The sequence below is a fragment of the Bos javanicus genome, chromosome 4, assembly GCF_032452875.1.
Source record: "Bos javanicus breed banteng chromosome 4, ARS-OSU_banteng_1.0, whole genome shotgun sequence".
Taxonomy (NCBI): domain Eukaryota; kingdom Metazoa; phylum Chordata; class Mammalia; order Artiodactyla; family Bovidae; genus Bos; species Bos javanicus.
Window position 1 is genome coordinate 64,748,846 of NC_083871.1, and position 72,089 is coordinate 64,820,934.

At 42.9% G+C, this 72,089-nt stretch overlaps 1 pseudogene; it reads left to right on the plus strand.

The window, feature by feature from the left end:
• The first annotated feature begins 1,005 nt into the window (after window positions 1-1,005).
• On the plus strand, window positions 1,006-59,516 carry LOC133246890 (sodium/potassium-transporting ATPase subunit beta-3-like; annotated as a pseudogene).
• Window positions 59,517-72,089: the final 12,573 nt, after the last annotated feature.

Below are 72,089 nucleotides of genomic sequence, written 5' to 3' on the forward strand. Positions count from 1 at the left end.
TGCCATGATTTGAGTTTTTTAAAAAGTAATTAATTTATTTTAATTAGTTTTTCTTTAATGTTGATTTTTAAGCTGCCTTTTTCATTCTCATCTTTCACCCTCATCAAGAGGCTCTTTAGTTGAAACTTAATCCCAGGTTGCTCTTCCTGCTTCTGGATCCAAGTTAGGTGTCACCACCTTTCCACTGCAGTCAGAAAAGGGAGGGGGCCAGCAGGGCAGGCCCATTAATAGGGTCCCTGATTGCTCTGGGTTCCCTTCATGGAAACCCTGCGGATTGGCTGGTGACTGCCTCCCGGCTTTCCTGAGGAGAACCAGCAGAGTTGCTTCCCCTTACACCATGGCTTCCCTCTCTGGCCTCAGTCCCCCTCCAGGATGAGGGCATGGGGAGGAGGAATGCTGGGAAGGGGATTGCCACGCCTTCCTCAGGGACAGCCAGGAGCCAAGCCTGGCTTTGCAGGAAAGCACAGCCTGGAAGAGTAGTGGTGTTAGCCCTAAGAAGAGAAGAGAAGAAAACAAATGTAGGCTCCTCCTCTGCCTTGGCTAAACCTTTCATCCTCCCCAGGGACAGTGGCAGCCCAGAAGTGTCGACAGGAGCGGGAAGAAGGTGCCAGTCCTTTGGCCCCAGGTGACCAAAGTACAGAAAGTAGAGGAAGAAAGTCTGCCTCCTTTAATGCCACTCTCCTTCCTCCCCTCCAATCCCCAGTAAAGTCTCGGGGCAACCTCTGCACACGGACCCCTCCAAGTGTCGTCATCCACCCTGGATCATCAGACAGGCGCAGACACCGCCTGGGTCCTCCTCAGTCCACCTGGGGTGGGTACGCAGCCCTCCCTGCTGCCTCCTCCTTCTCTCCCGCGCTGAGGAGGGACTGCCACCCGCGGAGTCAGAGGCGGAGCAGAGGCTGGAGGTGCCCCGGCGCGAGAAGAGAGTAAACCTTTGGTAGGCAAGGGGTGTGGGTCCCACCGGGAGTCTTGGCCGCTCATCTGGGCCCAGCCCGGCCCCCTGAGATGGGTTCCGTCTCCTCAGCGCTGGCGCGGTCCCGGTCCCGCAACGCTGTGATGCAGTTGGGCTCGTCGCCGCCACCCCAGCCCGAGGCGCCTCCGGCTGACCCCGCTGCTCGCGAAGACCGTTTCGCGCTGCACAAGACCGGGAGGCTTGGACCCGGGCGTGGAGAGGCGGCCACCCGGCCGGCAGCCTGGGAGGCTCAGCGGGTAGCGCCAAGCCCGGAGGGGCGCGCGAAGTTGGCGAGTCCGGAGCTGTCCCCGGTGCTGAACAGTGACGAGAGTATGCCTCCGTCTCAGCTGTCTCGAAGCCCCAGCGCTGCGGGTAAGTTTCTTTCTTTCTGTAAGGATCGCGGGGAGCCGCTCCGTGGAGACCTAAAGGGGCCCTTTTTAACTTCAAAGGGAGAAGAGAAAACTCTGTCTCTCAACAGGATTTCGGCTTTTTTGTTCTCTTGCTCATAACTTGCCCAGAATCTCTTGCCCATAAAAATTGCCCATTAACTTTCACAAGTTAAGACTCATTTCTGACTCATTTCAATAAGGATTTATTTCAGAAGGATCATCTTTCACAGGCGTTTAAACAGTAGCTGGCAAGGCAGTTAACCCGCTAAGGGTCCCTTTCCCCGTCTTTGCACTGGCGTCCGCACCGCGGGGAGACATCGTCCTTGTTGTTTTGGAAAGGAGGTGTACCTTTCTCCCAGGGGAACGGGGAGAAGGACAGGAGATTCCTGCTTGTCCAGGACTTATCCATGTGTGAAAAAGGAAACCTGTGTCTGCTGAAGGGACGTGGGGTGTGTGGTTGGAGGAGGACATTTTAAGGGTAAAGAGAGAGGTGAAGAGAGCACATGAGATTTGGAGTTGGTGGTGGGTCTGAATCTCCATCACCTGCTTTCATTGTGATCGTGGGCAGGATACTCTCCTTGTGCCTCAGTTTTATTATCTGTGACATAGAGATGATACCAAGACATTTCTCACTAGATGGCTAGAAAACCTAACCAGACACAGTGTATGTAGAAGTACTGAGTGCTATACCTGAACAAGATCTCTAAAACTTTTCAGCTGAAACTGAAGGGAGTTGTAAAACTTTTCAGTTTTGGGTTTAAGATATTCAAAGGTCCATTTCATAGGGTAGGTCCTGTTTTTGTGTAAGTGGGAGGAAAAGTCCTTAGTTGGTACATGTAATAAAAAAAAAAATCACACTAGAAAGGTTACTAAATACATTAGCTGGTCTTTTGGTCTCATACATAAATCCTCACTTTCATCCCAAGCAAGGTTGTGATGCTCATTGCTATTGTCCATTGAGTTTTCAAGAAGGACTCATTAGATTTAGTGGGCAATATTAGTTCCTCTAAAGAGAAAAAGTGGAGCAAGGAATTGACTCACACTTTGACTCATGAGAGGCCAGGATATATGTATCCTTGTTCCCTTGAGAATTTTCTTGAGTTTATGGCTTTTATTTGTTATTATTTCACTCAAACAGCTTTTTAAAACAAAAATTAAAAGAATACACATGCACATTGCCCTTGCATGGATTTATCATTATAAAATATGTTAGTTTTTCCATTTATAGGATATTTTTGTGGTGTTAGTGGAAAGAGAACCAGATTTGGAGTCAGGGTACCTAGGTCTTGCTCAGCTTTGCCTCCTAGGGCTGCTGCTGCTGCTGCTGCTAACTTGCTTCAGGCATGTCTGACTCTGTGTGACCCCACAGATGGCAGTCCACCAGGTTCTCCTGTCCCTGGGATTCTCCAGGCAAGAACACTGGAGTGGGTTGCCATTTCCTTCTCCAATGCATGAAAGTGAAAAGTGAAAAGGAAGTTGCTCAGTCATGTCCGACTCTTCGTGACCCCATGGACTGCAGCCTACCAGGCTCCTCCATCCATGGGATTCTCCAGGCAAGAGTACTGGAGTGGGGTGCCATCGCCTTCTCCGCCTCCTAGGGCAGGAGACCTCTATTTTCTAAACCTGTGCTATCTGCTCTTTTAAAATGAGTACAAATAGAGTTGTAGTGCCATCTCCTATGCCATGAAGCTCAAAGGAAACTATGGAGATAAAATCAACTTGTAAACTGTAAGTACTATACAAATGTAACATATTATTCAAGCATCTGGAGGCTTAATATTTTCTAATGTGTAGGATACAAAATTTTTTTATATGATCTTATAGTCTATCACAGTTACATTGGATGAAACATGAATTGTTTCTGAAATGATTCAATGTTAGATTATATATGTGTGTGATATCAGTTAAATTACAACTATATATGCCTATGGAAGAATATTCACATATTTTTCATCATACCTCTGGTGATATGAACAGTAGATTTGTATATTGCATAATTCCTGAAAGCTAATTTCTAGGAATTTTCATTGAATTAATTTCTGTTCTAGATTTGATGAATACATCCTGGGAATACTATTAGCTTTAACTTTTTGATTGAATGAGTTTCTTTTTTTCCATTCCTTCCTTTCATAAAGAAAATGAGATTCTTTTTTTCCATTCCTTTCTTTCATAAAGAAAATTTCAAATTAAAGATGACATTCTGAGTGTTATATCACCTAAGGATACTTACACAAAGTTATTCAATTTCTATCCTTTGCTCTTAAAAAAAAGAACTTGAATCTTTGAAGTGTGGTGAGTTTAGATAGTTGAAATTGCAGATAAGGCTCAGTTTTATCATCTTTAAAAATGAGATGAGTTGCGTTTACCTGTGAGTCTGGGTAGCCCTTGCTTGGAATAGATTGGATTTCTCCAGGTATTGGGTAGAACAGCACAGAACTTGTGAATCTGGGAGAAAAGTAGCTGTGCTGCAAACTAAAACCTTTCCTTTATAAGCCAAACTGAATATATACTTGTGTACTATGTACCAGATGTTATTTTACGAGATGGTGGGATGGGTCATTTAGTTATCATTTTACAGATGAAAATATCAAGGCACAGAGAGGTCAAGTCACACAGCTAAAAAATGACAGCCAGAATTTAAACCTAAATAGTTGAATTCTGGGATTCTTATCTGTTTCTCTATACTACTTGTCTTAAGTGGGTTTATTTCCCATTTTCCAGTCCTTCAGTTTACTAGTATTTAGTAATACTCTTTGAAAGCTTTGTATTCTCTGAGCTATACTCAGGGAAACCAAGGAAGGTACATTGGTTCTGGGAGGGAGATATCAGATTAAGGAAGAAACAGTCACCTTGGATATTACTGTGGTGATACTTAAAGCCAAAAATTTTAAGGGGAAAGTTAGACTTGGGAGAGTCAGGCCAGTAAGGCCAGATGTTTCCCCTTATCTACATTAAAAGCTCTGAGGTCCTGAGATTTGTCTCACTGAGGATGGTGTTAGTTTCCTAACTCTTGTCTTATGATACTGTTGTGAAGATATGGTATCAAAACCTGAGGCGGGATCTGGCTTATATTAAGCATGGTGTTTGTAGGCTTGTTTGTTAGAACTTTGTGACCCCACTCACTGGTAGAAAGTAAGGATGAGGTTGATTCACTTTTAATAAAAGGTTATCTCAGTTCAGTTCAGTTCAGTTGCTCAGTCGTGTCCAGCTCTTTGCGACCCCATGAATCACAGCATGCCAGGCCTCCCTGTCCATCACCAACTCCCAGAGTTTACCCAAACTCATGTCCATCAAGTCAGAGAGGCCATCCAACCATCTCATCCTCTGTCGTCTCCTTCTCCTCCTGCCCCCAATCTCTCCCAGCGTCAGAGTCTTTTCCAATGAGTCAACTCTTCACATGAGGTGGCCAAAGTATCGGAGTTTCAGCTTCAGCATCAGTTCTTCCAACGAACACCTAGGACTGATCTCCTTTAGGATGGACTGGTTGGATCTCCTTGCAGTCCAAGGGACTCTCAAGAGTCTTCTCCAACACCACAGTTCAAAAGCATCAATTCTTCAGCGCTCATCTTTCTTCACAGTCCAACATTCACATCCATACATGACCACAGGAAAAACCATAGCCTTGACTAGATGGACCTTTGTTGGCAAAGTAATGTCTCTGCTTTTGAATATGCTATCTAGGTTGGTCATAACTTTCCTTTCAAGGAGTAAGCACTTTTAATTTCATGGCTGCAGTCACCATCTGCAGTGATTTTGGAGCCCCAAAAATAAAGTCTGACACTGTTTCCCCATCTATTTCCCATGAAGTGATGGGACCAGATGCCATGATCTTCGTTTTCTGAATGTTGAGCTTTAAGCCAACTTTTTCACTCTCCTCTTTCACTTTGATCAAGAGGCTTTTTAGTTCCTCCTCACTTTCTGCCATAAGGGTGGTGTCATCTGCATATCTGAGGTTACTGATATTTCTCCCAGCAATCTTGATTCCAGCTTGTGCTTCTTCCAGCCCAGCGTTTCTCATGATGTACTCTGCATAGGAGTTAAATAGCAGGGTGACAATATTTGGAACCAGTCTTTTGTTCCATATCCAGTTCTAACTGTTGCTTCCTGACCTTCTCAGAATAAACCAATAACCAGATAAACAAGAAAAACCTTCCACAACTACCTGTCTATTGTGTAATCATCAGAAATAGGTTGTCTGAGGCTCCTAGCTTTTGTCAGAAATTTCTTTGGATGGAGAGAGACTTTGACATTATTGATTAGGGTAATTTTTGGTTAATAATTTGTGTATTAAAATTGTTGGGGCTTTTTCAATTTTCAGTTGTTATCTCCTCTCCCCTTTTTTTGTACTGCTGTTTTAACATTTGGAAAAGATGTATCCTGCAAGAACTGGTTTCAGACTGCAACCAGTATTTGTCAGATGATGGTCTTGAAACACTGTCTTGCTGAATTTGTTTGGTTGTTTGTTTTTGGCTATGCCTGGTGACTTGTGGGATCTTAGTTGGAGAAGGAAATGGCAATCCATTCCAGTATTCTTACCTAGAGAATCCTGTGGACAGATGAGCCTGGTGGGCTGCTGTCCATAGGACTGCACAGGCTTGGACACGACTGAAGTGACTTAGCATGTGTGCATGCATTGGAGAAGGAAATGGCAACCCGCTCCAGTATTCTTATCTAGAGAATCCTGTGGACAGAGGAGCCTCGTGGGCTGCTGTCCATAGGGTCACACAGGCTTGGAGATGACTGAAGTGACTTAGCATGCATGCATGCGTTGGAGAAGGAAATGGCAACCCACTCCAGTGTTCTTGCCTGGAGAATCCCAGGGACAGAGGAGCCTGGTGGGCTACCGTCTATGGGGTTGCACAGAGTCAGACATGACTGAAGCGACTTAGCAGCAGCAGCAGCAATTCCTGACCAGGGACCAAACCCTGGCCCTGAAAGTGAAAGCACTGACTCCTAACACTGGACTGTCAGGGAATTCCCTGTCTTGGTGAACTTTATTGCCTGCTACTTGGTTTCCATCTATGTCTTCTGTGACTCCTGATAAGGTTACTGCCTTTGGGAGGAAAAGATTTCTTCTACCCACTTAGATTTATAGTCAGGAGCCTGCAAATTAACTGACAGTAGCTTAAGAGGAGAAAAGACAAGGTTTATTTATATTCACCCGAGGGAGTACTTAATAATGAGTAACTTGCGGAATAGCTAGAAGTAAAGATTTATATACCAACTTGACAAAAAGAGAGGCTGTTTAGGGCTTCAGTGGGAAAGAAAATGTGAAAGGTTTTATTGAACTTTTCCATGCTAAGGGACAGCTGAAACTGTGGACTTCCTAGTGCTAAGGCTCAGTCTTTCCTCAATTTTGAAACTCCCTTGGGGGAAGGGGGTTGTCAATGGCAGCTGTATTTTCTGGACACTCTGCTTAAGTTTTGAAAGTGTTTCTTGCTGTTGCTGTTGATCAGATGTTTTCAGTTTAAAGTAAATATCATACCACTGTGGTGGGCTAATAATCCCTTTACCACTGTTTGCCTCTAACTCTGTCCTCTCATATGTTAGAGGCCCTAGACTGCCACTTCTGGGGTTAAGGACAAAGATCCCACACATACGTCATCCCTGGTGTTATACTGTCTGTAACTTACTCAAATTGCTCAATCTAGACAGTAGTTTGTGTGTGTGTGTGTGTATTTTTAGTCTGCTTTCTGAGTGGCTAGTTAACACCCTATTGAGAAAGTTTATTCCTCTGTTCTTTTTTTCCCCCATAGTTTTAATTTATTTATTTATATATTTTTTGCTGCTCTGGGTCTTCATTGCTATGTGTGGACTTTCCCTAGTTGCATTGAGCAGGGGTACTCTCTGGTTTGGGTGCTTGGGCTTCTTATTGCAATGGCTTCTCTTGAGGGGAGGATGGGCTCTAGGTGTGCAGACTTCAGTATCTGTGGCTCGAGAGCTCTACATCCAGGCACAGTAGTTGTGACACACAGGCCCAGTTGCCCTGCAGTACGTGGAAGCTTCCCAACCAGGAATCAAACTCTTGTCCCTTGCATTGGCAAGTGGATTTTTAACCACTAGACCACCAAGGAAGTCCTGTATTCCTACATTTTTCACCTGTCCCGTTCTTCCAACTGCTCCAATTATGTCATGTCTAATTATATTAAAGGCTTTTAAAATCAGCATGAAAGTAATTGGGAGTAATTTTTCATTGCTTGCAATGAGTAATATTCAAGATATGCCAAGGAACTTCTGCCCTTGTATGAACAAGGAGTAAGAATCTGGTGAATCCAGTCTTCTATACCTGCCTGAGGGACATGTCGTTTCCCTGAGAACCAGACCCTGCCCCACTCTGGGGGAAAGGCTGCTGAAGGGATTTTCATTCACTCTGTGACCTTGGCGATGACTAGTCTGTAAGCCAGCCAGTAAGAGTTTCTGCTTTTTCCACTCTGTCACTTTTTCCATAGCCATACTAATTCTGGGCTCCCCGGGGAGGAGGAATCCTCTCCAGCCTCCAGCCTTTCACTTAATATGTCCTGAGATCTGGGCTCTACTGGGTCAGGAAGCAGGGAGAGGATGAGAGTGTCAGATAATTAGGGGCCGCTGATCACTGCCTGCACCCCACATTGCTTTTCTAGCTGTCTCAAAATGAAATGACCCCCGGTACAAGGTGAGTCCTCTTTTTCCCCTTTGAGAAGTTTCCTCAAAAAAAAAATTTTTTTAATGGCTTACTTGAATATACAAACTTTGAAAGGACTAGAAAAAATATTTTAATATTTATTTTGTTACTTTGTTACACCTATCTCAAAATCTCAAGTTACACCTATCTCAAAATCTCAATTCTATTAGTTTAGAATATAATTTTTCCCACTCTTACATTTCATAAAACACTTTTCTTTTGGATCTGATTTATTCAATAACTTAACAAATACCTGCATGTTCATTATGTGCCCAAACACATTTATTTACTCTTCTTACAAGCTTTTTTTTATCACTAGTATTATTGTCTTCACTAAAGGCACTTTGGGGTCATCTGACGGTTTTCCAGAGCACAGCATCTTCACCTGTTTGTGCGACATACTGAACATACTACGCTGTTCGTATGACAGCGCTTTTGGAATCTGTGAGTAATGCTGTCACGGGAACTTTTATAAGGTGCAGACTGATGGAGGTTTAGCTTTAAGCCATTCAGATTCACCTCTCCTCCTTTCATGAAATCTGACTTGTAACCTTTATAAAGGAGAGACTTGGGAGCTCAAGTGTCAGTGAGTCCATCTTTCCTGAGGGTTAACTTGGTGTGTACACACACACACACACAGTCCTTGCTGGTCATTTGGGCATACATGGCATTAATGAATCTCTATAGCTAGGAGGGATCAAGGAAAATATATGGTAGTAGATACCTACTTCTTTTAGTATTTTAGTATGAGTGGAAAATGGCTTTATTATTTTTATAAACATAATACAAGCTTGTTGAAAAAATGTCAGTGTAGAACAGTGCAAAGAATAAAGCATTAACAAACAGCCCAAGATAACCACCTTAACATTTTGTTGACTATCCTTCCCCAAGTATCTCTTTAGGTGCACACACACACACACACACACGTATTTTATATAAAAGATATCATTTTATACTTGCTATTTTATGATATAATGCTTTCTACTCAGTAATATTTTATGAGCATTTTAAATATCAGTATAGTTATACATCATTGTTTTTAATGGATGCTCTTCTGTGTATAGTATAGTTTATCTCTCACTCTCAAATCAATGGATTGTGGAGTTGTTTCCAATTTTATTTATTATCAACAATTCTGTGATAAACATCTCTGGATTCTGAGTCACAGTTTTAAAGATAAAGGCCTTCTTCTCTAATCTTATCCAAGTCTATCAAGGAATTTTCCCATTTTTTCCTAGTAGTTTTATTTTTTAAAATTAATTTTGCTATTTTGGTAAAATATGCATAACATAAAATTCACCATTTTAAGAATTTTTAAGGTAGTTTAGTCAGTGGCATTATCTTCATGTTGTTGTTTTGCCATTATCACTATCCATCCACAGGACTTTTTTCATTTTGTCAAACTAAAGCTCTGTTCCCACTGAGAAACATTTAATATCTCACCATTACCACCCCAGTCATCCCCTGGCAACCATTATTTTACTTTCTACATTCAGATTCATCTCTCTTTCCTTTTTTGTGAAGGCTGAGGTTTAATCTGCTGGAAAGGAGAGGCTTGAGAATTTGCTTTATAAAGTGACTACTTTAGGTACCGTATATAAGTAGAATCACATGGTATTGGTCCTTTTGTGACTGGCTTAGTTCTCTTTGTATAGTATTTTTAAGGTTCATCCATATCATAATAGTGTCAGAATTTTTTCTTCTAGTATTTTGAAAAATTAAAAACTTAAAACAGAGCAAAATTGAAAGAATTTTATAGCAACACTCCTATACCCACCACCTAGATACTACCATTTACATTTACTGTACCTGCTTTATCATGTATCTATTTATCTATCCCTCTATTCATCCCTTCATTTATCTTATTTTTGCATTTAAAATTATTTTGCAGATATAAGTACACTCTTTCTTAAGTAAATCCACATGCATACCACAAACTAGAGTTTGATATTTGTTGACCCTTTTTTGTTTTGATGTAAAATCTATATATGACAAAGTATGAAAATATTAAGGATGTAACCTAAACCTCTAGCAAGGTAGAAAACAATAGCATCATCCCAGAAAGTCCCCTCATGCCCCTTCACAATCTCCACCCTGTTCCCACCCACAGATTCACCCTTCTGACTCACTGTTCTGATTTTTCACCATTCTGCATTCATTTTTATGTCTTCTAGAATGTTCTATAAGTGGAATACCATACAGCACAAATTATTTTCTGTAAACCTTATATCATTCCACATGTTTTTGAGATTCATCTCTGTTGGTTGTATCAAAAATTCATTTCTTTTTAAAAATTTAATTTAAGTTAATTAACTGTTTTTTTTTGTTTTTTTTTTTTACTGCACTGGGTCTTTGGTGCTGCTCATGGGCTTTCTCTAGTTGTGGTGAGCCAGGGCTGCTCTTCGCTGTGGTGCACAGGTTCCTCACTGTGGTGGCTCCTCTTGTTGCGGAGCAGTAGCTCTAGAGTGCAGGTTCAGCAATTGTGGTGCACGGGCTTAGTTGCTCCATGATCTGAGAGATCTTCCCAGACCAGGGATTGAACCTGTGTCCCCTGCATTGGCAGGTGGATTCTTAACCACTGGATCACCAGGGAAGTCCCAACAATTCACTTCTTTAGCTGAGTAATATTCCGTTGTATGACTATACTACAGTTATGATTTTGTGGTTTTATTTTGTTCCCATTTAATTACATTTGAAGTTTATTCTGGTGTACCATGTCAGGTAAAGATTTACCCTAATATTTTTCCAGGTGGCTCTCTGTTTATCTCAACAGTATTTATTAAAATGTCTATCATAATTCCATTGATTCGAGATGCTAACTTTATTATACAGTGACTTCCTATATACATTTGAATCTTTCTGGATTGTCTATTCCATTTCATTATCTATGTATCAGTCAAGTTCCTGGAAGGAAATAGAATTCCACTCTGATGGTTCAAATGAAGGGAGTTTCATGGAAGTTTGGTCAAGGCTCAAGGAACCTGCTAGGGATGAGAAAGCACCCAGACTAGCGATGGTGGAAAACCATTGTGCTCCTATGCCTGAGGGAGAAAGGAGAGCAGAGAATCCTACCAGATTTCTGTGTAGGAGGCATCAGAGCCACTGCCTGAAAAGCAGTGAGGGATCTGGAGGGAACCATCTGACCTTCTCCTCTCACCCTCTGATCTCCAGCCAGGGCCTCCGCTTGGCTGAACCCACAGGAAGCTAGAGGGCAAACATCAATGGATACATGGAGAAAACAGCAGCGGGGCAGAGAAGGTGGGAGATGAAGTGTGGGTAATGGCCATTGGAGGAAAAGCAGCATAGTCCACCTGCTGTTCTGTGCCAGAACCACAGTGTTCTAATTATTGCGGCTTTGGGAAGATCCCTTGGAGAAGGGAAGAGCTACCTACTCCAGTATGCTGGCCTGGAGAATTCAATGGACTGTATGGTCCATGGGGTCACAAAGAGTCAGACACGACTGAGTGCCTTTCGCTTTAGTAATAGTAGGGCCTGCTCATTGCTTTCCTTCCTCAGAGATTTTCTGGCTGTTTTATTTTCCATATGAATATTAGAATCAATTTGCCTAGTTAAGAATGAATTAGAGATAAAACTCAATTTGTTGATATTTTTGTTTGGATTAAGAGATTTATCTGTTAACCTAGGAGGAAACTAACATCTCAATGTTGCTGAATTGTCCTTTTTATGAACATGTCTTTACATTTATTCAAGGAATGAGCAAGACTTTTCTCTTTAAATCAACAGATATGAATAATCAATAAATTTCCTAATATTGAACAATTTCTGCCCTTCATAGAATCAACTTTACTTGGAAATAACATATTGTTATTTTAATGTGCTACTGTGTTCTGTTGGTTAATATTGTATTTAGGATTTTTGCATTGGTATTCTTAAGTGACATTTGTCTTTAGTTTTTAATATATGTGAAATATTTATTAGATTTTGATATCAGTGTAATACTTTTTATAAAAATAACTTAGGTTTCTCTTTCTTTCTAAACTCTGCATGTGTGGTAGATCACTTCAGTGGTGTCTGACTCTTGGCAGCTCTGAGCTACAGCTCACCAGGCTCCTCTGTCCATGGAATTCTCCAAACAAGAATACTGGAATGGGTTGCCATAGCCTCTTCCAGGGGAATCTTCTCAACTCAGGGACTGAACCCGCATTTCCTATGTCTCCTGCATTGACAGGCAGGTTCTTTACCACTAGGGCCATCTGGAAAGCTCCCCACACCCCCACCCCCGAGACGAGTTCAAGTAACACTGAAATTACCTGCTGTTTGGAAGTTTGTATAGTTCCGCTGGACACTATGGACCTGGTGCTTTTTTGAGGGGCAGTTTTTTCGATAACTTCTTTTCTTTCTCTCCAGCAACTGGACCAGTTAGATTTTTGGTTTCTTCTGTGACATCTTCAGGCAAATCATATTTTCCTACAAATTTCTATTCCATTCAGATTTTCAAGATGTATTTATTTAGGGCTGAGTAGTCTTTTATGCCTCTTTGAATTTTATTTATAAGAAGGGTGGGCTCAGAACTCTCTACCAATTAATGCACTGGGCACAATCTTTGTAGTCACTCCCAAGTTTCCAGTTTCTAGATTCTGTGAAGTTGTCCGTTTCTTTCCTCTGTATGTTTTTGCTTGCGCATCACCACCCCACAGCCTCATGGGGTAGCCTTCTGATTCTATCATTCCCCAAAGTACCATCCACCCAGGATTGTGGGTGTAACTGTTTATAGAAGTCTTAGGGACAGAGGAGATGGCTAACATTGAGCTCAGCACAGCAAACTGCTTAATACCATACATTAAACTCTTCTTTGCACCATCTCTTGACATACCTCTTTTGCTTTGCTGTTTTCTCTTTCCTACCTAATATCTATCATCTTCCTATTCCTCAGAATTCATCTCACCTATTATGGAGAGTTTTCTAGTTCTCTTAGTCTCATTTCTTCTTGTGTTGATATGCTGGAGCTTATTTTTCACAAGTAAATATAATAAAACCTAGCAATAATAGTGCCCTGGGATGATGAAATTCAGATATAACACACACACACACACAAAAAGATATAACACAATGGACAATTTTCCTTCGCCTCTGCCCTGCTGGATTTTAAATTCCCGTCACTTGTAGGGATGAGAGAGTATGGTGAAGTATGGAAGTGACTCCTCTCTGATCACGTGGAACTTCCTCAGTTTAATGTAAAGTGCTCCTGACTCCCTGTCTGAGCCAAGAAATGTCTTCTGTCTTAGGACACTGTCTGTCTTCTAGGGGGAAGCAGGCACCAGCCTGCCTTACCAGGCTGGTCAGGCACAGAGCTTCAGCCCTGTGCGATCCTGGCTTTTCCCTTCTTGTCCCCACCTGTGCAGGGTTTTAACTGGAGCTGTGTTTCCCTGCCTCCCCATCTTAGCCAGGAAAACTGTGCAGCTTCAAGGAGCATCCCCACAGTCCCACACGCATGGGCATTATACAGTAACTGGAAACCCTTCTGAAAAATACTGCTTTTCATTAACCTTGCAATAATGCACCTTAAGCATTTCATGTAATTGGATTCTCTGGATTCCCTTTTTTTTTGCATATGGAGGGGTTTTATTATAAACATCAATATGTTTTGCTGAACAGGAGGAAATCTGCAGCCAGCTTAGAATAGCAGTGTTTTCTTCATCATATTTCTGAACCTCCACCAAAAATAGAGGTCCTCAGTGGCATCTGGGAGAATTTTATGTTCCTTTCCTTGCTGTTCTTTCTACAGGTTGTACCTGAGTGTAGAATACTTGAAGATTTTATTTATTTTCTCCTCCCAACCTAGGAGCTCCTAGGAAAGACTTCCTTTTCTTCTCTTTGGTTTTTAAATCTCAGTTCCTGACCCTGGGTCTGGTTCATGGTTAGAGCTCAGGAAGTGTGGAGGAAAAGTCCATAGGTGAGACCAGGGACTAAATCTCAGGGTGTTGCTGTGATAGCAGCCTGATGGTGCAGACGAAAGACAGTGGGTGATGATTTCACTTCCAGTTGCTTTTTGGCCTCTGTGGCATAAGACACGCAGCTTCTCTGGAAATCTCTTTCTTTTCTGTAAAATGAAGATAATCATACCTGTAACATCTAGCTTATAGGATTGTTGAGTTTACCAAAGAATATAAGGGGGGTGAAAGGCACTTTAAAAAGTATTCTGCATTCCATAAGCATGATGACTCATTGATCTAATGCATGGGGAATGGGTGTGCATCTCATGGGTACACAGCTATACCAATATGCTTCTGAGTTCCATCCCTTCTTTATAATGAAATAGGTATCCTGAAAACCTCTTCTTATAAATTCCTAGAGTAATTAATAAACACATCTTTTTAAATGCAGAGCTGAGAGTTTGCAGGAAATTCAGGGAACTTCTTGGAGGCCAAAGAAGTGAGATGGGGCTGCAGATCTCAGTAACCAGGGTTTAACCTCTCTGGGGGACAGGAGATAGGGGCTCAGACCTGAGTTAACTAGACGACTGGAACTGAAACACTTACATAAAGTTAAGGCCCTTGTGGGAATGTGCTAAAAGACCAACAATAAGAAAAAAATAATGGTATGCTATTTATTTAATTTTAGGTGTGAGTGGAGAAAAGGAAAAGCCCCCTTTTAGCCTTTATCTCTGCAGGTTTGCTGTTACTTGTGTTTGAGTTCTTGATTCACATTCCCTGGATGCTCTGGGGTATTGTAAAATATACCCAATATATATAACATACAAATATATATATTTGTATAATATACAATAACTTACAAAATAAAGTAGATTTGGGTGGGTAGTTCCTGGGTTCTATGCAAAGAAAATCTGATACATGCCAGAGAGATGTATCCTCAACCCAAGTCCCACAGGGCTCCCAGAGTCTTGCTGAAATAAATACTCCATCAAAAAATTGTAAGCACAAACTTAGAAAGAAGCCACCTTCAGCAGAGGTGAATTTTATTTTTTCTTTTAAATTATTATATATTTATTTATGGCTGCACTGGGTCTTCGGAGAAGGCAATGGCAACCCACTCCAGTACTCTTGCCTGGAAAATCCCTTAGCAGGAGCAGCAGCAGCACTGGGTCTTAATAGCTGCAGATGGGCTTTCTCCAGTTAGGGCAGGTGCAGTGCACAGGCTTCTTATTGTGGTGGCTTCTCTTATTGTGGTGCACGGTTTTAGTTGCTCCCTGGCAGGTGGGATCTTCCCAGATCAGGGATTGGACCTGTGTCCTGTGTATTGGCAGGTGGATTCTTAACCATTGGACCAGCAGGGAAGTACCAGCTGAAGTATTTTAAATGAGAGAAGCAAGATGCTTACATAGCATGATCTCATTTTTAAGAGAACAAACCCTTTCATCTCTCATAGACACATACTCATATATACCCCTCTCTGTAAAGTTTGCATATGATTGCTGCTGCTGCTAAGTCGCTTCATTCGTGTCCGACTCTGTGCGATCCCATAGACGGCAGCCACCAGGCTCCCCCGTCCCTGGGATTCTCCAGGCAAGAATACTGGAGTGGGGTGCCATATATAGTACAAGTTGTGCATCAGTTGTTAACACAGGTGATATGGAGGGAGCCTGTATCAGTAAGAGGGGCAAAGGGACAAGCAGAAATGAAGAAGTTTATACCATTCTGGCTCCTTCCTTCTGCCCAATCCCTCTATATCACCCTGTGCAGAGTTTACATTGGAAGCGGGTGTCTCCCTGCTTCTCTGTTTCAGTCAAGTAAAACCAAACAGCTCCAGGAAGCACCTCTACCCCCTTGTAATTGGAGTGTGTGTGCTCAGTTGTGTCCAGCTCTTCGTGACTTCATGGACTATAGCCCACCAGGCTCCTCTGTCCATGGCATTCTTCAGGCAAGAATACTGGAGTGGGCTGCCATTTCCTCTTGCAGGGATCCTCCTGACCCAGGGATTGAACCCATGTCTCCTGTGTCTCCTGTATTGGCAGGCGGATTCTTTACCACTGAGCCACCTGGGAAGCCCTGTATATGGAGCACATCGGCACAAAGAATATGTGGAGTCATCAATGCCAGTGGACAAGTAAATAACAACTACTGAAAATTTAAACTCTAGTTAGATGCTGTAATGAGCAGCCTCCATTTATTCATGCTATGTGGCAGGCACTTTCCAAATGCTTTACCTGTATAACAATTCTATGAGGTATGGACCACCACTGTGATTCCCATCTTATCCACGAGAAAAGGGAAGCATAGAGAAGCAAGAGAACTTGTTAAAGGTCTCAGGTCCATTTTCCTAGCTGGAGGAGACAGGATCCAGACCCAGCCATTCACTCTCCAGCCCAGCTGCTTAGTCACTGGGCTAATACAAATGTGTGTATATGGAAGATTTGATGGACTAGCGACAATTTTTGTGTTGGGGGTGGTAGTATGAGTAAGGTTTGGATTATTACTGTAATTTCATTTTTCCTTAAACTTGTTACCCTTAAAATTAAAAAAAAAAGGAAAAAAGGGCATTTGTCCTTTTGTAGCCCTATCCCTCACCCCCAGTACCTAACACTGTGACTAGTACTAAATAAGAATGTTATTGCATGGATTGATGAATCTGTCAGCATAAAATGTGATTTAGAGGGCTCTCTGTCAAAGTGTAGGGGTATAAAAAGTGTTTATTGAATGGAATCAGACTGAATCATGGAGGGCTTTCACGCTGATTGCAAATTGAATCAACGGCCAACTGAGAGAGGCAAACTGAGCCAATATTTCTGCATATTTAGAGAGGACAAGAGTGTAATTGTTGAAACCTTTATGTTTCCATGCCTCTGCTGCTGCTGCTAAGTCACTTCAGTCATGTCTGACTCTGTGCGACCCCAAAGATGGCAGCCCACCAGGCTCCTCTGTCCCTGGGATTCTCCAGGCAAGAATACTGGAGTGGGTTGCCATTTCCTTCTCCAATGCATAAAAGTGAAAAGTGGAAGTAAAGTCACTCAGTAATGTCTGACTTTTCACCACCCCGTGGACTGTAGCCCACCAGGTTCCTCTGTCCATGGGATTTTCCAGGTAAGAGTACTGGAGTGGGTTGCCATTTCCTTCTCCATTCCATGCCTCAAGTCACCTTTAATGATTAGTTATGAGTGATTTTAGGACTAGTTTACATTTGTAATATGGCTTCTTCTTTTGGAGGGTCAATACACCTCTGGAAACCAATATTGATTAATTCAAAAGAGGGAAAGTGGTGAGGCAAGAGATTTAAGTGCCATAGTTTAGAACTCAGAAAAGAGCAAAGGAACATCAGAAATTTTGGGAAATGAAAGTGTATAGTGGAGAGAGGTGAGACTAAATGATTTTGCAAAATCCAGCTGTTCAGAAAACATGGGATCCAGGTGTTTCCCCACGTCTTGGAGTTTAAAAGATGTCAGTTTAGTAATTTTGTTGCCTTATTTAAAGCATTCATGCTCAGTGAACTCTTTCCATGGTAAACTGAAAGGCTTTCAGAAGTTTGTGTGGTGACCGTGGAGTCAGAATAGAAGTAACTGATGATCTTAAAGCCAGGCGTCATGAAGCTGGGAAGGTCCTGGGTTTCTACCTCCTATTCAGGTGGGTCTGCCAGCCACAGGGATAGGGCAGGGCAGGGCACATGCCCACACATTCTTGCCCTTACTGGGGCTCACTGCAACTCCCTCTCTAGCACCTTCTTTTGTCAGACAAGGCCTGACGTGATTAACTTTCTTTATACTCTTATCCTGATGACTCACCTTGGCACCTGGAGAGTTCAGCAATAACTGCTAACATTTTTTAACCCAAGTGCCATGTTCACACTGTATAAATCCTGATTCTCTCCATTTTGAATATACAACAACAGAGGCTCAGAGAGGGTGAGTGTGGAAGGCAGTAGAGAGTGGTGTCAGGAGTTAGGAGTGTGGAGTCAGGCAGATGTGGGTCTCATTTTAGGCAAATGACGTATCCATTTAGTGCCTTGGCTTCCTGAGTTATTAAACAGAGATGATAATATCTTTACTGCGTGACAGACATAAGGATAAATAGATAATAAGCATCGAAGTGCTTAGTGGACTGCCTGATACCTAGTAAATCCTTAATAAGTGAGAGGTACTATTACTATTATTATTATTTAATAGTATGTGCTCAAAGTCACATGCCAGCAAAGAGCTACAGTCAGAATTTGAAAGCAAGGCCAATTCAAGCTAAGGCCCATATTGTGCCACACCCTGTTGAAATGCTACAGGATCTCCCCACAAAGGCTAGTCACCTCTCTCAGAAGTGAGAAGCTCCCCTTATCTGCTCAGCTCAGAAGCCTGAGGCAGGCTCTACATCTTCCTCCTTTAGGCTGGTAACCTGAGGGGGAGTACAGAAAGTGGGGCTTATGCACAGCAGAGGAATCCAAGGCAACCTGTAGGGGGCCATGTGAAAACACTAGAATTTTTACTTCTGTTTCCTCATCTGATTTACATTTCTGTGAGTTCTATAGTTATATTACAACAGCAGAACACACCCACAGTTTAGAAATAAATGTATTGGGAGTACATATAAAAATGTTTTTGCTGGTTTGCATATACAGTCAAGATACTTGGGTGGTCTTTTGGTGGTGCAGTGGTTGAGAGTCTGCCTTGCAAGGCAGGGACATGGGTTTGATCCCTGGTCTGGGAAGATCCCACATGCCTTGGAGCAACTAATCCTGTGCTCCACAAGTGCTGAGCCAGCACTCTAGAACCCACTCGCTGCAACTACTGAAGCCCGAGTGCCTAGAGTTTACGCTCCACAACAAGAGAAACCACTGCATCGAGAAGCCTGTACACTGCAGCCAGACAGTAGCCCTTGCTTGCTGCCACTAGAGAAAGACCACCTGGTGCAGTGAAGACCCACCACAGCCAATAAATAAATAAATGGATCTTAAAAGACACCACTTTGGAGGTCACTAGTGTAGGTAATGGTGTGTCAGTTAGGTCTAGTCCATGGCAATTTGCCAAGGGTAAGCAAAATGGAAGCTGATGCCAGCTGGGAGCTTGGATGGAAAATGGATGCATTTTACTCAAGAACTGCTTAGGCAAAGTGAAGGTGGATTCTCAGAGTCATGGTGAAGAGCACAGGTCATCTGGATGACTTTGGCTTGGAAGGTTTGTGTGACAGTGGGAGCTTGCTCAGCAGTGCCCATAGAAGGTATGTGGAAGGGGACTTTCTATATTATGGCCCTATAAATACAAGCACTATTTAAAATATGTTCATGAGCTCAGTCTTAACATTTGTGATTTCATTTCTACTGTCTAGCTTGAGTATTTTTCAACTTCACCTGGAGCTATTCTGGGACAAAACTATAAATCATCAGAGCAGGGAAGAGCCTTGAATGTCTTTCTTGTTTAGCTTTTCCCAGCACCACTAACTCCATGAGAAAAGTTTTCATGGCCAAATGCACGTGAGAACTGCTGGGAAGACAAAGTCAAAATGATTTCCTCACTGCTGGACTTTTTTTTTTCAAGTTTTTTTTTTTAATGTGGACCATTTTTAAAATTTTTGTTGAATTTGTTGCAATATTTGTCCTGTTTTATGTTTTTTGACTGAGAGGCATGTGGGATCTCAGCTCCCTAACCAGGGATTGAACTGGCATGCCCTAGATTGGAAGGCAAAATCTTAATCACTGGACCACCAGAGAAGTCCCTATTTGTTTGTTCTGGAAATGTGCATTTTGCTTTTAAGAGGAGAATCTAGCCTGAAGATTTCTCAGAATTCTCCACTCTCTTTTTTGTTATTTTGCATAGAGCATCTTTCCCTGGGATACAGTTAGGAAAAGTGGATGAGGAAATTCAGAGTTAGAGAAGGAGACTGATTTGTTAAAATCATGTCTTGAGTAAGAGGTGGATTTGGGATTAGAACTCAGGCGTTGCTTCATTCTCCGTTCATGCAATTACAAAATCATTCTCTGTGACAGACACCTCTGTGCCAGGTACCGTGTTATAAACCTGAACAAGAGAGAGTCTTTTTCTGTGGAGAGCTCACACTCTTGTTGGGGAGACAATTATAATATGCTGTGAATTTAGAGATATACACAGGATGCTATGTCCTCAGAGAGGGGAACATTCTACATCAATGAATTAATTTTTTATTTTTATTATTTGGCTGCACTGCACAGGTTGTTGCATTTTAGTCACCTGACCAGGCATTGAACCTGGGCCCTTGGCTGTGAAAGCACAGGATCTTAACCATTAACCCACTGGGGAATTTCCTCAATGAGTTTATTTTAAGCATATAAGGTCTCCCTGCTGCTGCTAAGTCACTTCAGTCATGTCCGACTCTGTGTGACCCCATAGACAGCAGCCCACCAGGCTCCCCCATCCCTGGGATTCTCCAGGGAAGAACACTGGAGTGGGTTGCCATTTCCTTCTCCAATGCAGGAAAGGGAAAAGTGAAAGTGAAGATGTTCAGTTGTGTCCAACTCTTAGCGACCCCATGGACTGCAGCCTACCAGGCTCCTCCATCCATGGGATTGTCCAGGCAAGAGTGTCTATATACATATATATAATTTCCCTTCCTGATTTGCCGGTAGGGATTTAAGTCCATCCTGACTGGCCTCTGTGCCCTTGTTCACCTCCTCTACAACCATCTTTCACACTCACTTGGCACCTGAGCAGATGGAATCACAAATATCCCCATACATCCCACCCTTTTCATTCTCTGCGCCTCTGCTCCTGTCTTTGCCTGTGGTTCCTTGATGCTTCATCTTTCAAGGCAGCTTCGATTCTCTCTGTAAACTCAACTGAAGAGTCACCTTTTCTAAGAAGATGTCCCTGATTTTTCATAGCACATTTACTCTCACAGTGGGGCTTCCCTGGTGGCTCTGATGGTAAAGAATCTGCCTGCAGTGTGGGAGGCCTGAGTTCAATCCCTGGTTTTGGAAGATCCCCTGGAGAAGGGAATGGCTACCCACTCCAGTATTCTGAATCCAGAATTCCATGGGCATAGGAGCCTGGCGGGCTACAGTCCATGGGGTTGCAAAGAGTCAGACACGACTGAGCAACCAGCACTCTCATAGTGTGCTCCGTCCTATGTTGCTCGATTGCTGTTCTTATGACGTGGCGAGGTGATGTGTTTCACATGTCTTTTCCTTCTTGGTGCCTGTTTCTCCCCATTCTTGTATTATTGGCATCTAGTATAGTTTAGAATAGAAAGTCATGCCTTTGAACTGTGCTGTTGGAGAAGACTCTTGAGAGTCCCTTGAACTGCAAGGATATCAAATCAGTCCATCCTAAAGGAAATCAGTCCTGAATATTCATTAGAAGGACTGCTGCTGAAGCTGAAACTCCAATACTTTGGCCACCTGATGTGAAGAGTTGACTTATTGGAGAAGACCCTGATGCTGGGAAAGACTGAAGGCAAAAGGAGAAGCAGGTGGCAGAGGATGAGATGGTTGGATGATTCATGTCCATGGTTAAATGGACATGAATTTGAGCAAACTCCAGGGGATAGTGGAGAACTGGGGAGCCTAGCATGCTGCAGCTCCTGGGGTTGCAAAGAGTCAGACATGACTTAGCGACTGAACAACAACAGTATACTGGCACATAGTATACATTCAAATATTTGTTGAAGAAATGAATAGTTACAGCTCAGTTGATCACCTTTGCCTTGGAGCAGCCCATCAAATAGTTGGAGATCCCTATCATGCCTGTTCTGCAGTCTTCATTTTTTAGCCCTTTTAACAGTTTCCTCTGTGAAGTTCTTTCCAGATAATCCCTTACTATTTGAAGAAATGTTTAACCAGAGAGTCATTTCATAGTTTTCTACAACCTTTCCATCACTACCAGACCATGCACCTTAATTACTAACCCCTAGGGTTCCCAGTGGAGGGTCAGGCAACTCAGAAACTTTTTGTATACTTGTGTGTGTGAGTGCCAAGTCCCTTCAGTCATGTCTGACTTTTTGCGACCCTATAGACTGTAGCCTGCCAGGCTTCTCTGTCCACGGGATTCTCTAGGCAAGAATACCCAAGTGAGTTTCCATGCCTTCCTCCAGGGGGTCTTCCCAACCCCAGGGATCAAAGTTGTGTCTCCTGGGGCTTTTGCATTGCAGGCAGATTCTTTACTGCTAAGCCATATGGGAAGCCCCTTTTGTATACTTATTTCTCAACAACGAAATTTTCCACAAACAGCCTTCTACAATAACAGCTCTATATGATGTCATTTCTATGTCATTAGTGACCTGCATTTTTTCCTATCCTTCTTAAGCAAAAGGTAACAGGTGCATGTTTATTATAAATATTGAACTGTTTGTGATGTAGGGAAAATATCTCATAAAATGTGGTTAGGGGAAGACATAAAAAGGGGTGTTAAGATTTCTTGGCAACAAGAAGAGAAAGTATATGATTTGAGTGTTGCCACAAATTTTGGCCTAATACTTGGCTGGAATTCTGAAGAGATTTCCAAATTCATATGGTTATATTTTTAAATTATTTGAATGCCAGGTCTGTGATTTTTAAAAATGCTGTTTCAGGCTTCTAGTGGCTGAAGCAAGCGTGTTTCCTGGAATTATTCAGGAGATAATTACTGAATAGGATGCCTGATCCATCCTAGGAAACTGGCCTTAATTTATAATTGAAATAAAGGCCAATATTTTCATTTTATGTCATAGATTTGTAAATTAAACAATGAAAACAATTAAATGATAGACCACAGAATATTCTTTAGATCTATAGAGCCTCAAACATAGTAGATACATTAGAAGGAGAAGAAATCTAGAAAATATTTTAGATACTTTTATGTGTTTATTGAGATTTGCTCTTTCTGCTTGAGTCAATTTCAGTAAATTGAATCTTTTGGGGAATTTGTTCACTTCAACTAACTTGCCTAATTTGTTGCCATAAAGTTATTTATAGTAGTCTTTATAATTCTTTTTACATGTGTAAGGACACACTGAGGGATATTTGGGTAGTGAGATGTGAACATTGTCCTAAGACCCAGTGGTGAGAGGCTTTTGAAAGGGGTGCTCAGGTATTAGGAAAGGCACAGGAATTACTGAAGGGAAGAGTGGCAATATCTTATGTGCTTTAAGATTAAGGAATGATTTGGTTATTATACTATTATTCTGAGTGACTGAACAATAGCAACAAAGCTATTATTCTAAGGATTCAGTCATGAAAGTGAAAGTGTTAGTTGCTCAGTCGTGTCTGACTATTGACGACCCCATGTACTATAGCCCACCAGGCTCCTCTGTCCATGGGGATTCTCCAGGCAAGAATACTGGAGTGGGTTGCCATGCTCCCCTCCAGGGGATCTTCCCAACTCAGAGATCAAACCCAGATCTCCTGCATTTCAGATGGATTCTTTACCAGCTGAGCCATCAGGGAAGCCCCCTTTCAATCATGCATATACATAAATATGGAGTTAATATAATTTTTAATACAATTTATTTATGAGAGTGAAAAATTAGAAGCATCTAAGTTCTATTTCCAAGAATATGGTGGATCAGGTTAATTCAACCAAACTTTCCCCTTAAAACAACTAAAGAAAAAAATACTCGTCACAAAAATAATGATGTGGCTAGGACTTCAAGACAAGAGTCAAGGAGAAATGGGCCCAACTCTAGGGAGCTGACTGGGGTCTTCCTAGAAAGCTTGTTCTCAGAGACCAGCAGTGGTGTCTCTGGACACCTCCAAGGTCAGGAATGGAGGTGGATGGGGAGAAAAAAGTGTGTAAGTTGGACTTCAAGGGGAAAGCTTTCATTTCTTTCTTTTAATTCATACAAGGTAAAGCCATTGTGGACTCTTCTCAGCTTCATTTTCTTCTGATTGGTTGGTCTTTCTGCTTGCCCACCTCTTCCTTCCCACTGAGGGGGAAAATGGAGATGGGAGAAAGAAGGAACAGTTATTGGCTACCTACTAAACATCAGGCACTATGCTAGTGTTTTACAAATGTGATCTTGTTTAATCCTTGTAAACATGCTTTAAGAAAGGTGTGATCGCCTCCATTTTACAGATTAGAAACCTAATGCCCAGAGAGAACTGACTGTTCAAGGTTATTCAGCCTGGTTTAAGGATGGCAAATATATGGGAGAGTTAGGATGTGAATGTAGGCTGTCTGACTTAGGGGCTCATGCTCAGTACTGGTGCTCACCACTACTGAGCCTGTGCGGGAACTACTGAGCCTGCACACCTGTGCTCTGCAGCGGGCGAGACCCTGCAATGAGAAGCCTGTGCACCACAGCTAGAGAGTAGTCCCCACTCTCTGCAACTGGAGAAAAGCCCATGCAGCAGTGAAGACCCAGCACAGTCAAAAGTAATAAATAAAATTAGAAACATTTATATAAATATATATATAAAGAGCCAAATGCAAGCTAAGGGCATAGATAGAAGTATAAATGGATCTTTCAGTCCTTTAAGGGATTGCAGACCTTTTTTCCACATTGAAATCTATTTTTTAACAATGAGGGCTCAGAGAGAAGTTACTTATACAAAGTCATAAAGCTAGTAAATGGTGGTGCCAGAACAATGTTTCTTTACTTTCAATATCATGCTTTTTTCCACCCTAACTTAGAGTAAAATGTGATTGGATTAATTGAGGCTTTACTCTGAAGCTATGACATCCATGTTAGGAATTATTACTGACATTTATTAGGTTTCCTTTTGTGCTGAATGAAATAATATTGGAGAAAAAGGAAAACAGAACTCACAGAGTAAGAGACAAGAGATGGCTCTAAAAGTGTGCTTCCCTGCTCTTTTCTAGGAGAGGGTTTATGCCACATGAAAGAGAGGTGAGTATGCAGATCACCTAGTGGGCCTACATCAGCCTGAGATTCACACATGCCATGCAATCCCATCATTTTTAACTTCCATTGTTAGGAGAGAAGTCACCTGTTAATCTAATGGTTGTCTGACTACAGATAATCAGCTTTTTAATTTTTTTTGCTTTTTTAGATTTTTCTCTCTATATTTAATGATTTGTAGTTCGAATATAGTGTGTTTGGCATGGTATTTTTGTTGTTGTTTTCATTCTGCTTGGAGTTTTCTGGTCAACCTGGGGTCACGTTAAACTGATGTTTGACTTGGGAATTTCTTCCCCACAGGTAGTGTAGATTCCAGCTCTGAATCCATATGAGTAAAACCTTGTGATGAAGAAATCTTTAGGGAGATTCCCGTCCCGCTTCTTTTTTTCATACTTTAGCCTGAGTCAAGGTCAAAACACTCAAGATCTCCACTGTCTACCCATAGTGTGGGAAAGGTTTATTTATTTGTTTATTTTTTAAATCTAGCTCATTAAGGATGGTGCTTTTTTGGAGGTCCAGGTTTTTGGTGAGAACTCTAATTAGTATTCCACCCGTTTTTGGTTCCAGACTTTATTTCTTGTCCTATTATGCTCACGAGGACCGTTAAAATCAGTCTCTAAGCCAATAGGGACTGACAGATTTCTCTAGAGAGCATGCTGATTTCAGTACTTGCTTATCTCTCTGGATTTATGGTTTCTCATTGTTCCTAACCTCTGAGCATTTCTTTCATTCTCACACCAGCCTAGACATGTAAATGAAGAGATGTTAAAAAAAGTTTTAGTAGCATTTTAGGTGTCTTGTGCCAGGAGTCGACTTCCAAGTCTATCATATTGCTGAAGATGGAAGTCAGTCTATTCACTCAGCAGAAGAGTTTGGCTATTACATTCGAATGTTATCTTGATACCACTCTAGTGCAATAACCATATGAAACTCAGTCTATTGAAGGAGGCAGTTATACACAATAAATCGATGTGCAGGATATGTGGGTCATCTATACAGGGTAAATGGGGACAAGAAGGCATGGGAAGTCTTCTGGCACATGCTGACTTGAGCTGTTTTTTTTTTTTTGTTTTGTTTTTTTAGGACTGTTACTATGCTTTTTCTTGTACTTTATTTATTTATATGTTTATTTTGTTTTTGGTTGTGCTGGGTCTTCATTGCTGGCTCATGTGCCCTGCACTGGCAGGCAGGTTCTTATCCATTCTACCACCAGGGGAGTCCCTGAGCTGGGCTTTGAAAGGAAAGGGTGGCGAGGTGAAGGAAAGGGTGGAGTGAGCTGAGTCAGTAAAGGCAGGGAAATGTGAAATAGCATCTTTTCGAGATCCCACAGTCAGAGCTACATGGTCACCTCAGTCTCTGAAATGGGTCCCAGTTTTTGTCAGTCCAGTCCCATATGCAAAAATCGTTGCCAAGACCACTGTCAAGAAGCTTTTCCCCTATGTTTTCCTTCAGGAATTTTATGGTATCCCATCTTAGGTTTAAGTCTTTAATTCATTTCAAGTTAACTTTTGTGAGTGGTGTGAGATAAGGGTCCAATTTAATGTTTCTGCATGTGGTTATCCAGTTTCCCTACACCATTTGTTGAAGAGACTAATTTTTTTTTTCCTCATTGAGTGTTCTTAGATCCCTTGTCAAATATTAGTTGACTGTATATGTGGGGTTTCCTCCTGTATTTCTTGTTTCTCGTGCCTGCTCCTATCTGGGGCTTATTTGACCTTCTGGGATTTAAGCCCTGCTGAGTTCTTGCTGGTTCTCCCGGGCAAAGTACTGCACGTGACTACAACCTAGCTCCCTCTCTCCACTCTCTGGAAGGCATTATGCCAGACACCCTTTGTAATCTTCTCTCATTTTCTTTTCTAAAATATTCTATGAAGGAGATTGAGTGTGGATTTCAGTGGGTGGAAATAAAGTCCCAGGATGACCTTCCCATAAGTATGTGAGAGGGAGCACTGTTCTCTCTCTCAGTCATGGCTAAGTCTTTGCCACACCAGTGACTGTAGCCTGCCAGTCTCCTCTTCCATTTCCTACTCCAGAGGGTCTTCCTGACCGAGGGATCGAACCCAAGTCTCTTACATCTCCTTCATTGGCCTCTTAGGTCTCCTGCATTGGCAGGCAGGTTTTTTTTTTTTTTTTTTTTTTACCACTAGCACCACATGGGAAGCCCATTCTCACCAGCAGATCCCAACCATATTTGCTTGTGGGGACCCTTGAAGGAGCAATAGGCAAGCCTAAGAAGGGGAGTGCCGTGGAGCTATAAGCTCCCTGACCCATCACATTGGAAGTATTTCAGAAGCTGCCAGAAGGAAGGAAATTATAGCTCTAGTCTCTTTGGTATTTCAGAGAAGAGAAAAATATATACATGCTGATGGCTCCCAGTTATATGTGTGTGATCTAGAATTTTTTATTTTTACAACTTTTTAAAGAAAAAGTTTATTTATTTGTTTTTGATTTTTGACCATACCCTGCAGCATGTGGGGCCTTAGTTCCCTGACCAGGGATCAAACCCTCACCCCTTGCACTGGAAGGCAGAGTCTTAACCACTGGACTGCCAAGGAAGTCTTGATCTAGAACTCTTTCTGAACTATGTATCTATATATTCAACTCCTTACTTTGATATCTCTACTTAGAATTTTTAGAGGAACCTCAAAAGAACAGTATGTACAAAGATAAAATCATCTTCCCTCCCAGACTTGGCTTCTCCTCTGGGCCCCTGTCTTGGTGAATGCTACCCTGATTCACTCAGGTGCCTAAGCCAGGAGCTGAAACACCATTCTTGCCTTCTTCTCCCCAACAAATCCTGTAATATCCCATCTCTACTCATCTAGTTCTGTCCCCTTTGTCACTTCCTCAGCTCATTTCCTCACTGTCACTTATCCAGTTGGTGTTCCTGTCTCCTTGGTCTTGCTCTCTTCCAATCCATTTATCAGAATTAGCTGGAGTGACCACTCTAAACCCTTGGTACTCAGAGTGTGGTCCACCGACCAGCACCATTATTAGCATCACCCAAGAGCTCTCTAGAAATGTAGAATCCTAGGACCCACCCCATATCTGCTGAATCAGAATTTGCATTTATAACTCCCCCCCCCCCCTCAGGTAATACACAAGTACCTCGGGACTTGAGAAGCATAGCTCTAAAATAAATATCTAATGACATCTCTGCTTTTTAAAAGCCCTTAAAGGCTTTCTACTGCCCTCAGGAAAATCTGCCCTTCTTAATTGAGTCCATAATGTCTTTTAAGATCCAGTCCCTGTGGACTTAGGTAGATTTGTCTCTTTCCTTGGTGCTGGTGACCTCTGAGCAGCAGTCACTGCCCTACTCTCAGTTCTCTGACAGGCTGAGCTCTGTGTCTTTACTCCAGGATTTGCATTGCTTTTCCCTCTGCTTGGAATTTTCTTTCTCAGAAACGTTTCTTTCCCCAAGGAAGGCTTTGTGACCTGCCATATCTGATTTTGGTTTCCTCTCTATGTATTCCTATGGCACTCATGATTTTCCTTATCTTGGTAATTAATTATCAAATAATATTCTGATAATATTAAACTTTATCAAATAATATTCATAAGTACCTGTTTGCTCCGTGCTAGGATGAAGCTTCTGAAAATACTCTCGATTCTAGATGCTATTGTCATATCCATTTCTCCCCTACCCACCCCGAAGATTTGAAGCTTAATGTGGCTGGAAACCACGTGGATTTATTCACTTGTGATCCTGAAAATTAGCATAACACCTGGAGCAAAGTGACGCTCAATAAAAACCTGTAAAATAGATGTGGAGTCCCAAGTATACTGATGATGAGTGTGGGATATTAAAGACCTATTTAGTGAATTAAGGTGGGGAGGTAGCAAACTTTTACTCCCTTTGATCTAAGTGTGCTCACACAGATCTATTCTCAGTCTTCTGGAGACTGGGTGATGGAGGCAATGGAAATGATTATTTCATTTTAAAGATGCAGAAACTGAGGTTCAGAGAGGTTAATGAATCTCCCAAAGGTTATACCAATTGTGAGCGCTGGAGCTGGGATTCCAACCCAAGAGTGGCTGACTCCAAACTGAGAACCTTTTCCAGAGCCAGGACCTGAGTGAAGGTTAGGTTGACCACTCCTGTCCTGAATGAATGAATGAGTGAACGAGTGCATACAGGCATCTGCCCATCATTCTGATAGTTATTTTAGTATATTAGCATTTCACACTCAAAAGGCCAACCATCTCTAACACAGAGCAGTCCTTCCTGGTCTTTTCCATGGACAGCAGACTCCCCCAAAGAAATTTTCCTTTGGCCTCTACTGTGTATGATCTGAAGCCTCTTTGCCTCTCCATAGAATGCCAGATGTAGAAGAGATTTCATTAGAAGCCAGTTGGTTCCATCTATCTTTTCATCAAGGCCCAGAGACACAGAGTGACTTATCCAAGGTAACACAGCAAGCAAGTGGCAGAGCTGGGGTCCTGGGCCTTTGAGTAGTCAGCTCAGAGCTCTCTCCACTGGACTTTGCTACCTCGTATGCAGTAGGTATTCAGGAAATGCCTTCTGAGGGTCTTGTGATTGTTGCTGACTGCTGGGAGCCCTGGCAGGATATGGAATGACTCAGGCCTCTGTCAGCAGCAAGTCCCCTGTGATTTTTAGTAAGCAAAGAGAAGCTCGTGTCTCGAGCTATGATTATCTGTTCAAATTCCTGCAATTAGTGTCAAAGATAATAACTTGATTGTTATTATTAAATGTAAATGGGGATAGTCCTGAGATGCCCCAATGCAGCTGTCTGTTAATTTTGAACAATGACATCCACTGGCTGAGGCCTTGCCTCAGGACTCTATGAAAGAGAGAGAGTATGTGAGTGTGTGTGTGTGTGTATATGTGTGTGTTTGAATGTAACACTCAGACAGTGAGGACAATATGTTTCAGAATTTCCTACCTGCTGTTGTCTTTGAGATGCATGAGGCATCAGCGGCCATGTCCACAGGCTGGGAGGGGTCTGCCTGATGATGGTAAGGAGGAGTAAGGTCAGCACAGGCACTGGAGTCAGACTGATTAGGCTTATATTCCCACCCTGACCTTTGGCAAGTTTTTAAACGTTATAGATTTGTAAAGTGGGTTTGAGACTACCCACCCAATTAACAGGATTACATAAGGTAATATATGGGACGTGCTGTCCACAGTGCCTGGCACATTGCATGTGACTTAGGGATGGTTAGTGACCATAGACCAGTGACTGGTGAGGTCAGCTGGAAGGAGTTTGTGGGCAGGCTTCTCCCTGTGGGCCAGTTTTGGATGCAGTTACTACTGGGCTCCAGCCACGTTCTGAGGGGTGAGCTGGCTGCAGTGTGGCATGGTGCCCCCAGGGTGGGCTCTGTTCAGATAGCTAGATGGTCAGTACCCGAAGGCCTGTTGGCCTGTGCAGAACTAGAAGCCTTCTTGTCTCTGTGGAGGGCTGTCAAAGGACCCAGTTCTGGAGATAGGGATTCTGGGCAGGTGAACCAGGACAGAGGCTTAGGGTTCTTTTGCCAAAGAGTAAGACAGAGGTGAAAGTGAAAGTTAATCTTCCCAGGTGGCACTAGTGATAATCTGCCTGCTAATGTAGGAGATGCAGGAGATATGGGTTTGATCCCTGGGTCAGGAAGACCCTGAAGCAGGAAATGGCAACCCCTTATAGTATTCTTGCCTGGAGAATCCCATGGACAGAGGAGCTCGGTGGGTTGCAGTCCACAGGGCCACAGAGAGCTGGACACAACTGAGCAGGCACACAAGACAGAGGCGAAGCTGCCAGAATGGGGCTCAGCTGTGTGCAGGGCAGAGCCTGCGAGCAGGGCTGGGCCAAGGCCAGAGCCAGAGTGCTGGAGTGTAAGTCTGGGCAGCATGGAGCCACAGAATTCCTCCAGTGTACACACTGAGCTTCTTGAGGGAGGTTCAGTGTGGTGGTTGGAGAGCAGGTGCTGGGGCCAGGCTGTCTGGATTTGAATCCTGCTTCTGCCATCTGCTAACTGTGTGATCTTGATCACTTCTCTGTGCTTCACTTTCTTCATGAAATGGGAATGATAATTATATTGCTTACCCTGTCATCTCTTTGGGGGATTAAATGGATTCATTTATGTAAAGCACTCAGATCAGTATTTGACCTGTGGTGGCACTCAGTGAAGATTAAAGGGTTGTCTACTTGCCAACAGGCTTCCCAGGTTAACAGTAGTAGTAAATAACCCACCTGCCAACGCAGGAGACATAAGAGATGCGGGTTCAGTCCCCAGGTTGGGAAGATCCCCTGGAGAAGGAAATGGCAACCCAGTCCAGTATTCTTGCCTGGAGAATTCCATGGACAGAGGAACCTGGTGGGTTACAATCCATGGGGTTGCAAGAGTCAGACATGACTGAGTGACTTAACAGGTATGCATACAAGCCAGCACTGTTCCAGGCTCCAGGGATATAGCAGGAGACCAAATAAGGTTTCTCTTCTCGAGGAGCTGATATAGTGAATATATGTGGTGGGGGGCAGACAAATAATGAACAAATACATAAATACATAGACACTCTTAAGGGATAATGCGTACGGCAGGCTAAGCAGGGCAGAAAGACAGAAGGGTAGGAACTATTTTAGATAAAGAGGTCAGGGAAAGCCTCTCTGACTAGGAGACTTGAAAAGAGGCATCAGTGATTGAGAGAATCATGTGGATATTAGAGGAGAGTACTTTCCAGGCTGAAGAAAGAATAACTGGGGAGGCTGGAGGTGTAAGCACGTTTGGGTGTTCAGAAAACCATCAGGAGGCTAGGAGGCTGGAGTGAAGGAGGCCAGTAGGATGGTGGGGTGTGAGGTTGGAGAAGAAGTTTGGGCAAGTGGACACAGACCTTGGCTGAGCCACGGTGAGGATACTGGGTCTGAGATGGAAGGCCAGGGAGGGCAGGCAGTTGAGCAGCTGAGCCGTCAGTTTTACCAGGGTGCCCTGATAAACGATCTCTGGCTGGAGAATAGGCTGGTGGGCTGGGGTTGGTGTTGTTCAGTTGCTCAGTCAAGACCGACTCTTTGTGACACCACAGACTACTGCATGCTAGGCTTCCTGATCCTCCACTATCTCCTGGAGTTTTCAAGTTCACGTCCATTGAGTCAATGATGCCATCCAACCATCTCATCTACCGTTGCCCACTTCTCCTCCTGCCCTCAATCTTTCCCAGCATCAGGGTCTTTTCCAGTGAGTCAGTTCTTCGAATCAGGTGGCCAAAATATCAGAGCTTCAGCTTCAGCATCAGTCCGTCCAATGAATATTTAGGGTTGATTTCCTTTAGGATTGATTGGCTTGATCTCCTTGCAGTCCAAGGGGTGGGGTGGTGGGGAGCTCTTTGAAGCTATTGCAATAATGCAGGCCAGACAGAGTGGTGTCTTGAACTAGAGAAGAACTGGTGGGGTGCTAAGGTGTAGTCACACTCTGCATGTACTTTGAAGACAGAGTGGACGTGGATTAGGAAAGAGTAGAGTTGAGGGTGACTCTAACACCTTTGGTGTGAGCAACTGGAAAAATGGAGTTGCTGGATCCTGTCCACCAGATGTGAAGAAGATGGGGAAGGAGAAGGGTTAGAGGGGAAAACAGTCCTGCTCTGGACATGTTACACTTGAGAAGACTAGGAGACATCCAATGGAGGTGGCCAGGAAGCTGTTCAGGGGAGAGACTGGAACTGGAGGTGTGAAGTAGGGCCTGGGTGGCGTGTATGTGGACAAGTCCCCTGGGGAGTGAGAATAAATGGAGAAGACCTGAGCCCTGGGGCTCCCCAAAGTTGAAGATCAGAAGGGATAGGGACAACCCTCAAAGGAGGCTTGGAAGGAACGGCCAGTGAGGTGGGAGGAAAACCAGGAGTGTGGTGTCTGGAAGTCAGTGAGGTGCGTTTCTGCAAGGGGGTGGTAATCAAACGTATCACAGGCTGTGGAAGCGCAATAGGGTGACACCTGAGGTTAACCATTGGCTTGGGAACACAGAGTTGTTGTCGAGCTTGACAGGAGCCACACCAGTGGAGTGGTGGGGGTGAAAGCCCAATTAGGGCAGGCTCAAGAGAGGCTGGGAACAGAGGAGCGGAGGCAGTAATTACAGACACGTCCTTTGAGGGGGTTTATTAGATACAAAATGGACAGAGAATGGGAACAGTATCTGGAAGAGCATGCAGTCAAGTGAGAGAGCATTTTCTTTTATGATGAAAGATATAACAGATTTGTGTGCTGATGAGAATGATCCAGTAAAGAGAGGGATGGCCATGGCAGGAGCCTTGATCTTGAGTAGACAACAGGGGATGGACCTGTGTGCCCTGAGGAGAGGCTGGGCTCTCACCGCTGCTCACACCCCCAGTGGAGCCCTAGGTGCTGGCTGGGCACTTCCTGGGGGCAGCGGTGGCATAGGGAGTCCTGTTCAAGGACCAGTGCTAAATTCCTTTTATAGCTTCAGATTTCTGGTCTTAAATGTACACTGAATTTGATGAACTTATTACCGGAAACCAGACAGGGCACTCGCTAATAACAGCTGCAGGAATTTCTTGGCTTCCAAATTATGCAACTGTCCGTCAACAGCTCAATTAAAGCTCTCAGGCAGCAGCAGTTCATCAGCTGTGTTTGCACTGAACATGGTCAGAGAGAAACCCTCAGGAAAATCAGTGAGATACAAGTCCACCATCGGGCTTATTTTTAGATATTCTCAGCAACTCTTTTGCAGGTGGAATCTGGGGCTGCTTTATGTCAATGTCGCTGGGAACTGACAATCGACGAGGTTGGCCATTCAAGTAACAGAATTTCCTGCAGCTCACGGGCAAGTGTTTTATTTATTTTTATCCCAAGGCATAACTTCTTTTGTTTCAGGAATCCTGAGTGGTAGGCTGTCTATTTGCCAGCCCTAATTATGGCGGATAACCTTGCCGATTGGCTGGGCTGGCTTCAGGAACTGTCCTCAAACAGGAATTTAGGGACTTTGCTGTGGCTGAGAGGGCTTCCCAGGCGGCGCTAGTGGTAAAGAACCCACCTCCAATGCAGGAGATGTAAGAAATGTGGGTTCAATCCCTGGGTTGGGAAGATCCCCTGGAAGAGGGCATGGCAACCCACTCCAGTATCCTTGCCTGGGGAATCCCATGGACAGAGAAGCCTGACGGGCTACAGTCCATAGAATCTGACAAGGAGTTGGACATGACTGAGGAGACTTTAGCATGCACGCTGTGGCTGAGAGCAGCTCTCTCGTCTCTGAGGTTGTTTCTGTTTTCTTCATTACTGAAAGCCTAGCTGCCCTCTCTGTTTCCTTTGGCCTGTAGCCCAAATGACTGTCTCGGTCGGTGCCCCTGATCTTTTCGTCCTTGGCTCAAGGGATCTCCACCTGGGCTGTCCTAAGCTGTGTCCTCTTGTCTGGACTTGGGCTCTCTGTCCTACCTGCCTGAAGGTCTTGCCCTGTATGGCTGCAGTCCCAAGGTCTGACTGGCAGAGGAATGTGCTCCAGTCCCTACCTGAGCACAAAGGAGACCCCCTGAGGCTGGCTGCTTGGACCAGCCTCTTAACTGTACTGATACTCTGCGCTAGCTCAGGCCTATGATTGACAGTGGAGATTCAGAGACAATCAGGGCTGATGGTACAGTGGGGAGACCAGCCACAGTGGGGAATCACTGTCTTCTTCTCGTGGAACTGCAAGTTCTCCGGGCTGGAGCTGGAGCTAATGGGGAGGCAAACCAGAGCAGGAACTTCACACTGTGGGCCATGGGGAGCCACTGACATTTTAAGAAGGCCAGTGACATGTCATATTTGCATTTGAGATTGGCGTGTCTCCCTGGCTTCTGCTGCGAGGAGCATGGATTGGAGGGGATAGGAAAACTGGTGAGGAGGCCTGATCATCTCTGCACCTGCCTGAACAGGGAGGTGGCAGAGGGGATGAGGGGGCAGATGTCAAAGAGAATAAATGTGCTCAGTTGGCAGGACTCCCAGCTTGGCTTTAGAACACAATGCTGCTGAAGTAACTTGCACAAACTTGCTTTCTTTCAGTCCTTGTGCAAACCCCTTACTCTCCCAAATGTAGGTGGTTATCAGTGGTGTGACTTTACATATTGCTTTCCCTCCCAGAAATATTCTTTCTCTGTAGAGACCGGAGGAGGGGATTCTCTTTCTTTGTGGACTCCTTTGCATCAGAAATTATAGTTGCAGCCTGTGGGCCATGGAGACAAAGCTGAAGAGGAAACTCATGTTCTGTTTTCAGCTTTTCTTCCTCTGTTATTTGGTTTGCTTGGAGAGAGGTAGCAAAGTATAGTGTTGGAAAACACACATTTTTGAAACTGGATTGACTGGACCTGAATCCCAGCTCCTCCATTTGCTAATGATGCTGGACAAGTTACTGAACCTCCCCATGCCTCAATTTCATCTCTAAAATAAGGATAATAATAGTAACCTACATCATAGTGTTGCTGTGAAAATTAAGTGAAATCATACCTGTCAGGTACCTGGACTGGGGCTTGACCCCACCCAGTAGGGTTTAATACATTTTACCTATTATTATTGGTGAGTTGAAACATTTGAGGACCAGAGAGCAAGGATGAAATGCTTCTCAATGGCAACGCAACTACAAAAAGATTCATCAAAATAGTCCTTCTCAACTGGTGTACCAAAGAGGCAGTGATGGGGCCCATAGACTATTAAAAATAGCTAACAGAAAGCACATGTTAATCTAAGGCGAGTATCAAAGGCAAACTAAACCTCAGTGCACTGTGCTTACAATAGTGACATGGACAGAGTGCTTGGAAAACAGGGAGGCATCAACCCTGCATTTGATGGGAGGGGTGGGAGCAGGGAAGGAGGCAACCAGGCTGCTGAGCTCCTTCCCAGAGACTCAGCCTTGCACACTGTGACTCTTGGACCACCCCGGGGGCAGTTTCCACTGCTCAGCTGTTGAATATCCTGGGGTCACTGTCTCATTCTTTTCATTTCATTTCTGGATTGATTGGTGGGCAGAAAGGTAGCGAAGAAGATGGCTGCAGTAGGGACAGCAGTGATTCTTCCCTGGGCCCATGAGGGGGTCCTACACCAGGGGAATGGCTGCGGGAGCATTTTTGAAAAGGGGACGTCATCTGTCTTTATGCTTGTACAGAGGGCCATGTGCTTAGGTGTGTGCTCAGTCGCTTCAGTCATGTCCCGACTCTTTGCAGCCCCGTGGACTGTAGCCCTCCAGGCTCCTCTGTCCATGGAATTTTCCAGGCAAGAATACTGGAGTGGGTTGCCATTGCCTACTCCAGGGGATCTTCCTGACCCAGGGATCAAACCTGCGTCTCCTGTGTCTCCTGCATTGCAGGCAGATTCTTTTCCCACTGAGTGACCTAGGAAGCCTAAAAAAAAATGATCCTGTTTTTATGTTTTTACAAAGGGACATGGGCTTAGGAGGCTCCAGCAAATGCTGACTTAGTCCACTCAGAGCTCTCTGCCACCCTCCCTCACTCGGGGGCCCTTATGTCTGCCTTTAACAGCTCCCAGTCCTCAAGGTTTTATTTCACTCAGCAAGCATTTATCTCCTAATGTCATCAAGGGAAGGTCATTGTAATTAACAAAAGCCAGAAGTTTTCCTTTCTTTGCCATCCCAGTGCTTTGGGAACCCTAAATTTTCCAAGGAGACATTATGGGGTCTTAGCCAGTTGACCAGTGTCTTGGCTGTGAATACCTTGGATTTCCTGTAGTTCTAAAGTGTGAGGGTTGGCTAGAGCCTAGGTGAGCATTGGCTCCAACATTCCATCCCTGTGGCCAGATAAACCAGGAGCTGCAAAGATACATAAGGTCCCTGTTTCCGGAGAGTTCGTGGTCTCCCTGGGAAGCAGAAAATAAAGAAATAACTGTACATAAATACAGCACATTCGGTGATATCTTAGCGATAGGAACAAACTGCTAAGGGAACTCAGATGAGGGAGAATTCATTCACCCAGGTGTGGAGAGGCCGGGAGAGCCAAGACAGGTCATGCTGTTTATCATGGCACTTGCTGGGTGTTGAAAAATGGTGAAGAGTTGACTGGATTTGGTAGAGAAGCAGAAGCAGGGGATGAGAAAGGGTGAGGTGGATTCACCTAGTAGGAAAGGGAAGAGAATTGTGACATCTGAGAAGTGAGTGCCATGATGCCTTCCTTTGTTTCAGTAGAAATCCTTTCACCTAGCGAGGTGCTGCAGTGCCTGTTTGCAGCCTGGCTACCCCTCCTTGCTGGGGCTGTGTGCTATTTATATTAAGTCTGTGGTGAGGAATAAGGGAGGCTTGACTGGCTTCAAGACTGAGATGACCCCAGCAATCTTGCCTTCAGTTCAGTTCAGTTCAATTCAGTTCAGTTGCTCAGTCGTGTCCAACTCTTTGCGACCCCATGAATCGCAGCACGCCAGGCCTCCCTGTCCATCACCAACTCCAGCAATTCACTCAGACTCACATCCATCGAGTCAGTGATGCCATCCAGCCATCTCATCCTCTGTCGTCCCCTTCTCCTCCTGCCCCCAATCCCTCCCAGCATCAGAGTCTTTTCCGATGAGTCAACTCTTCGCATGAGGTGGCCAAAGTATTGGAGTTTCAGCTTTAGCATCATTCCTTCCAAAGAAATCCCAGGGCTGATCTCCTTCAGAATGGACTGGTTGGATCTCCTTGCAGTCCAAGGGACTCTCAAGAGTCTTCTCCAACACCACAGTTCAAAAGCATCAATTCTTCAGTGCTCAGCCTTCTTCACAGTCCAACTCTCATATCCATACATGACCACTGGAAAAACCATAGCCTTGACTAGATGAACCTTTGTTGGCAAAGTAATGTCTCTGCTTTTGAATATTCTATCTAGGTTGGTCATAACTTTCCTTCCAAGGAGTAAGCGTCTTTTAATTTCATGGCTGCAATCATCATCTGCAGTGATTTTGGAGCCCAGAAAAATAAAGTCTGACACCGTTTCCACTGTTTCCCCATCTATTTCTCATGAAGTGATGGGACCGGATGCCGTGATCTTTGTTTTCTGAATGTTGAGCTTTAAGCCAACTTTTTCACTCTCCACTTTCACTTTCAACAAGAGGCTTTTGAGTTCCTCTTCACTTTCTGCCATAAGGGTGGTGTTATCTGCATATCTGAGGTTATTGATATTTCTCCTGGCAATCTTGATTCCAGCTTGTGTTTCTTCTAGTCCAGCATTTCTCATGATGTACTCTGCATAGAAGTTAAATAAGCAGGGTGACAATATACAGCCTTGACGTACTCCTTTTCCTATTTGGAACCAGTCTGTTGTTCCATGTCCAGTTCTGACTGTTGCTTCCTGACCTGCATATAGGTTTCTCAAGAGGCAGGTCAGGTGGTCTGGTATTCCCATCTCTTTCAGAATTTTCCACAGTTTATTGTGATCCACACAGTCAAAGGCTTTGGCATAGTCAATAAAGCAGACATAGATGTTTTTCTGGAACTCTCTTGCTTTTTCCATGATCCAGAGGATGTTGGCAATTTGATCTGTGGTTCCTCTGCCTTTTCTAAAACCAGCTTGAACATCAGGAAGTTCACGGTTCACGTATTGCTGAAGCCTGGCTTGGAGAATTTTGAGAATGACTTTACTGGTGTGTGAGATGAGTGCAATTGTGCAGTAGTTTGAGCATTCTTTGGCATTGTCTTTCTTTGCGATTGCAATGCAAACTGACCTTTTCCATCCTGGGGAAGGATTAACCTCATCCACCTTTCTTTCAAAGATGCAACCAAGACCAACAAAAGCCAAATTGGGTAAATAAATCAGTTTTAAACAAGGTAAAAAGAAAAAAAACCAAGAGGCTAAGTAAAGCTTACTTAGGATGACGTGGGATGGAACCTAAAAAAATTGCTTGTTTTATCTGAAGTTCAAGTGTAACTGGGCGAGATGTACTTTTATACAGACTCTGGCAACCTTGGGTGGGTGGCACCTGGTGACCCCCAAACCTTGAAGGCTCATTCCTGCCCAGCCAAAAAAATTCTAGACTCTTTACTTGATCAAAAATTCAAAGCTTCCCTTTTAACTGTAAGTGCCATTTGAATGGTGGTGACTGCCTCTCACACTCTGGCTGCCCTTCACTCTATAGAGTCATCTCTGGCTTTCTGAGCTTCTTTGTAGGTGAAGGAACTGTGGTCAGTTACACACTACATTTTGAAGGCTACAAAAGCCTCAGGGGGTTGGGAGAGCCTGAAAAAAACTTTGTAAAGAAGATTTAGAATTAAAAAGAAAGCCCTAGAAACTTCCCTGGTGGTCCAGTGGCTAAGACTCCACACTCCCAATGCAGGGGCCCTGGGTTTTCGATCCTTGTCAGGGAACTAGATCCCACATGCTGCAACTAAGACCCAGCACAGCCAAATAAATAAATAAAATATTAAATAAATATAAAGAAAGTCCTAAAGAGTTGTGTGAACCCTTAGACCTTGTAGAAATCTTCTAGCCCTGGGATAACAAGTGTGTTTCTTCTTTCATACTGCATCTCATTGAAAAACCGTAGTAGTCTGGAAGGCTGGCTTGGGGAGGATGATCTGTACACATGGGAAAGGGTCTCTTGTGGGTTGAGTGGCAACGACAGAGAATTCCAGATCTCTCGATTCCTGGGCAGGACTTTGGGACACGTGATGTGGCCATTCTGAACCCATGGGGTATAGACTCTTGCCCTGCAAAGATTTGTACAACCTCATCAAGGTCAGAAAAATTCAGACATCTCTGGGAGTCAACTAGATAACAGCATCCTGACAATGTCATTAGTGAAGTGAGAAGGAGAATTCTCCAAGTTTATCTTCATTGGCCAAATGTTTACATTCATCAAAGCTCAAGGGGGTAGCCTGGGATCTGGTGTATTTTATTCTTCTGAAATTATTTGGTAATTAGGTCTTTTCTAAGAGGTGTAGATGTCATCCTAATCAGTGAGAATTAAAACCATGTAGAGACACAGGTTCGATCCCTGGATCGGGAAGATCCCCTGGAGAAGGGAATGGCAACCCATTCCAGTATTCTTGCCCGGAGAACCCTGTGGACAGAGGAGCCTGGTGGGCTACAGTCCATGCGGTTGCAAAAAGTTGGACAGGACTGAGTGACTAACACTTTCACAGAGGAAGCGGGACAGGTGAATGTCAAAGGAATGAGTATGTCCAAGAGCCCTGCACTGTTGCGCCTTGCTCCCTGCACTGGGGCACTCTCTCAGTGCTTGTGGCCCTTTGAGATCCACTACTGACTTTGAAGGAGACAACATCTGACTTGTAGGATCAGAGGAGACTGTATTGATGTCATGATACTGAATAGGACATACTGGGAGTGTAGATATGGCTGTCCCTATATCAGCTCCAAAATGGACATTTCTAAAACAAGACCAATGTGAGAAAGAGAAAAATATCTTCTTCCATAAGATCATTTCATAGACTCCTCCAAGTTTCAGATCCTCTAACATAAGAAGTTTAAGTAACTTTTAGTTAAGTTGATCTAAAAGACAACAAATACGCTCGACAAATTAATTAAATGAAAAATAAAGAATGGAGGCGATACCTATAGACTAAAAGAGGTTTAGACACGTATCAGTCAAGTGCCATGTGCAGACTTTAGTTGGACCCTGATTCTAACAAACTGAAAAGAAACACCGCAACCATTTGACTAATTTTGGGGAGCTTGGATATTAGAACACTGAATGTTTAATGATATTGAGAAATTGTTCTTCATTTGGTTTAGGTTTGGTGATGATGCTGTGGTTACATTAAAAGAGAACTTTTGTGTTTTAGAGACACATATTGAGGTATGTAAGGTGAAATGATTTGATATCTGGGGTTTGTTTCAGAATGATACTGTAGGTGGTGAACTGGATGGAGGTGGATAAAGGACAAAATTGGTGGATTGAGGGTAGTTGGGGCTGGTCAGTGGGTACATGAGGGTCCATTATATTATTTATATCTATATTATTTTGTCTACTTTGGGATATGTACAGAAAAGACAATACGAGGTAATGCCACAGGCAGGACTTGGTTAGCTATCACATGATTGTAACGTATCGGGGTAGGAATACAAAGTAAGGACCGTATTATTGTTCACAGAGTAAAGAAACTTAACTTACTTGCATGCAAAGTGTTCTTTTTTAAAAAAGATTTTTAAAGTAAATTTTTTTGTTAAAAGGGAAGTATTTTTAAAAATCGAAGTATAATTTACAGCATTGTGTTAGTTTTAAGTGTACAACAAAATGATTCAGTTATACACATATATGTTCTTGTTCAGATTATTATTTTCCATTATAGGCTGTTACAAAATATTGAGGACAGTGCCCCATGCTGTACAATAGACCTCATAGAATATTCTAAACAGAACTTTTTTGGATCTACTTTAGTGAATAGAGGAGACAGCTGTAATTGACAGATGCATTCCATAATAGATGTTATAAAGGCTAGTTTTGAAAATTCTCTGCTCAAAGTGTTCTTAGAAAATTGTTCTCCAGAGAGTACAGAAGTTAACTTTAGCCCACACATCTCTGGGTGAATTGAATTTCGGGTCTCTTCCCTGGCACCTGCGGTCCTGGCCTTCCCCCAACCTCCTCACTTATCTGTGTCATCTGTGTCTTCATGGATCAAGCACACTTGTCCTGTGTGTGCCATGGTCTGCCTCACTGTCCAGAGTTCCTTAAGAGCAAGGGCACGAGTGTCCAGCCACAACCCAGGGCCTAGAGCACCTTGGGGTTCAATAGACATGAACTAAACTGAATTGAATAACAATTGGTCCAATCTGAACTTTATGCCTTATCTAGAGAACTCCCAAAACCACAGGTCACCTTGAGGGCTACCTCTGTGGAGGGACTCATAAAGGGTCCTTGACATTTGATAATGAATTTGAAGTGAGCCAGCTGATGAGCCCGTTCATTGTTGTTTTTTTTTTTAAATGGTATGACGCCCCCTGGTGGTCCTTTGTTAGAACAGCTTCTTCCAGGAGCTGTCATTCACAGCTTGGGTTGTGTGGGAGAAAAGAATGTAGGATCCTTCTTTGTCATACATTTAAGCTGCAACTGGCAGCTCTTGTCATTTATTGTTCTTTAATGTAGGAGTGGGCAGTATGAGTGAGCCCACCTGCATATGCCAGAGCCATTGGGTGGTGCAAATATTGTGGCTCTGTAATAGCTTCAGGATCACTTTTTAAAAATACGTCCTTTTTTTTTTTGTAGATACTTTATCCATTTTATTTATTTATTTATTTATTTTTTTTCCTAAATTTTTAAAAGAAAATCCATCCTACAAAAAAAATAAAAATAAAAATAAAAATACGTCCTTTGCTGGCCTGTTAAGGAGTCCTGATACCCTAGATAAGAAAATGAAGCTGGGCCTTTTGTCTCTAGAAGATCACTGTTAAGATGCACACTGACATTTTGGGTTAAGCAGAAAAGAAGAGTCTTCACATGGGTTAAGAGTAAGGTAGCACTTGTTATTTAGTCGATAAATCATGTCTGTTTTGCAACCCCATGGATTGTATGTAGCCTGCCAGGCTCCTCTGTCCATGGGATTTCCCAGGCCAGAATACTGGAGTGTGTTGCCATTTCCTGTTCCAGGGGATCTTCCCGACCCACGGGTCCCACCTGCATCTCCTGCATTAGCAGGCAGATTCTTTATCACTGAGCCACTGAGAAGCCCAGAAAGTAACATGGAACATCTATCATGCGCCAGGTATTGCTGTAGGCCCTTCCACATACCTTCTCATTTTAAGCTATAGCAGTCACCCATTCTGATGTTAATGGGATAAAATTGATTTCCGATCCAGCCCCATTTCTCCCATAAAGTCGTGTGTGCTGTGCTGTGCTTAGTCACTCAGTCTGTCTGGCTGTTTGTGACCCCATGGACTGTAGCCTGCCAGGCTCTTCTGTCCATGGGGATTCTCCAGGCAAGAATACTGGAGTGGGCTGCCATGTCATCCCCCAGGGGATCTTCTCAACCCAGGGATTGAACTCAGGTCTTCCGCATTTCAGGCAGATTCTTTAGCATCTGGGCTACTAGGGAAACCCAAGAGTACTGGAGTGGGTAGTCCAACCCTTCTCCAGGGGATCTTCCCGAATCAGAAATTGAATCTGGGTCTCCTGCATTGCAGGCAGATTCTTTACCAGCTGAGCTACCATGTTTAGTTCTCTGGTTTTCCACAGCATCCCAATGGCTCAGTCAGTAAAGAATCTGCCAGCAATTCAGGAGACAGGAGACAAGGGTTTGATCCCTGGGTCGGGAAGATCATCTGGAGAAGGAAATGGCTACCCACTCGAATATTCTTGTCTGGGAAATCCCATGCACAGAGGAGCCTGGCGGGCTACATACAGTCCATGGGGTCACAAAGAGTCAGACATGACTAAGCGACTAAGCACGTACTCATGCAAACTCAGTTGCCACACTTAATAGTCTACTCTCAGATGCCCTGATGAGATGTAACTGTCTTAGAGTCGGACAAAGTTAAGGATGCTTCTTCTGTGTGGGCAAGAGAATATTTTTCTCTTGTTGTTTAATGAATTACTGTAAACATAGCTATTGAACACAAGATACATTTATTATCTCCCAGTTTCAGTGGGTCAGGAGGTTAGTATAGTTTAGCTGTGTTCTCTGCTGAGGCTCTTGTTGGGCTGCAGTTAGGGTGTTGGCTGGACTGCATTCTCATTTGGAGAAGAATCTGCTCCTAAGCTTCCCCAGGTTATTAGCTGAATTGATTTCCTTCCCCAGTTCAGTTCCTGGGTCAGGAAGATCTGCTGGAGAAGGGATAGGCTACCCACTCCAGTATTGTTGGGCTTCCCTTGTGGCTTAGCTGGTAAAGAATTCGCCTGCAATGCGGGAGATCTGGGTTTGATCCTTGGGTTTGGAAGATCCCCTGGAGAAGGGAAAGGCTACCCACTCCAGTGTTCTGGCCTGGAGAATTCCATGGACTGGTCACAAAGAGTCGGACATGACTGAGTGACTTTCACTCACTTCCTTACAGCCCTCTAGCTGAGGGCTCCAACTTTTTACTGACTTTCAGCTGCAGGCTGCCTTCAGATCTTAGAAGCCACCCACAACTCCCTGCCATGTGGGTGTCCTTAACATGGGGGCTTACTTCATTAAGCCAGCAAGGGGAATTTCTGACCTCAGGGAGGGCTCTCACCTGATTTAGTCAATCCCACCCTTGATGATCTCCCTTTTGATGAACTAAAAATCAACTGATTTGAAACCTTAATTATATCTGCACAATTTCTTTTTCTTTGCCATATTCTGTTGTTGTTCAGTTGCTAAGTCATGTCTGACTCTGTGACCCCATGGACTGCAGCATGCCAGGCTCCTCTGTCCTCTATTATCTCCCAGAGTTTGCTCAAATTCATGTCCATTGAGTTAGTGATGCCATCCAATCATCATCTCATCCTCTGTCATCCCCTTCTTCTCTTGCCCTCAATCTTTCCCAGCATCAGGGTCTTTTCTAATGAGTCAGTTCTTCGAATTAGGTGGTCAAATTATTGGAGCTTCAGCATCAGTCCTACCAATGAACATTCAGGGCTGATTTCCTTTAGGATTGACTGGTTTGATTTCCTTGTGGTCTAAAGGGACTCTCAAGAGTATTCTCTAGCAACACAATTCAAAAGCATCAATTCTTCAGTGTTCAGCCTTCTTTATGGTCCAAATCTCACATCCATACATGACTACTGGAAAAATTATAGCTTTGACTATACGGACCTTTGTCAGCAAAGTGACATCTCTGCTTTCAAATACACTGTCTAGGTTTGACATGGCCTTCCTTCTAAGGAGCAAGTGTCTCTTAATTTCAAGGCTGCATATTCTATTGGCTAGATGCAAATCACAGATCCTGGCCACTCTGATGGGAAAGCAATTATGCAGGGAATGACCACAGTGGGTAGGGATTCATGGGGGCCATCTTAGGGTTCTGTCTAGCACAATAAGATTGTTCTTGATTCTTTCTTATTCCAGAATCACAGAAAACGCAGGTTCCATAAAGACAGACTGGCCAATAGAGTTCTACTCTTTCTTGATTCCTTAAGAAAATTCAGTACCATGTACTACCCAGGTATTGGCAGTACTGTCCCATCTCTTTGCAGATGGCGGTGGTGGTGGGTGTGTGTGTGGATCTTCAGTTGCCCAGGTGTTCTCAGCCTTGGGACGAATCCTGTTTCCTTGGCTGTGGACTGAGGAGTCCCTACACTGCAGCTGCGTCTGCGGGCCTGGCCAGGCTGCCTTATGAGATGTGTGGGTCAGTTGTGGGAAACAGGAGCAAGGACTTCAGATTCTTTTTTTAAGCAACGTTATTGAGATACAATTTGAATACCTTAAAATTTACCCATCGTAAGTGTAGAGTCCAGTGAGTCTTAGTCTTTAAATATATTTAAACCAGCTCCACAATCCCATTTTAGAGTTCTTCCATTACCCTGAATGTTCCCTTGGGCCTTTCACACTCAATCTCTGCTCCCATCCTCCAGCCCCAGATAAACACAGATCTGCTGTCTGAATCTATAGTTTTGCCGTTTGATTCCCTAGAACTATTATATAAAGAGAATCATGCGATCTGTGGTCTTTGGTGTCTGCTTGTTTCATCAAGCAGAATGGTTGTGAGGTTCATGCCTGTTGCTGTATAGGTCATTACTTCATTCCTCTTTATTACAGCTTCTTTATTTGTACCTCTAGTGCAAAATGCAAATGCCTGGCCCTTTGTTCAAAAAGCAGGGAAAAGGGCCATCAGCAATATTAAAGCTTAAAGCTTTTCCTTTTTACATTTCTACTAGCAACGTCTGAGGGTTTCTTCATATCCTCCCCAACACTTATTATCTGTCTTTTTGATTATAGCCTTTCTGCTGGAGGATTTGTTATGGTTTCTCATCATGGTTTTGATTTGCATTTTCACAATGATCAATAATACTGAACATCTTTTTATGTGTTTACTTGCTATCCGTATGTTTTCTTTGGTGAAGTATCTGTTTAAATCTTTTGCCCATTTGTTTTAAAATTGAATTGTTTGCCCTTATTATTGAATTGTAAGACTTAAAAAAATGTTCTGGGTACAAGTTGATCTAGTTATATGATTTGTAAATATTTTCTCCTGGATGGTGACTTGTCTTTTCATTTTCTAATACCGTCTTTTGAATAGCAAACATTTTTAATTTTAATGAAGCCCATTGAATCAAAAACTCATTGGTTTTGTGGTCCATACTTTGTGTGACATCTGATTCTTTTCATTACTCTCTTTAGAGGAGAAATTGGGGTTGTGGTGAAAGGCAATCACCAATTTTTTACTTGTTTTGGGGGAATTGAGGGACCGATTAATCTTGATTGTATTATAGACATATACAGAGAAAATGAACGTGGTTTTTAGATGAACAGAACTTTGCAGCCTTTGCCTGGCCTCCTCCTCACTGCAGACATGCAGTGCGACATGCCTGGTGGAGAGGCTCAGGGAGGGGCTTAGAGATGATGGAGAAGAGTCATAGACTGAAAGTGTCACTCTCCACATGGAGGGAGAAAACATCACAAGAAAATTTTAGCGATCATGGAATCCTCTGACCCTGTATGAGGTTTTTTCCCTAGAAGATCTGACCTTGTGATTATGCTAGAAGGGGAATGGTTTGAGGTTGAAGCTCTAGTTGTTTTTTTTTTTTCCCAAAAAAATCTAAGCACCACTTGAAATTAATGATTAGTGGCCATCTCAGTTTTAGCTAAAACTGCAGACATGATAATAGGTGCGATGCTCATAGTATAAATGGTAAAGAGACATCTTTTACTCAGGAAAATCTTGTATTATTAATATCTTTCAGCTAGTTAAAAGATATTTACTTAACATCCATTATATGCCAGTCTCTGTTCTAGGTGCCATGGATACTTAAAAAGGACAAAGCAAACAAAAATCCTTGCTCTTGTGGAGCTTACATTCCAGGAAGGGGAGACAGACAATACGTAAAAAGTGAAGAAAATAACACCGTAAGATAGAAGTGACAGATGCCATGGGAAAAAAATAGCGGGGGTTGGGGGTGAAGGACACTGATGATGTTTCATATCATAGAGGGTGATCAGGGGAGAACTCAGTGAAGGGAGCTATTTGAGGTAAGGAAGTAATATCCGGGGAAAGAGCAAAAAAGGAAGAGCCTTCAGCTAGTGCTCAAGTTTCAAGATGATGGTTGGGCCAGGATATTCAAGGACTGATGTGGAGGCCAGGGTAGGAAGAACAGGGAAGAGCGAAGTAGGAGACAAGCCAGAGAGGAAATGGGGCCAGATACCATCGGCCTCAAAACCCATAAAAACTTGAAATCTCACAAAGAGTGAACTAGAACACGTTTTGTGCAACTATAACATCCAAGTTTCTGTTCTGTTCAGGTGTTTAACAGTTACAATTTCCTCCAATGATTTCCTGAACAATGCAAGTAATTCAGTGTGTGATTGAATAGTAGTTAACTTTTAAAAATGGCAAATGATGCTGTGTGGATAATAAAAGATAACAAATGGATCTAAAATGTTACTACAGCTGCCAAAAAGATTAAAATACTGCTATGTACAATTGAATACAATTTAAATATAAGAATGCATCTATTTTTTTTTTTTGAAATAGGTTTTAAATGGATAAATTAAAAATAGAGACTGGGAAATGACAAAGATAATTTTTTACGAAGCAGGCTATAAATGGAGAACTACAGTGTTACAGTGAAGGTGTAGATTTAAAAAGTGACTCACCAGAACATGCAATCATTAGGTACAAGTAAGACGCACACTTCCTGGAGGAGGGCATGGCAACCCATTGCAGTATTCTTGCCTGGAGAATCCCATGGACAGAAGAGCCTGGTGGGTTATAGTCCATGAGGTCACAAAGGGTCAGACATAACTAAAGTGACTTAGCATCCACACTTAAAGATATTTTTACATATACCTGAGTAATATGGAATAATATGGACAGTGATTCAATCAGAATATCTTCGTGTGCACTGGAGGCACAACAGGAACACACTAACTCCGTCGGGAATGGGCTGGGCCATCGCTGGAGGTTTGTGAGCCCAGCTCACCATCTAAGAGGAAGTAAGTCTTGAAAGTCGAATGGCAATGTGACTCAGAAAAAGGTGTGGGCTATGTAGCTTAAAACTCAAACCAACATCAGTCATTTAAACCAGAAGGTTCTTGAGGCTGAAACTGGACTTTTAAATATAAACAAAGTATCCTGCCTCAGAGGGACTGGAGTAGGCCCGGAAGTCAGTTTAATGTTAATCTACCTGTTTCTGCCTTTCCTTGCCTTCATTTTTGCACAGCTTTGTCAGAAACCCATTGTTGGCGCCCTCTGGTGGCAGGTTCAAGCTGTGAACTAGAGACTGGCAACACCTTGCAGTTAAGGTGGCCTAACGCCTACTCGATGGACGTGAGTTTGAGTGAACTCCGGGAGTTGGTGATGCACAGGGAAGCCTGGTGTGCTGCAATTCATGGAGTCGCAAAGAGTTGGACATGACTGAGCGACTGAACTGAACTGCACTGAACAGTGCTTACTTGATGAGAAGTGCCTGTACCAACTCATTGCTTGTAAAATCTAGTGTTTCCCTTTGTTAGTGATGCATATTCCAGAGTTACTTGAACGCTAAGTTGGGCTTACAAATAAATAAGCACGTGTAACATTTCTGCATGATAATAACATACTTTCAGAGTTCTTACTGTTAAGTGCTTCATGTTTATTAATTCATTTCAGCCACATAACAATTGTATGAGGTACTATTATATTCCCATTTTACAGAAGGGGAAACTGAGGCATAAAGAGGTCTCATCCATAGAGGGTGACATAACTAGCAAGTGGGAGAGCTGGGATTTAAACTCAGAAAGCCTTGCTACAGATTCTGTACTCTTAACCTTTGCATCCTACCATGCTCATGTGGCAGGATACACAGTTGGTTTTGTATAATGCCTGGTTCCCTAGCACTGTCTTTCATTCTTCAAATACTTTGATTTTTAAAAGCAAATCAAGGGGAAGTACTTAGATATATTTGTATGTGCACACACATAATATATATATTGAAGTGAAGTGAACTGAAAGTTGTGCAGTCACGTTCGACTCTGTGACCCCATGGACTATGCAGTCCATGGAACTCTCCAGGCCAGAATACTGGAGTGGGTAGCCTTTCCCTTCTCCAAGGGATATTCCCAACCCAGGACAGAACCCAGGTCTCCCGCATTGCAGGTGGATTCTTTACTGAGTCACAAGCCCAATACATATACATTAAGTACAGATATCATTTAAAGACAGCCATATAAAAAGGAAGAACTATAAATATGAAGGAAGATAAATACATGGCTTTGAACTTTAAAAGTATTTGAAAATTTTTTTTTGTGGTGATGTATATATTCTTATAACATTTGCTGTCATTTATGAATTCAAGTCGTTCTTCAAATTGGGATTGAAATATAGTTTGCAAGTCTTAATCTCTGTTAGTCTAAGCTTCTTGGGAGTAGAATTAGGATATGATTTCTCTTTGAGTACCAGTAGTGGGGACTCCATCAATACTTACTGTTATGATGAGCAATGGAATGGATGAGTGGGTACATGAGCTAAACTTTATTCAAAGTATGGCATAGGCATTGTATTGATAGCAAGGGCTCATAGGCCATTAATGAATTCATCACTTTCCTTGCTATTTTGTACTGTCTCAATCTACAGCAACCGTAGGAGGTAGGTACTACTATCCCATAGGTAAGGAAACTGAAGTACAAAGGTTAAATAAACTGTCCAAGCTGGTAAGTAGCAGAGCTGAGATTCAAACCAGGGAGTTTGGCTCTGGAGTTCATGAGCCCAGCCACCATCTGCATGGCTTGAGCTGGCCTTGGCTGCGATGTGTGTGTTTACAGAGCTGCAGGGGTGCACACTGGGGGCCTTTATTTGGGGCTTAATTCTTATAATGGAAAAAGTATTAGGCATGGATGCCTTTCAGCTCTGGGAAACTGAGACTTTACACGCTTCCCCTGACTCTACAACTAAACTCACTGTGCCCGTCCCCCAATCCCTAAACTCACTCCTGTTTTCTGCTCCCTGTCTTAGTGAGGGGCAACAACAGTCTCTTGTCTGGGCTGCCTTTCTCCAGGGTTGTCCCTGTCCCATCCATCCTCCACATAGTACTCTAGAGTGATTTAAAAAAATAGACTTAATTTTCTTTTTAGTAGTCTTCGGTTCACAGCAAAATAGAACCTAAAGTACAGAGAGTTCCCCTTGCTCTCCCACACAGCCAGCCTCCTACACTCTCAACGTTCAGCCCCATAGGAGTGCATTTGTTACAACTGATGAACCTATGTTGACACATTATTGCTGAAGTCCACAGTTTACCCGTAGGCTTCACTCTTGTATATTCTGTGGGTTTGGACAAATCTATAATGACATGTGTTCACCATCACAGCAGCACACAAAGTAGTTTCACTGCCTGAAATAGCCCCTGTGCTCTGCCTGTTCGTTCCTTTTTCTCCTCTAACCCATGGTAACTACTGATCTTTCCTTTTTACTGTCTCCATAGTTTTGCCTTTTCCAGAATGTCAGTATAGTTGGAATCATACGGTATGTAGCTTTTTCAAATTGGTTTCTTTTCCTTAGAAATATGCCTTTAATTTTCCTCCATATCTTTTCATGGCTTGACTGCTCATTTCTTTTTAGCACGGAATAATACTTCATTGGACTTCCCTGGTGGCTCAGTTCATAAAGAATCCACCTTCAATGCAGGAGACCCAAGTCCAGTCCCAGGGTTGGGAAGATCTCCTGGAGATGGGAATAGTAGCCCAGTCCAGTATTCTTGCCTGGAGAATTCTATGGACAGAGGAGCCTGGCGGGCTACAGTCCATGGGGTTGCCAAGAGTCGGACACAACTTAGCAATTAAACCACCACCACCAATACTTCATTATCTGATGTATCATAGTTTATTTATCAGAGTGATCTTTCAAAAACACAAATCTGATTGCAGTTCTCTCTACTTAAAATCCTCTAATAGCTTCCCCGTGGATAAAAAATAAACTCATTAGCATGTGATCCAAAGTCTTCATAAAAATAGCCTTGCATTATTCTCCATTACCTTCCCCATGGTACTTGGCTCTCCATTCTTAATGAACTTTTTTCTGTTCCTCAAAGTGACATATTCTCACTTACCCCAGGGCCCTTGCACTTGCTTCACATCCCCCTACTCTAGCTCACTGTTGTCTTCCTGTTTGGTTGTTCAGGGTGACTTCAGCATCCTTGTAGGTAGTCCATTCAATATTTAGAAATGGAACTTTTATGGTTATATTTTTAATGTCCTTTATACAAATGTCCCACACTTTCATTAATATCCTGGTATTCAGGTAAAGTAAGTTCATTTTCTAATCACAAATGTGGTCAAAATGTTAGTGGAATTATGTTAAAAAAATATAGGTCAGGAAAAAACAATTAAAGACATAATATATATTTAGTTAGCCCCAAATGAAGGATTTGTATTTAGACGGTTGCAGTTGAAGTTATTTTTTTCTTAGTAATTATTTATTGTCACTGGAGGTAGTTTAGTTTTACTGAAATAAATCTGATTAAATTACGAAATTAGAATAAATTTACTTTTATGGTTTTTATTCTGGGCCTTCTTTTCATTGGATCATTAACTGGTGGTTCAGTTTATTTTTAGTGTTAGTGTGTGTACCTGAAATGGTGTCGGTTCTATGACTTCAAATTTAAGGTTCCAATGCTCTTCTTCTCTGTATGTGTCTGCTTTTCTTTCTGAAATGACAGGGTTGGCATATTTTTAAACATTTTCTGAAAATGTCTATAAAGCAAGTTCAAAAGACCTGAACTTTTGTTCTCACTCAACTGTGGAAAAAAATAGAGACTATTAATGTATTTACTTTTAAATGAGTAGAATTGCAAGATAAACTATCTGCTAGGTTACTGCAGCTGTCTAACATTTGTTAAGGGCTTAATACATAGCAGGCACTTTCCTGTAAATTATTTTCTTTAATTCTTGCTCCAGTCTCACAATTTATGTAGAATTTCCTCCATTTTATATGAGCCAAAACAGAGTCTAAGAGGTTGAATCACTTGGCCAGGGGCACATAGATAAATTGTGGGCCCCAGAGAATGTGTTTTTTTTTCATTTCATAGCACAGGTTTTTGATGACCAGGCCAGCTTCTCAAATCGTTTTTGGATTTCTTGAATGAGCAGTCAGTGGCAGGGAGCGTGCACACATAGGGCAGGTGTGATGATAAAATAATCAGACTCATTTCGTGGGTGGTTATGGGAATCATTCTCATTGTTTTATAGTCACAAGCTACATTGTGTACAGTATATATCCTTGTGGGTAGATGGGTGTGTACATGTATACGTGTACAAAAGCCTGCCTTGGAAAGGATGCAACAATGCCTTTGTAAACTTCCAAAATACAGCCAAATCATATAGACAAAACCTAAGTTGGCAGCCAAATGCTGTGATAACAGTACCTCAAGGCTCAGAAAATAAACATTTTAAAGGGGTTTTACAATCTATTAATAGTATTTTTCACGCTCATTCTTTTAAGTTGGTGCTTGGCACTGATCGGCTATGACCTTGGTTATCCTCGACTATGCTTTTGGTTATTTATTGTAGCTGTATTGCCCCGGCCTGCCATAGGCCAACACTCTCCCAAAAGATGTTTTTAGAGTATATGTTATTGATGTATAGCATAAATAAGTTTCAATGTAGACAAACCACAAGGCACAGGTTAATGGTTTTAATGAAATGGACTCGCCCATGTAGCAGACACCCAGATTAAGAAAAAGAACATTACCAGCATCAGAGAAACATCCTCATATCTGGTCTTAATCACATCACCCCCTCTCCAAAGGCTTCTACTCTCCTGGCTTTTATCACCAGTTTTGCCAGTTTTTGAACTTCATGTAAGTTGAACCATAGAAAATTTTGCATTTTTTTTCACTTTTCAACGTTTATTTTGTGAGATTCATCCATGCTCTTACATGCAGTGTTGGTTAGCCACTTTGATTTCTACACAGCATTCTTTTATCTGAATATGTTACAACTAGTCCATTCTCTTGTGGATGTACACTTGAATTTCCCCCAGTTTTTGTTATGAATAGTGCCCCTCAAAACATCCTCATATGTATCTTCTGACACAAATACATATATATATCATTGGATGAATGCACAGGAGTGGATTGCTGGGTTGTGAGGTATATATATATTCAGCTTTAGTAGATGCTGTCAAACACTTTTTCCAAAGTAGTTGTGTCAATTTAAATTCCCATTCATAATATAGAAGAGAGTTTGCTGCTCTGGATCTTTGCCAGCAACTGGTATCATTAGCTTTTTTCATCTTAGCTGTTTGGTGGGTAGGTTCATCATAGTTTTATTCTATGTTTCTCTAATAACTAATGCAGTTGAGCACCTTTTCACATGTTTATTGGCAACTTGGATATCCTTTTATTGTGAAAGGCCTGTTCACATCTCTTGCCCATTTTCCATTGGGTCGTCTATGTTTTTCTTACTGATTGTAGAACTGTTTTATGTTTATCTCCCAAATGACGTACTGGCTGGAGGTAGTGTAGGAATCCTGGGATCCTGGAAGGGGGAGAACAGAAAGAAGGTTGGGTCACCTGGGTAAAACCTCACTTGCTTCTCCTTTCAGCCCCAACAGCAGAAAGGTATTTTAGGTAGCAAGGCCTCTAGTCCCTGGTGGCTCTGTGTTTCTCCAAGAGATAGCTGGCCCCACTTCTTGCCTATTAGTGTGCATTTTGAAGCCCCATCACCTGGAAATCTTACAGTATTCTAAACATACAGTTTCAGATGCTCTTAGCCAGTCCCAAACTTGGGTGTCATCTCCATTTCCTCACCTTTCCTCCCAGCCCTCACCTCTCCAGTCCCACCAAGTCCTGGCAATTCTGTGCCCAAAATATGCATCCAGGGACTTCCGTGGTGGTCAGTGATTAGGACCCTACACTGCCGCTGCAGGGGCCACCGGCTTAATCCCTGGTCTGGGAACTAAGATCCCACTGCAAGTTGCATTTTGTTTCACTTTTCATTGTTATTTTGTGAGATTCATCCATGTGAATCTCATGTTTATCCACTTTCATTTCTACACAGCATTCTTTTATCTGAATATGTGGCAAAAAAAAAAAAAAAAAAGCATCCAATAGGATCGCTTTACCCTACTTCTACCACCAGCACCTGGTTCAAGGCATAGCACCCTTCCCCAAGGTCCATGAGATGGCTTCCAAATGGCCTCCAACTGGTTCAATGACTGTTTAAAACACAAGCTGAACCCTCCTTGAAGTTCTTTATTCTCATGTTGTTATTCTTCATACCCCCTCTTCTTGGACTCATGGCACCACCACAGTTGGTAATTACACGTTTCTTTCTGCCTTTGTTCTCATGCCTGTCTTCTCCCCTGACCTGTCAATTCCACGAAGGGATCAGGCCTGCTTCGTGCACTAGTTCAGCTAAACAGTTGGTGCATTTGAACACGAGAGGTTGAATGAATACCCCGTGTCAGATCTGAACCAAGTCCCTGCTGTCCCCGTCAGGTGTTCATCCAGCCTCTTCTGAGTATTTCACGTGATGAGGCTCTCACTAAACCTGAGGTCACCTGTCCTGCATTGGAAAGGAAAGCAACATACCTCACTCAGTGTTCAAAGAGGAGGCAAAGTGTGTAAGCCGAAGGAAGCCTGAGGTCCCAGCAAGACGGGAAATAGGAAAATCTTCTCAGGGCACCCGTGTCCTTGCTTAATTGTTTTAGTTGGAAAACTCCCCTTAGTCAGCAGATGCAGCTCCTGACTCTTTGGCCCTCACTTCCCTCCCACCCATAGCATTTCTAGGGAACACAGTGCACTTCTGTTCTGGGGGCAAAACAAGCTTGTGTGTTTGTGGGGTCTATCCTGTTCCCATATCCAGCCTCTGACCTCTCCCTCTGGAACTGAGGTCAGAGTGGAACATGACATGACCTGGGGCTCCCAAAAGGGCCTCACCCATCTCTCAGTGGCCCAGTCCCTTACCCAAGTGTGGATTATTGAACACACTGTCATCAAAGGTGGTAGCAGGGAGCTAGACGTCCAAATGCATTCCCTGAATGAGACAAGACAGTGGTTTGCAATTCTGGCTGTATTGAGGCCGGGTCCCCAGTGTGGTTAGTCTATTAAGTAGGAATCTCACCCCGTGATGATCTCAATTAATTTGATGTTTTCCCTAGTTCCCTTTAATAGTCTGTACTCAGCACTGTGGGTTCATGAGCAGTTTTAAATCCAACACAGGGAAAGTCCTCCTTGTATCCCCACGGTTCACAGTCAAGGCAAAGTCTATCAGTATAGCTCAACAAGGCCTTGGAGCCAGAGAGAGATGAATTCTAGCTTGATCCAGGCACTTGTCAAGTGGGACCCTGGACATTCACTTACCTGGCTGAGCTTCAATGTCTTCCTCTGCCATGTGAAGCCACTACTTGCCTCTAGGGCCATTGTGAAGATTCAGTAAGTTATGGAAAGTGTCCAGCACTGTAGCTAGGTCAGAGTAGGTGTCCTGTATGGGATGATTCGTATTTCAAACAGTTTCCCATCTTATGGGAAGGATGACCAAATACGGCTTGTGAATCTGTTTCATTGTTCTGGGAGGTACTACATTTACTCTTGATTTCAGGGCAGTATTTGCTGAATTGCTATAGTGTGAGGTACTGCCAGGCTCATTGGCATTTCTGATGGGGAGACAGAGGTAAGGCGTAGAAACTGATTTGAGCAAGTGAACTGGAAGCAAGTCCAAACTCTGAAGCTTTTAATACTCTATCTTCAATTCATTCCCAATTAATTCCCATCAGTTATGAGTAAGGAGGACTTTAGTTCCCTCTTTTCCTAGCACATATCTGAATAATTAGAATCCCCCAAATACCCTTCTTTTTTTTTTAACTTACATAGTTTATTAATTTCCATACATACAGGCCAATGAGGTACATTGTTTAAAGTTCAGGAATCTATAGACAGATTCTCTTTAATGACATTGTTCTATTTCCAAGGCTATAGAAATGAGTCAGTTATGCTTCTTCCCTCAGCTGAAATTGTTGTATCAAATCTGTTATCAAAGTCAAATGTATTGAATTAATCAATCTTTTCTTTTCTTTTCTATTTTCTCTGCTACCACCCATGTCTAGGTTTTCCCAGATTACTACAATAGACTTGAAAAAAAATGTTTATTATGGAAAAATTCAAATTTCAAACATACTAAAAAATAAAGAGAATATTATATTGAACGCTCATGTACCTGACATAAAACTGCACCAATTGTAAACTTTTTGCCATTCTTCTCCTTCATTTTTTTCTGGACTCATAGAATGTCCGTGTGTATCTCTAACAAATAAGCAATTTGTGTCCCCCACAGCTTTTCCATTATTCTTTCTCTAATATCATTTTTCTCACCAATCCAAAAATTTCCCACCCAAATATCCTACTTTATCCAGTAATTCTGGACATGTGCTCTTGTGAGCCTTTTGAGTAATACTGACAATAAAGGAAAAAAAGAAACAATGAAGACTTGAGGGGGAGGGAGGACCTGCTAATTTTCCCTGGGTAATAGAAGTGTGGATGGTAATTATTTTTCTCACCAGTGTCCCACATTTAGTAAGCCATAATGTATTAGCATTATTATCAGAATATGCTCCCCACCAAACTTTCTAAATTAAAACACCAGGCAAGTTAATTTAAATGCTGCTGTACCTGTGAAGTACCAGTTACCCTATATAAAGTGGTCAAAGCAGAGAGCAGGAGGCTCAGGGCACCTTGGGGTCAGCCATACTGGATTAAAAGCTCATCAGCACTGAGAGGGAACACGACTGTGGTTTCTCTTGAAGAGTACAAAGGGCTTATTCCATCAATGGTAGATGCTCAGTAAATAGTGGCTAAGGTGATGAAGGAAGCTGGAATCAAGATTGCCGGGAGAAATATCAATAACCTCAGATATGCAGATGTCACCACCCTTATGGCAGAAAGTGAAGAAAAACTAAAGAGCCTCTTGATAAGCTTGAAAGAGGAGAGTGAAAAAGTTGGCTTAAAGCTCAACATTCAGAAAACGAAGATCATGGCATCTGGTCCCATCACTTCATGGCAAATAGATGGGGAAACAGTGGGAACAGTGGCTGACTTTATTTTTCTGGGTTCCAAAATCACTGCAGATGGTGACTGCAGCCATGAAATTAAAAGACGCTTACTCCTTGGAAGGAAAGTTATGACCAACCTAGACAGCATATTAAAAAGCAGAGACATTACTTTGCCAATAAAGGTCCATCTAGTCAAGGCTATGGTTTTTCCAGTGGTCATGTATGGATGCTAGAGTTGCACTATAAAGAAAGCTGAGCACCAAAGAATTGATGCTTTTGAACTGTGATGTTGGAGAAGACTCTTGAGAGTCCCTTGGACTGCAAGGAGATCCAACCAGTCCATCCTAAAGGAGATCAGTCCTGGGGGTTCACTGGAAGGTCTGATGTTGAAGCTGAAACTCCAATACTTTGGCCACCTCATGAGAAGAGTTGACTCATTGGAAAAGACCCTGATGTTGGGAAATATGGAGGGCAGGAGGAGAAGGGGACGACAGAGGATGAGATGGTCGGATGGCATCACCGACTCGATGGACATGGGTTTGGGTGAATTCCGGGAGTTGGTGATGGACAGGGAGGCCTGGCGTGCTGCGATTCATGGGGTTGCAGAGTCGGACACGACTGATCGACTGAACTGAACTGAACTGAAATGAAGGTGATGAATGAATGATTCTTCTCTTTCAATCACCTGGCAACATTTGCTTTTTATATTTTCCTCAGTGACAAATGCCTGCTTAGCTTAGATCCCTCCAGACAGGGACACTATTTTTCAAACCAACCAGTTGATAAACATTTACTGAGTTCTTATTATATGCCAGGCACTTGGTATGCAGTTGTGACCAAAGACAGTCATGTCCTTGCTGCCGTGGACCTCATAAGCTGGTGGAGAAGACAAGATGTAGTCAAATTAAATAAAGAAAGAAGATGGGAGACGTCAGGCTCCCACCATCGGAGCGGCGGCCCGGCGCGGCGCAGCGCCGACAGCTTGAGCTCTCATTGCAGCGAGTGTTCCGTTCCCGTCGCCGGGCGGCGCCGCTCGAGCCGCAACGCGCCTCCGCGCTCCTCGCCGCTTCCAACCCCGCGGCCGCCGCTCCCCTAGCAGTCGGCACACACAGCATGAGGACGTCAACCAGAGCCTGGCCGAGTGGAAGCTCTTTATCTACAACCGGACCACCGGAGAGTTCCTGGGGTGCACCGCCAAGAGCTGAGGTTTGATCTTGCTCTTCTGCCTAGTCTTTTATGGGTTCCTGGCTGCACTCTTTTCATTCACAATGTGGGCCATGCTTCAGACTCTGAACATTGAGGTTCCAAAATATTGTGACCAGGTTCCTAGTCCAGGACTGAAATGGTTTTTCCAAAACCATTGTCGGTGTTGGACTTTTCATTCAGCCTGTCTGATTCAGAATCCTATCAAGGGTACATTGATGACCTTAAGAAATTTCTAAAGCCATATGGCTTAGAAGAATAGAAGAATCTCACAGATTGTACCAGCGGAAATTTTTGAGCAGAAGGGTCTAGAATACACTGCGTGTCAGTTTCCTCTTGCCTTACTTGAAGCATGCAGTGGTGTGGATGATCCCACGTATGGCTACCAAGCAAGAAACCCTTGTATTCTTGTGAAAACGAACAGAAAAATTGGATTAAAGCCTCAAGGAGAACCAAGGATAGACTGTATTGGAAAGAGTGAAAGCACTGGAGTTCTATCCACTTATTCTCTCAAAGGAATGATAGATTTAAAATATTTTCCATATTATGGAAAAAAAACTGTATGGGAGCTACCTGCAGCCACTAGTTGCCGTCCAGCTCAGCTTTGGTAGTGATGGTGACGTAGAAGAAGTAATGGTTGAGTGCAAGATTGATGGATCACCCAACCTAAAAACCCAGAATGACCGTGACAAGTTTTTAGGACGAGTTGCATTCAAGATCACCACACATGCATAGTAGGAGTTAGGATGTCTCCACAGAGTAAACGTTGTGTTGTCTGTCTTCATTTTGTATCAGCGGGACCTGCCATCCCAGAATTATGAGACCATCTTGGAGAAACATGGAGTGGTACATGACACTGGGATAACATAATGTGCTTCCAGATAATAGTGGTCCATGTCTTTCTAAGTAACTGCCTGTTGCCTCTGCTGCCTTTTGAACCATGTACAGACACCAGATAGGGACTGTGAACACCTGATTCTGAACATGTAGGTTGGGGGTCTTGTCCAGTTTTTATGTGGTTTAATTGCCAAGTGTCTAAAGCTTGAACGTGCTGTGCTATGTAAATATTTTATAGATTTAACACTGGTTAACTGTCATATTTTGATGTCAGCAAAGTTTTAGGGGATAAAATGGTACCTGATCAATATCAAATGACTTTATAGCTGCAAGAAATTTAGTGTGTGGAAAAGTTCTGTATGTGAGGAGGAAAAAAGGAAAATAAAAGTGTTCAGTTCAGTCACTCAGTTGTGTCCAACTCTTTGCAACCCCATGAAACACAGCACGCTGGGCCTGCCTGTTCATCACCAACTCCTGGAGTTTACCCAAACCCATGTCCATCGAGTTGGTGATGACATCCAACCATCTCATCCTCTGTTGTCCCCTTCTCCTGCCCTCCATATTTCCCAGCATCAGGGTCTTTTCCAATGAGTCAACTCTTCGCATGAGGTGGCCAAAGTATTGGAGTTTCAGCTTCAACATCAGACCTTCCAATGAACACCCAGGACTGATCTCCTTTAGGATGGACTGGTTGGATCTCCTTGCAGTCCAAGGGACTCTCAAGAATCTTCTCCAACACCACAGTTCAAAAGCATCAATTCTTCAGTGCTCAGCTTTCTTTATAGTCCAACTCTCACATCCATACATGACCACTGGGAAAACCACAGCCTTGACTAGACGGACCTTTGTTGGCAAAGTAATGTCGCTGCTTTTTAATATGCTGTCTCAGATCAGATCAGATCAGTCTCTCAGTTGTGTCTGACTCTTTGCGACCCCATGAATCGCAGCACACCAGGCCTCCCTGTCCATCACCAACTCCCGCAGTTCACTCAGACTCACGTCCATCGAGTCAGTGATGCCATCCAGCCATCTCATCCTCTGTCGTCCCCTTCTCCTCCTGCCCCCAATCCCTCCCAGCATCAGAGTCTTTTCCAATGAGTCAACTCTTCGCATGAGGTGGCCAAAGTATTGGAGCTTCAGCTACAGCATCATTCCTTCCAAAGAAATCCCAGGGCTGATCTCCTTCAGAATGGACTGGTTGGATCTCCTTGCAGTCCAAGGGACTCTCAAGAGTCTTCTCCAACACCACAGTTCAAAAGCATCAATTCTTCGGCGCTCAGCCTTCTTCACAGTCCAACTCTCACATCCATACATGACCACAGGAAAAACCATAGCCTTGACTAGACGAACCTTTGTTTGCAAAGTAATGTCTCTGCTTTTGAATATTCTATCTAGGTTGGTCATAACTTTCCTTCCAAGGAGTAAGCGTCTTTTAATTTCATGACTGCAGTCACCATCTGTAGTGATTTTGGAGCCCAGAAAAATAAAGTCTGACACTGTTTCCACTGTTTTCCCATCTATTTCCCATGAAGTGATGGGACCAGATGCCATGATCTTCATTTTCTGAATGTTGAGCTTTAAGCCAACTTTTTTCATTCTCCACTGTATGCTGTCTAGGTTGGTCATAACTTTCCTTCCAAGGAGTAAGCGTCTTTTAATTTCATGGCTGCAATCACCATCTAGGTTAAAAAAAAAAAAAAAAGATGGACAGATGTGTAGGTGCTGCAGAGGAAATAAACTCTTGATTGGGAAGTCAGGCAAGAGTTCCCACCTGAGGAGGGGACGTGTGAGTTGAGACCTGAAAGGTTAAAGCAGGAAGGTGGGTTGTGATGGAGAGTGGGGTTGTGTTTTAGGCAGAGAGAACAGCGTACAAAGAGATCCTCAAGTGGCAGACAGCTTGGCTTCTTCAAGGCGGTGAGGAGGCTGGTGTGCCTGGAGCACTGTGAAAGATGGAAGACAGGGGTGTGGTTGGCGTGAGATGAAGTTGGACAGGTGGGTAGAAGCCAGATCATGCAGGGACCTGGAGGCTGTGGTTATGCATTTGGGTTTATTCTGAGTACAGTAGGAGCCTGCCCTTGCTTCCTCCAAATTTACTTCACCTGCAGTTTTTTTTTTTTCATCTCTGTTTTTGGCAATTCTATCTTTCCAGTTGCTTAGGCCAAAAATTTTGGAGTAATCCTTAACTCTTCCCCCACCCCGCCTTACACTACATCTTCCTTGACAACAAATTCAGCTGCCTGTTCCTTTAAGTTATAATAGACTCTCACCACTTCTCATCACTTCCACTCCTTCCTGATCTAAGCCACCATCATCTCTTATCTGAATTACTGGAATCACTTCCCAGCATCTTGGGCTAAAGATGCTGTCAGATTATCTCCCTCCTGTAGTCAAAACCTTGTAATGTTTCACCATCTCAGAGTGAAAGCAAATCTTACCATTGCACAATCTGGCCCCTCCCTTGTTATTTCCTAGATCGTGGGTACAAAATCAGAGGGGGAATCAGAGGCTATAACCATTTATTCACTCAGTTAGTCCTTCAACAAATAGTTATTGAGTATCTGTGATATGTCAGGCACTCCTCTAGGTGCTTGGAACACACTGGGGACAGATAAAAAGTCTCTGCTTCATGGAACTTACACAGTAAAGAAGTAAATTACATAACTTGTTAGAAGGAAATAAGTGTTAGGGGAAAAATAGTTAGGTTAAGGAAAAACCCAGAATCTTGGGTGGGGAGAGATTGTAATTTTATATAGGGTAGCCTTGCCGAGAATGGAAACAGTGACAGACTTTATTTTTTTGGGTTCCAAAATCACTGCAGATGGTGATTGCAGCCATGAAATTAAAAGATGCTTGCTCCTTGGAAGAAGAGTTATGACCAACCTAGACAGCATATTAAAAAGTAGAGACATTACTTTGCCAACAAAGGTCCATCTAGTCAAAGCTATGGTTTTTCCAGTAATCATGTATGCATGTGAGAGTTAGACTATAAAGAAAGCTGAGCACTGAAGAATTTATGTTTTTTTTGTGTGTGTGTTCATTCTATAACAAGCCTTTATTTTTTATTTTTTTAATATAAATTTATTTATTTTAATTGGAGGCTAATTACCTTACAATTATTGTATTGGTTTTGCCATACAACAACATGAATCTGCTACGGGTGTACATGTGTTCCCCATCCTGAATCCCCCTCCCACCATTCTCCCCATACCATCCTTCTGGGTCATCCCAGTGCACCAGCCCCAAGCATCCTGTATCATGCATTGAATCTGGACTGGCGATTGGTTTCATATATGATATTATACATGTTTCAATACCATTCTCTCAAATCATCCCACCCTCTCCCTCTCCCACAGAGTCCAAGACACTGTTCTGTACATCTGAGTCTCTTTTGCTGTCTTGCATACAGGGTTATCGTTACCATCTTTCTAAATTCCATATATATGCGTTAGTATACTGTATTGGTATTTTTATTTCTGGCTTACTTTACTCTGTATAATAGGCTCCAGTTTCATCCACCTCATTAGAACTGATTCAAATGTATTCTTTTCAATGGCTGAGTAATACTCCATTGTGTATATGCACCACAGCTTTCTTATCCATTCGTCTGCTGATGGACATCTAGGTTGCTTCCATGTCCTGGCTATTATAGACAGTGCTGTGATGAACATTGGGGTACACGTGTCTCTTTCAGTTCTGGTTTCCTTGGTGTGTATGCCCAGCGGTGGGATTGCTGGATCATAAGGCAGTTCTATTTCCAGTTTTTTTTTTTTTTAAGGAATCTCCACACTGTTCTCCATAGTGGCTTTACTAGTTTGCATTCCCACCAACAGTGTAAGAGGGTTCCTTTTCTCCACACCCTCTCCAGGATTTATTTCTTGTAGACTTTTGGATAGCAGCCATTCTGACTGGCGTGAAATGGTACCTCATTGTGGTTTTGATTTGCATTTCCCTGGTAATGAGTGATGTTGAGCATCTTTTCATGTGTTTGTTAGCCATCTCTATGTCTTCTTTGGAGAAATGTCTATTTAGTTCTTTGGCCCAGTTTTTGATTGGGTCATTTATTTTTCTGGAATTGAGCTGCAGGAGTTGCTTGTATAGTTTTGAGATTAATTATTTGTCAGTTGCTTCATTTGCTATTATTTTCTCCCATTCTGAAGGCTGTCTTTTCACCTTGCTTAGAGTTTCCTTTGTTGTGCAGAAGCTTTTAATTTTATAGGTCCCATTTGTTTACTTTTGCTTTTATTTCCAATATTCTGGGAGGTGGGTCATAGAGGATCCTGCGGTGATTTATGTTGGAGAGTGTTTTGCCTATGTTCTCCTCTAGGAGTTTTATAGTTTCTGGTCGTACATTTAGATCTTTAATCCATTTTGAGTTTATTTTTGTGTCTTGCATTCCTATACACTAATAATGAGAAAATAGAAAGAGAAATTAAGGAAACAATTCCATTCACCATTGCAATGAAAAGAATAAAATACTTAGGAATATATCTACCTAAAGAAACTAAAAACCTATATATAGAAAACTATAAAACACTGGTGAAAGAAATCAAAGAGGACACTAATAGATGGAGAAATATACCGTGTTCATGGATTGGAAGAACCAATATAATGAAAATGAGTATACTATCCAAAGCAATCTATAGATTCAATGCAATCCCTATCAAACTACCAATGGTATTTTTCACAGAGCTAGAACAAATAATTTTAAAATTTATATGGAAATTAAAAAAAACTCAAATAGGCAAAGCGTTCTTGAGAAAGAGGAATGGAACTGCAGGAATCAACCTGCCTGACTTCAGGCTCTACTACAAAGCCAGAGTCATCAAGACAGTATGGTACTGGCACAAAGACAGAAATAGAGATCAATGGAACAAAATAGAAAGCCCAGAGATCAATCCATACACCTATGGACACCTTATCTTTGACAAAGGAGGCAAGAATATACAATGGAGAAAAGACAATCTCTTTAACAAGTGGTGCTGGGAAAACTGGTCAACCACTTGTAAAAGAATGAAACTAGAACACTTTCTAACACCATACACAAAAGAATTTATGCTTTTGAACTGTGGTATTGGAGAAGACTCTTGAGAGTCCCTGGGACTGCAAGGAGATCCAACCAGTCCATCCTAAAAGAAATCAGGTCCTGAATATTCATTGGAAAGACTGATGCTGAAGCGGAAACTTCAATACTTTGGCCACCTGATGTGAAGAACTGACTTATTTGAAAAGACCCTGATGCTGGGAAAGATTGAAGGCGGGAGAAGGGGATGACAGAGGATGAGATGGTTGGATGGCATCACTGACTCAACGAACATGAGTTTGAGTAAGCTCCAGGAGTTGGTGATGGACAGGGAAGCCTGGCATGCTGCAGTCCATGGGGTTGCAAAGAGTTGGACACGACTGTGTGACTGAAGTGAACTGACTTGCCGAGAAGGTGATATTAGCACCTTCTAACATAAGTGGAGGGAGTTAGCATTGCAGGTGACAATCGTGGCAGGATCTTGGGGCAGTGGAGCAGTGACCTCTCTTCAGGGTGATGTGGGCTGTGGCTGCCACGTAGTTTATGCTACCCACAGCCAAGGACAGGGAGTGGTGGTCATGGCTAAGCCAAATAACTTGGGTTGGGACTGTGAGTTTGCAGGACTTTCCTGGTGGTGGAGTGGCTAAGACTGTGCTGCCCATGCAGGGGGCTCAGGTTGGATCCCTGGTCAGGGAACTAGATCCCCCATGCCACAACTAAGAGTTTGCATGCTGCAAATAAAGATCCCACATGCTGCAATTGATTGAATATCAGAGATCCTGTGTGCTGTGACTAAGATCCAGTGTGGCAGTAAATAAATAAATATTAAAAACAGAAGTGTGTCAGTTTCTAGGGATATACCATAAAAAACAATGAGCTCTCCATGTGGCCTTGATGACAATATATTTGTCAGATCTCTACTTCCTTTAGAATTGGATTCCCAGAGTGGACTCTGAGTAACAGTTGCCAACAAAAAGATTTCAAAGGGCAAATGTTTGGGAAATGTTGCTTGGAGTTTCACAGGGGACATCAGTATATTAAAGGCTGTGTGGAATTCTGTGCTGAAGAAGCATGTTTAGCTCAACATTTATTTATTTTTATATTTATTTTTGGGAGTATGTGTGCTTATCCGTGTTTGACTCTTTGCGACCTTGTGAACTGTATGTAGCCCACCAGGCTTCTCTGTCCATGGTATTTTTCATCCAAGAATACTGGAGTGGGTTGCCGTTTCCTTCTGCAGGAGATCTTCCAAACCCAGGGATCAAACCCATGCCTCATGTCTCCTGTATTGGCAGGCGAATTCTTTACCACTAACGCCACTTGGGGGGATAACTGCTTTACTCTGTTACACTGGTTTCTGCCATACGTCAATATGAATCAGCCACAGGTATATACACATGTCTCCTCCCTCTTGAACCTCCCTCCCACCTTCCACTCCATGCCAACCCTCTAGGTTGTCACAGCACCGGTTTGTAGCTCAACATTTATTAAGCTAATTTAGTTGTGGAATATATATATATATTTTTTGGAAAATAGAACTCCTAGTCAAATTCCACAGAAGTACATATTTGGAAATCCTTATACAGACAGATTGGAACCAGCTGATCTGGGAAGATTCATTTGGGTTCTCACTAGTAGCAGAGTGCTTGGGGAAGCTGGAAAACAAAGCTGGTTGCTGGGTGAGCAGAGTCCTCCAACTAGGAAAGTCTGGATAGTTATGAGATTAAAAAAATGGCTGGGGATGCATCTAGGGTCAGATAATCATTAATCAAGCATCGATTCAATGTTTCCTTTCTCATGGCATGCTGAGAGTTGGCAAACTTTTCTGTGAAGGACCAGAGAGTAAGCATTTTAGGTTTTATGGGCCATATGGTAGTGTGAAATACGTTAATGAAGGACATGGCTGTGTTACAATAAAACTTTGTTTATGGATACTGAATTGGCATTTCACATAATTTACATGTATTATATTATTTTTCTTTTGATTTTTTTCTCCCATCCATTTAAAGATGCGAAGACCATTCTTGGCTTCTCTACCCTATAAAAGCAGGTGGTGGGCCAGATTTGGCCTATCGATTTGCCAACATCATATGCTATTTGCCTGCAGGGGCTCCCAGCCGAGTGGGAGGCATCTACATGGATAATTACAGTGTGCTGTGGAAAGCCTTGCAGTGGAGGTCAACACGGGGTCCTTCTCTGAGAGCCTCAAGGAGGCACTGGGAGGAACTTGGATGTGTTAGAAGGGGAGCTGGCAGAGAAGGCACTCTGGATTTTGTACTTTGACTTCAAGACCTGGTTGGATGTTGCCTGAAGGCTGTGCCTACCTGAACTCAGGTGTTTCCTCTTCTGACTGGGCTTAGTGTTCAACTTGAGTCTGTCTTCGGGTGCTACTATTTTCCTCTGGGCTCCTTGCCTTGTTCTGTGGTTTATATCCCTGTCCCCTGGTTTACTGTGGGGGCCTTAATACTTCCGTACCGTCCTGGCTGCTGCAGCCTTCTAGAGATCGAGCAGGTGTTCCCTCCCTCCTAAGTGCCCTCAGCCTCTCTCCCTCAGGGGTGGTATTTCCGTACCCACTGAACTCTTGGCTCCCTCAGCTTCTGGTACTCACACAGTGGGTGTGCTGGTGCCAGCGCAAATCGGCACTTGACATCCAAAGTACCCATCTCATCCCAAATGAGTTCAGTGATGTCTGGTTGGTAGCTTGAAATCTGCTATGGTGAGAGTATTCACCCCATAGAAATTGGCAAAGGAAATCTGCAAATACAGATCAGTGGTCCCCACTGCCCTTTCCACTGTAGCCATTTCTGCCCTGGAGGACTGGTTTACCACTCCTTATGTGCCCAGGCAAAATTATTTTTTAGGATATCACACAACTGTGGGCTTTCCAGGTGGCGCTAGTGGTAAAGAACCTGCCTGTCAGTGCAGGAGATGTAAGAGATGTGGGTTCAATCCCGGGTTGGGAAGATCTCCTGGAGGAGGACATGGCTACCCACTCTAGTATTCTTGCTTGGAGAATGCCATGGACAGAGGAGCCTGGCGGGCTATAGTCCAGGGGGTCACAAAGAGTCGGACATGACTGAAGCACTTTAGCATGGCACACAACTCTACTCAGCCCTGGGAGAAATTTAGATCTAGGTGTAGTGTCAGTTACTAAACTATTAAAAATGCTTGGAATATCACTGCCCTCTGGCCCTTCCTGACACATTCCTCCTACACTTTCCCAGTCTGTATTGGTCCCCCTTCCTTGATATGTTCAATCATATGACACTTCTGTGTCATCTTCTGATTCCATGTGGGTCTTTCAATTCTGAGGCCCTGAAATGTGAACTTGGAGAGGCAGTTGTAGTGATTAATTTCCAGGGCTGTAGAGCCAGGCTGTCTGGGTCTAAATTCTGGTTCCATCACTTATAATCTGAGTCATCCTGAGTAAGTTATTAAGTGAATCAGTTTGCTTCATCTGTAGAATTGGTCATATTTGCAAGGTCTAAATAATTTCAATACACAAAAGCACTTAGGACAATATCTGCTCTTAGTATGCATTCAGTGAATTCAGCTATTACTAGTAATCATTTTGTTTTCGATTCCTATCATTGCCTGGCACATGTATGATACACACTTAATGCATTAAATATATATGCTGCTGCTAAGTCGCTTCAGTCGTATCTGACTCTGTGCGACCCCATAGACAGCAGCCCACTAGGCTCCTCTGTCCCTGGGATTCTCCAGCAAGAACACTGGAGTGGGTTGCCATTTCCTTCTCCAATGCATGAAAGTGAAAAGTGAAAGTGAAGTCGCTCAGTCGTGTCTGACTCTTAGCGACCCCATGGACTGCAGCCTACCAGGCTCCTCTGTCCATGGGATTTTCCAGGCAAGAGTACTGGAGTGGGTTGCCATTGCCTTCTCCGATTAAATATATATATTAAATGCTAATTATATGAGCAAAAGTACACATAGAAGTAGAGAAGGGAGTGATTGGGCTGGAGTAAGGGAATTTAAACAGCTGATGGGGGGTGAAATAGGGCTTGAAGGGTTAGTTGAGTGTTGATAGCTAGGGAAAGTTAATGGTTAATTCAGCTGGTACTTCAAAAGTTAGGCCATTTGGTAAATATAGAAACTGAATGTGAAAAATAATTAGCATTAAGCTGATTTCATTTCAATTTAGTAGGAGACCTACTATCAAAATTCCATTTCTCTCTTCCCTGATGTCTGCTGAGGTGTTACTAAGTGGTTTGCTTTAGGAATATAATAGATTTTAATTATTGAACGAAGTACTTGAAGAGAAAGCAGGAAGTCAGGAATGGTCTGTAGCTCTGGGACATTAATTTTATGCGTTCTGGAGAAATTAACATGATGCGGTGACATTTCCATAGCATCCAAAAGTAGTATTATCAATACAATGTCTGAGAGATGGCGACCCTTGATTCTTCCTGTTCTCACATCCATTGTCACTGTCTTTTCTGAATTATTTTTCCTTTCGGAACTCACCTGTGTTGTCTTCTGGCAGATGAACGCCAAGCTAATAAAGCACAGTTCTGCCCCGTGATTTTGTTAAAAGAAAAGCAGCTTCCCCAAAGAAGGGAAGGGTATTTATTTGCCTATTTTAGGACTTGCACAGTGATAGAGGTTGACATAATTCTCTTTGAGGTTTTTGTTCTTTTGTTACTGAACAAGTGTTCTTCAACTGATAGGAGTAGATCAGACCAAGAAGATGAGGACTGCTGTAGACGAAGAATCAGGACTGTTTGAAATGTATTCCTTGTCTTCCCCCCATTCCATTTATAGCCTCTAAGCAAGACAGATCTGGTTTGAATGAGGAATCTCACTTTGCAGTGAGTGGTCTAGGACCTGTGGCACACCTTTTATTTTGAGCTTCACTTTTCTCTTCTGTAAATGGGGTTATGGCACCCCTCTGGATGGTGATGTGGGTGTCAGTGATTGAGCTCTGGGGTGACAGTATGAGGCAGAGCCCTGGTGGCTTAGTTGGTGCTTAGGAAATGCTTCTGTACTCAAAGTTTCTTTCTCCCAGAAATTGTTATAGGTATGGTAGGATTCTCCTTAAATATATTTAAATTGACAAAGATACATGAAAATAACATTTGGATGAAATATCTACTGTATGTGTTTGTGTGTGTATGACCTAGGAAAGCAGGCACGTACAAGTGTGACAATATTTCTAGAACAGTACTTGCATACTGCCTTCAACACCACCTTTTTCTTCTCTTCCATGAAGAAAGCAAATCCATTAACAAAGAGGACTAGAAAAAAGTAGCAGAGTGGTCTGAAAATGCATTGGACAATAAAACCCCATTCTATTCTTACAAAAAATTTGGTATTTGTGACATACATGATACTTGAAATTCACAATACACCAGCAATTGTCATTCTCAAAATCTATAATACTTTGGATAGTCTCAATAAAATCCCAAATTTGTGAATTTTACTGAGTGTCACTACAGACGAGGGTCTGTCAATAATCTGCCAGTTAGCAGGTTGAAGATTAACTGTTTGGAAGATTATCAGTTATTGAATTAACTTAAAATCACAAGTTGTATGAGTTGTGGTCAAGGACACTTTGCTCTGTGCCCAAGGCCATGGCGTTCAGGATGATCTTTTACCGGCTCTGTTCATTTGGATTTTGGAACAATAAGATGTATAATTTATTTATCTATGCTCAGGGGGTATAAAAACTATACAAAACAGAGAAAATACTTTGTAATCATACTTCAGTTCAGTTCAGTAGCTCAGTCGTGTCCGACTCTTTGTGACACCATGAATCGCAGCACTCCAGGCCTCCCTGTCCATCACCAACTCCCGAAGTTCACTCAGACTCACGTCCATCGAGTCAGTGATGCCATCCAGCCATCTCATCCTCTGTCGTCCCCTTCTCCTCCTGCCCCCAATCCCTCCCAGCATCAGAGTCTTTTCCAATGAGTCAACTCTTCACATGAGGTGGCCAAAGTACTGGAGTTTCAGCTTCAGCATCATTCCTTCCAAAGAAATCCCAGGGCTGATCTCCTTCAGAATGGACTGGTTGGATCTCCTTGCAGTCCAAGGAACTCAAAAGAGTCTTCTCCAACACCACAGTTCAAAAGCATCAATTCTTCGGCGCTTAGCCTTCTTCACAGTCCAACTCTCACATCCATACATGACCACAGGAAAAACCATAGCCTTGACTAGACGGACCTTTGTTTGCAAAGTAATGTCTCTGCTTTTGAATATGCTATCTAGGTTGGTCATAACTTTCCTTCCAAGGAGTAAGCGTCTTTTAATTTCATGGCTGCAGTCACCATCTGCAGTGATTTTGGAGCCCCCAAAAATAAAGTCTGACACTGTTTCCACTGTTTCCCCATCTATTTCCCATGAAGTGATGGGACCGGATGCCATGATCTTCATTTTCTGAATGTTAAGCTTTAAGCCAACTTTTTCAGTCTCCACTTTCACTTTCATCAAGAGGCTTTTTAGTTCCTCTTCACTTTCTGCCATAAGACTGGTGTCATCTACATATCTGAGTTTATTGATATTTCTCCCAGCAATCTTGATTCCAGCTTGTGCTTCTTCCAATCCAGCGTTTCTCATGATGTACTCTGCATATAAGTTAAATAAGCAGGGTTACAATATACAGCCTTGACGTACTCCTTTTTCTATTTGGAACCAGTCTGTTGTTCCATGTCCAGTTCTAACTGTTGCTTCCTGACCTGCATACAGATTTCTCAAGAGGCAGGTCAGGTGGTCTGGTATTCCCATCTCTTTCAGAATTTCCCACAGTTTGCTGTGATCCACACAGTCAAAGGCTTTGGCATAGTCAATAAAGCAGAAGTCGATGTTTTTCTGGAACTCTCTTGCTTTTTCCATGATCCAGAGGATGTTGGCACTTTGATCTCTGGTTCCTCTGCCTTTTCTAAAACCAGCTTGAACATCAGGAAGTTCACGGTTCACGTATTGCTGAAGCCTGGCTTGGAGAATTTTGAGCATTACTTTACTAGCATGTGAGATGAGTGCAATTGTGCAGTAGTTTGAGCATTCTTTGGCATTGCCTTTCTTTGGGATTGGAATGAAAACTGACCTTTTCCAGTCATAAAATACATGCAATTAAACACCATCTTAAGAAAAATTTCTGTAGGACTATTTTCACTTTAGAAGGACTTAACTTTGTGGCCGTCATACCCAGTGGGGTGGCTGTGGGAAGGAGCAAAGTATGCTAGACCCCAGTTGAAGACCTGTGTTCAAATCCTGATTTTGCCTCTTATGAGCTCCATGAGCATATTATTCAACCTCTTGGAGTTCATTTTTTCATTTGAAAAATGGAAGTCATCATAACTACTCACCAAATTGTGGCACATACAAGTAACATTCTATAGTGAAGTTTGTCCTGTGTTTCCATTCCTGCCTCCTCTGGACCAACACTCGCCAGATGCAGGAATATTTGCCTTCTGCAGAACGATTTGTGGGGATCATTGTGAGGGTCTGGAGGAAGCTCCTCTCGTTTTTCCAACCGGTTCCTTTCCAGGGTTGGTTTGCCCATTGCTCAGATGGCTCAGTCCCTTCATGCACTGGCTGGAGAGATGGGAGTCAACAGCACCCAAGGGGGCAGACGATGTCACCTGGAGAGTGAGAAGATAAAAAGGGTCTGTAACAAAGCACCAGTTGCTTAGGGTGCAGAGGAGGGTCCCAGGTCAGCCAGGAGGGAGCTGGGCATGGGAGTGCAGGAAGAGCCAAAGTCAAAAACAGAGGCAGAGGAACTAGTCAGTTGCACTGGACCCCAGAGACATCCCCGAGGATGGGTTCCTCTGCTTACCTTCAGGTGCCTGACCGGGAATGTTTCTTTTCTTTGCAAATAGAGACAGGAGCCGTGGAAGAAGAGCACCACAGCCCCAGGGAAACCGTGGAGAAACTTGAAGATGCAGGAGAGCAAGGTAAGCCCCACTTGCTGTGTGCAACTGACTGGGTGCAAAATCCTCCAAATGGCTCTCCTTTCCTCTGCTCTTGCAACAGTTTAAGGGAACACAGAAGTGACCAGTACTATCAGTTTCAGTGAAATGAGGAAAAAAATCGGGACTCAGAGCACTAATGCTTTTTCCAGCCATGGAGAAGTTAGGGTTTGAATCCAGCTCTTCTGAACCTTAGACCCGAGCCGTTTGCACCGAACCAGCCACCAGTCTCTCGGGACTTTCCCGAGCATTTACCAAAGCATCAATGCAGCATTTCCTGCAGGAATCTTGGCCACCAGAAGGCGATGATATAGGATGCCATGCTGTCTCTCTCAGTGGGAAAGTATCCAAGCAAATGTGGTTCATTTTAATGACCTCGTGGCTAGTCCCTTCATGATTTCTAGCCTTTGCTCCTGCTTCT